A 72,089-nucleotide genomic window follows, 5' to 3' on the forward strand; every position below is an offset into this window, starting at 1 on the left:
ACAGGGTAGTTGTCATGGGGGACTTCAACTTTCCAAATATTGACTGGGAACATTATAGTTCGAGTACGATAGATGGGTCAGTTTTTGTCCAGTGTGTACAGGAGGGCTTCCTGACACAGTATGTAGATAGGCCAACAAGGGGCGAAGCCACATTAGATTTGGTACTGGGTAATGAGCCTGGCCAGGTATTAGATTTGGAAGTAGGTGAGAACTTTGGTGATAGCGATCACAATTCTGTTATGTTTACTTTAGCGATGGAAAGGGATAGGTGTATACCACTGGACAAGATGTTAGGATGAGATGTGAAGGCTCAGTTAGGGCACTTGAGGGCTACGAGGTAGCCAGGAAAGACCTAGAGAGAGAGCCCAGAAGAGCCAGGAGGAGACATGAGAAGTTGTTGGCGGATAGGATCAGGGTAAACCCTAAGCCTTTCTATAGGTGTTTAAGGAATAAAAGAATGATGAAATTAAGATTAGGCGCAATCAAGGATAGTAGTGGTAAGTTGTGTGTAGAGTCAGATGAGATCGGGGAAGCGCTAAATGAATATTTTTCAACAGTATTCACTCTAGAAAACGACAATGTTGTCGAGGAGAATACTGAGATACAGGCTACTAGACTAGGTGGGATTGAGGTTCACAAGGAAGAGGTATTAGAAATCCTTCAGAGGGTGAAGATAGATAAGTCCCCTGGGCCGGATGGGATTTATCCTCGGATCCTCTGGGAAGCCAGGGAGGAGATTGCCGAGCCTTTGGCATTGATCTTTAACTCGTCATTGTCTACAGGAATAGTGCCAGATGATTGGACGATAGCAAATGTGGTTCCCCTGTTCAAGAAGGGGAGTAGAGACAACCCTGGTAATGATAGACCAGTGAGCCTTACCTCAGTTGTTGGTAAAGTGTTGGAAAAGGTTATAAGGGATAGGATTTATAACCACCTAGAAAAGAATAAATTGATTAGGGATAGTCAGCACGGTTTTGTGAAGGGAAGGTCGTGCCTCACAAACCTTATTGAGTTCTTTGAGAAGGTGACCAAACAGGTAGATGAGAGTAAACCGGTTGATATGGTGTATATGGATTTCAGCAAGGCGTTCGATAAGGTTCCCCACAATAGGCTATTGTACAAAATGTGGAGGAATGGAATTGTGGGAGACATAGCAGTTTGGATCGGAAATTGGCTTGCTGAAAGAAGACAGAGGGTGCTAGTTGATGGGAAATGTTCATCCTGGAGAGCAGTTACTAGTGGTGTACGCAAGGGTCGGTGTTGGGTCCACTGCAGTTTGTCATTTTTATAAATGACCTGGATGAGGGCGTAGAAGGATGGGTCAGTAAATTTGCAGACGACACTAAGGTCGGTGGAGTTGTGGATAGTGATGAAGGATGCTGTAGGTTGCATAGAGACATAGATAAGCTGCAGAGCTGGGCTGAGAGGTGGCAAATGGAGTTTAATGCAGACAAGTGTGAGGTGATGCACTTTGGTAGGAGTAACCAGAAGGCAAAGTACAGGGCTAATGGTAAGATTCTTAGTAGTGTAGACGAGCAGAGAGATCTCGGTGTCCATGTACACAGATCCTTGAAAGTTGCCACCCAGGTTGACAGGGCTGTTAAGAAGGCATACAGTGTTTTTAGCTTTTATTAATAGAGGGATCGAGTTTGGAACGAAGAGGTTATGGTGAAGCTGTACAAAACTCTGGTGCACTTGGAGTATTGTGTACAGTTCTGGTCACCGCATTATAAGAAGGATGTGGAAGCTTTGGAAAGGGTGCAGAGGAGATTTACTAGGATGTTGCCTGGTCTGGAGGGAAGGTCTTACGAAGAAAGGCTGAGGGACTTGAGGCTATTTTCATTAAAGAGAAGGTTGAGAGGTGACTTAATTGAAACATATAAAATAATCAGAGGGTTAGATAGGGAGGATAGGGAGAGCCTTTTTCCTAGGATGGTGATGGCGAGCACGAGGGGGCATAGCTTTAAATTGAGGGGTGAAAGATATAGGACAGATGTCAGAGGTAGTTTCTTTACTCAGAGAGTAGTAAGGGAATGGAACGCTTTGCCTGCAATGGTAGTAGATTCGCCAACTTTGGGTACATTTAAGGCGTCATTGGATAAGCATATGGACGTACATGGAATAGTGTAGGTTAGATGGGCTTGAGATCGCTATGACAGGTCGGCACAACATCGAGGGCCGAAGGGCCTGTACTGTGCTGTAATGTTCTATGTAATCCAAACTAAAAAATGGTATCTTGTGGAGATCAATGGACAACACCTGGCTTATTTGTTTCCTGCCTCCTGTTAATTTCTATGGATCAACGTGCGGCCCTACCTGAGAATGAGCCATGCAGTCCGTGGAGGCTCAGATTTAACCCCTGTTAACCTCAGTTAACTGATATCACCATTTGTGTCGAGCAGCTTTGGAAGTAAGTCACTCATCCCTGCATGCTGGACAAGGGATATATCAAGGTAGTTGGGATAACCTCTCTGGCATTAGCTCTCAGTGACCACTTGGGTAAAATAACTGATAACCCAATTGCCTCCTATAAAGCTCAGTGTAAGCTACTTTGAGATGAACAAGTTACCCGAATTATAGGTTGTGAAAGAAGATTTATTACCCATTATCATCCTTCATCAGTAAATGAGAGTTATCAGTAAACAAGCTAATAAAAAAAACAAGCTAATAAAACATGTCTGTGTGCTGCAATAGTGATTATAACATCTGAGTGATTAATGAAACGTGCATTTTCTTTGGTAAGTTGAAATCATGGTTTAAAGTTCATCTGACATTAGTGCCGTACTTTGATTTAAGGCACAGTAAAAGTACAACTGAGGAACCCCCCCTTTTCTCCTCCCTCATTTACTGTAGGACTTCCAATTTTGTCAGGCCTTCCTGGCACTGTTAACCATTCTAAAGGCAATCGCTGCTTTGTTAACAGCCAGTTCACAGCCAATCAGATGGACAACTGATGTCGCAACAACTGAAGTCACTTTTGCTTTGTTCAACTTCAACCTAGTCACAGATCGAATTAGAAAAAGAGAGACGGTGTACCAGTGAGTGAATGAGAGCGAACCTTTTCCAAAACATAGGGAAATGGAAGGAGTAGGATTTTCACCAGAATTTCAGGATATGACGCTGGTCACAGGGAAGGTACGTATATTTCAAGTTAAAATTTTTTTCAGTAAATAATCTGATTTTAGAATTTACTTATCAGCTCTGTTTAAACATGGAGTTCTAAAACAGGACAAAGTTCAGACTGAGATTTAAGTATTGAACTCATGATGGCTAAATTTGTGGATGTTACATTATTTCAGAGCACATTTTGTTTTGCAAATTCCTCGTTTCTTAAATAAAAGACACATGCAATACCTTTCAAAACTTCAGGATGTCATAAAGTTTAGTAAATGAGATATTTATTGAAATTTAATCATTCTTGAGAAAGGCAGCAGCCAATTATTGTTTAGGAAGGTCCCAAAAAATAACAGCACAATAATGGTCAGATAGTCTATTTTTGTCATGTTGTTTGAGAAGTGAATTTTGACCAGGGAGAACTCGGTTGCTTTTCTTTGAATAAGGTCACAAGATCCCTTACATCCAGCATGAGATAGGAGATGAACCCTCAGATTAGTTCTCCTCCAGCAGATAATACTCCTTCAGTTTTGTATGACAGTGTCAGCCTAGATTCACTTGTCCAAGACTCTATTTTGGGATGTCAATCTTAACATTTTATCAGAAATTAGAATGTTGTATATCAGTCAAGGCAAGCATCTTTAATTGACAGCAATATGATGTTATAGTGGGAATACACCGAAGTGATCCTACTTTATTTCCTGAAGCAGGGAAATTCAGAAATGAGAGTCCTGACATTAAGACAGGCAGTGGTTAAAATGGCAGCCAGCCACTACATGGTCCTTGCCAACACATTTGGGCCTCCCACCATTTTAGCTTTTCTATTTCTGATGGCGGTAAGGGGCCCAACATATTTCATTTGGGGGGATTCAATAATATTTTAAAAGTGTTTAATGATATTATTCTGACACTGATGCAGTTTTAACCCTAGACCCACAAGGTGAAGCCAGAGACAGCCTATAAACATAAATATTGAATATGTTGTTTGAAGGTTTACTTGGAGAAATAGAGTGGGAGTGTTCGCCCAGTGCCAACAAGCATTTCTGGATCCTCTTGTGGTTTAATGAGATTCATGTAATTGATCAGATGTTTCTTACCTGAGGAAAGAGAAGACATCAGTCTGTTACCAGCATGTGAAGACACAGATCTTAGGAACTACACTAGAAGGTTGTATTCAATAATAGAAGATGTACAGGTATAAATAAAGAAGTAGAAAAGTACAGAAGACATTGAAGAGCCTTACTTAGAGATAAGGAATGAACGACCTCAGGCTAGAGTGGATGTCCAGACACTATCAGCCTGAGACACTCTAGACTCTCAATGTATGGGTAGCTGCATTGGCTTAAAGAAACAAGCAAAACCATGGTGCTGGCTCAGGAATAAACTACGAGAGTAGGAGCTGCAGTTAAAGCAGAGTCCAAGGGACACAGCTGAAAAGCAAACATTCCAAAGGCAGCATGGAACCTCCAAAGACTTTGATAGAGCAGCTGGGTAACAAGTGGAAGACTCCAAAAACAGGCCAAATCCTTGGATGACTTTCAGAAAAAAAACTGAAAGAGGAGAATATTCCATAAGTGTGAAAAAGGCTTTGAAAGACTTCAATGAAAGAGCTACAGAGGGAGAACATGAAGGATGGAAAAAAAAATCCCGGAAGTCTTTGAAGTGTAGCCCTGAACCAGCAATACACTGGAGAAGAACAACATAGGACTGAAAATTTTGACAGTATGCAGGAAAAACCCAATTATTCACCCAGGTTCGACAGGCACTATAGTCAACATATATGTTAACAGTCCAATAGCTGATATTATTCTGCCAGGACAAAGCATGAAAGAAAATACTAGAGTATATTGATGAAAACATTCAACATGAACTTTAGCCAGAAAAGAAATTTACTGCTAATTTGGATGAGATTAAATCAGAGATCTCAATATTTGTAGAATCATTAGAAGATTTTTACGGGGATTTATTTATCAAGTAGGATGTTGTAGGTACAGACCTATGAAGGATGAATTAATTGGACACCATATATTTGTCAGTGTGAGCAATGAGGGGTTATCAAACTTGCTTCAGAACATGGGAACGCTGGCTTTGCAGGCAGAAATCAGGATCTTAAATTGTCCACCACTGTGAGGAAGCTTCGTGGATTCTTCTGATGTAATTGGATGGTTTAGCCCCAGGTTGGTGCTGTTACCCTCCTGGAAGACCATGCAAAAGCCAAAAGAGCACTTATCTGCTAGAACCCATAGTTGGCATCCAGTTTTGTGAAAAACTTGCTCGTGGCCAATTTTGATTCTAACTGTAAACTCAACATTAACCCTCAGGGTATCTGACAAACTGGGATGAATTTCCATTCTTACACCTTTGTTTAACGGAGTGAGATGCACACACAATCTCCATTTGTCTTGGGAACAGTTACTCATCCTGATCACCGCTATATTGACTCCATCACTGGCAACATGACCTTGTTATTAACCGTGTTGTGTAATGGAAATGTTAATTTTTTTCCTTCAAAGAATGAGAAATTTTCCTGGGAGTTTACAAGTTGATGGTTTTTAACCTTTTCTTGAAAAGTAATGGGATAATCCCACTTCAATTTGCTTCAAACTTTGAATAGTTTTGGAAATTCTTGTTGATTCTTCTTCCATCTTAATTCTGAAATACTATATCCACTCTTTTTAGAAGACTGAATTGAATTTGTGCATTACTGGCACAGTGGCTCAGTGGTTAGCACTGCTGCCTCACAGTGCTAGGGACCTGGGTTCAGTTGCACCTGTCTGTGTGTGTGAAGTTTGCACATTCTCTCCGTGTCTGTGTGGGTTTCCTCCGGATGCTCTGGTTTTGTCCCACAGTCCAAAGATGCGCAGATTAGATGGATTGGCCTGTTAAATTGCCCATTGTGTCCAGGGATGCGCTGGCTCGGTGGATTAGCCATGTGAAATGCAGGGTTACAGGGATGCGGTGGGTCCGAGTGGGCTGCTCTTCAGAGAGTTGGTGTGGGCTTCATGGGCCAAATGGCCTGCTTCCACACTATAGTGATTCTATGATTCAGTGAATGAGGTTTTCTGCTCCCTCAGCCCATGTAGTATTTCAGTGACATTTCCACCCTTACTTTAGGCAGACATTTTTGTGGTGATTTGCTCACATACCTGATGACTTGTGTTTCCTGGACTTTGGAGGTTTGTGGTAACTGATCTGATTCTCATAGACTTCAATGATAGTAAATTGTCTACCAGTATTGAAACAGATGCTCCTGTGTAAGGTTTATATTTTGTCAAAGCGTTATACCTGCAAGCTTATGATCCAGAATCTGTTTTTGGGTTGTTTGCCCTCAGCTGCAAGTGTTGTATTTACCTTTTGTTTTGTATATTTAACTGATTAAAGTGTTTCCTCATCGCATGATGTGCATTTCTTGTTTTCCTGTTGCAGAACGTTAACTTTGTTTTTTGAGATGACGAAATGCTGTTTTCTTTTAGCTTTCGCAATATTTTCTAGTGTCCCGGCTGGGCACACACGTAGCACTCAGTTCCCTCTGCTGGACATTTGTCACATTAGTAATTCTGTTTGGAGCCAAGGAAAATGTGAGCCCTGAGTGAACTTCTGGCACTAACGTACGGACAGCGCTACTTACTGATGGTAAATCCAACGAGAAAGTTCATATCTGCCTTATCTAGTCTTAAGTAAGAGAACTTTTGGAAAAAAAGGTCGACAATAGTATTGGAGTCAGGGCCAAATTGCAGCTTTTGTAGGGTTTAAAGATGTTATTTCTGTAGATATTTCAGCACGTTGCAATCCAGGCTTATTTACTGTTGATGCATCATCCACAGTACTAGGAGCTCATAATAAGGAAATGGAACATTTTGCTTTGAGAGTTGTAATTACTTAGAAAATTTAACTGGAAAGGAATATCATTTACTGTTCAACACCGAATACTACCTGTGGTGTATGTAGGCTAGTCCCAACCTGGGACTGACAGTTCTGTTGACCCATCCCCAGGTCTGCTTTATATTTTTAAATTATTTTTTCATGTCCAGAAGTGCTTATCGAACTTATGTCTACTAAATCACGATGACTTTTTAAAAATAAACTACTAACCACCACCAGTAATCGTCCATGTAGCCAATTAAATATTTACATGCAAAGCCCATGAAGGGCAATGCAACCATCAGAAGTGAGGGAGAGGTAGGGAGGAGGGAAGGGACTAAATCAAAACAGACTTAGATGGGGATATAAAGCACTGTATTCCCTGTGGTGTTCACCTCTCTCTAAAGGCATCAAGAATATTGGTGGACATTGTGTGCTCCCTCTCCTAAGACGCTCAGACAATGTAGTCATAGGAAAAGGGTAGGCAGTCAGTGGCAATGTCCTCCTCCATAGCTCTCTGCCTGGACCTCCTTAATAGCAAACTTGGCCAGACCCAGGAACAGCCCCATTGACTTGCTCACACTGAATGCCCGAAGATCAGGAGCACTGGACTGAAATGGCTGGGTCTGCTTTATATTTTTTCTATTCCTGTATGGGACATAAGCATCAATGGTAAGGCCAGCACTTGTTTCCCATCCCTAGATACTCTTGAATTGAGTGGCTGTCCAGGCCATTTCAGAGGGTAATGAAGATCCACCTACATTGCTGTAGGTCAGGAGTGCACATAAAGGTCAGATCAGGTAGATACAGTAGAACTCCTTCCACAAACATCGTTGATGAATCAGACAGGCTTTTACAGACAGTGTTTGCTGTCTGGCCAGCGTTTAGTTCCAGATTTTTGTTAAACTCAAATTTCACCACCTGCCATGGTGGGATTAGAACCCCTGCCTCCCAAACATTAGCCTTGGTCCCTGCATTGCGAGTCACCCCTCAGCCTCCAATCCTGAAGGGAAAATAGTCCCAGCCTATTCAGCCTCTCCCTATAGCTGAAAATCTCCAACCCCGCAACATCCTTTTCTTTCTTTTCTTAAATTTTTTCTTTCAAGTTTATGAACACATTTCCCATGGCAAGGAGACCAGAACTGAACACAGTATTCCAAAAGTGGCCTAACCAATGTCCTGTACAGCTGCAACATGACCTCCCAACTCCTAAACTTAACACACCGAGCAATAAAGGCAAGTGTACCAAATTCCTCCTTCACTACCCTGTGTACCTGTGAGTCCACTTTCAAGAAACCATGAACCTGCAGTTCAAGACCTCTTTGTTCTGCAACACTCCCCAGGACCTTATCATTAAGTCTAAATGTCCTATTGATTTTCCCTACAAAAATGTAGCATCTTGCATATATCTAAATTAAACTCCATCTGATAAATGTGCTTTGCAAGGTGTTGATTGAGGGAGGACATCTGGACAACTTCTACTATTTAGAAAATATTAATCCTGCTTTTATATCTGGTGAAGCTCTCCTGGAATGTTTTATACTCCTGAAGATATCAGAGAGAAGCTTGACTGATGGGTAATCCTCTCTCTCTCTCCCAGTCCCACTCTCTGGGGCACATTCACCCTTTTCTCTAATTCATTCTTCCTTTGAACTGACCAACCTTCCTTACAGTTTGGTTTTTTGGGAAGAAGGCTGGAAATAAGTTGAGACATGGTGCAGTAAATGTAACACACTTGAGGGGAACAGGTAACTTTAAAGAGATAGTTAGAACTGCCAATGCTGGAGAATCTGAGATAACAAGGTGTAGAGCTGGATGAACACAGCAGGCCAAACACCATCAGAGGAGCAGGAAAGCTGACATTTCGGGTCTAGATCCATCTTCAGGAAAAAGGTAACTTTAAACCTCTGGCTCCCGAAACCCTCCATCTTTAAGATTTCCTTGCCTCATCATTAGGTTTGGCCATTATCTCTTTTGCAGTTTCCAGGACTGTACTGCAATTAAATTGGCTTTGAAGTATGCCACTGGCTATGATATGCTTTGTACTGATCAGAAGAGATGAAAGGCATTATATAAATGTTCTTTCTTTCAGCCCTATGTGTGCCTTTTTCTCATTGCCCCTTCTCCACGGTTCCGTGGAGTGCAGCAATCAAGAGTCTTAGGCCTCAGAGTCATAGAGATCTCCAGCACAAAAAATGCCCATCAACCCATCGTTGTCTGCACCAGTCAAAAACAGTCACTGAAATATTCTAATCCCCTATCCCAGCACTTGGCCCCCAGCCTTGTATCCATTGGCAACTCAAGTGCAGAGCTCTGAGCATTTCTGCTTCTACCACCCTTACAGGCAATGAGTTCCAGATTCTCATCACCCTGTAGGTGAAAATGTCTTTCCTCACATCTCCCCTAAACCTCTTACCCCTTACCTTAAATCTATGCCCCCGATAATTGATCCTTCAAGGGCAATAGTTTCTTCTTGTCTACAGTACTTTTTGCATTAGTTTATATGCCTCAATTCTGCCCCCTCTCAAACTTGTACCCTCACAATCTTCTCTGCTCCAAGGGAAAAAACCCCACCGATCCAATCTCTCTTTATAACTGAAATGCTCCAGCCCAGCCAACATCCTGGTAATTCTCTGTTGCATCCTATCCAGTGCTATCACATCCCTCACATAATGTGGATTCTAGAACTGCACATGATACTCTAACTGTGATTTAACCAATGTTTTGTACAGTTTTGACTTAGACTGCCACTTCTTAAAAGCTATGTCTTGGCTAATACATGGAAGTATACCATATGTTTTCTTAACTACTTTATCTATCTGTGCTGATACCTTAAGGTTCCTCTGATCTTTGGTGCTACCCAAGGTCCTACCAGTCATCGTAAAGTCATAGAGTGATACAGTATGAAAACAGACCTTTTGGTCCAACGAGTCCATGCTGAACATAATCCCAAACTAACTGTCTTGAAATTCCCCATCTTACCATTAACCCTGTCTACACCCGACATTATTTTGTAAACTTCTGTCAGGCTGCTTGTCAACCTCCAGTGGTCCAGTGAAAAAAGTCCTCGTCCTTCCTGTCTCTCTTTATAACTCAAACCTTCCATACCTGGTAACATTCTGGTAAATTTCTTCTGAACCCTCTACAGCTTAATAATATCCTTCTTATGACTGGTTAACCAGAACTGGACGCAGTATACCAGAACAAGCCTCACCATTGTCCTGTACAACATCAGCATGACTTCCCAACCCCTATATCGAAAGGACTGAACGATGAAGACAAGTGTGCCAAATGCCTTTTCACCACCCTGTCTATATATGACAGACCTTCAAAGAACTATGTACCTGTACCCCTAGGTCCCTCTTCTACTACACTAGCCAATGCCCTACCATTAATTCCAAATGTAACCATTTTTCCCCAAGAACTGTTTATAGGCCATTCCTGATTTGTGATAGTTTGACTTATGAACACTCATTCTTACAAATGAGATCTCACCCAGGGGTATATTAATATTAATTTTAAAGATCTGACATGAAAACATTTCCTTATATTTGTGAATGACGATGTTACGTTGTCTTGCATTGTGTTCCGAATTTCATACAAATCAACTGGTGAACATTCTCAAAAGTGGAACCTGTTCTCAACCCATGGACTGCCAGTTATCAATTTCAAATCTTGATGTTGAGATTTTGGTCATAACTCTTATTGAGAATTCTACCAAGTAGTTAGATACTAGGTAACTGGATGTATACTACCTTGATGCAATATACAGGCCTTTGTTATCATTCTAATGAAATTGCAGCATGGCAGATATAAGCTAGCTTTCAGGTATCGTTTGAGTATGGATTTTGTATTTTAAATTTCTTATTTTGGAGGTGATTTTTGTTATTATTTGATGCTGATTTCATATTTTGTCAGTTTCTTTAACTTTTCACTAATTTATATTGAACAAAAATAATTAGTTTTATGCCTCGAGTAATAATAGTGAAAGATGTAATTTGCGTGTTGTATAAACCATATTAACCATGTAAAGTGTAATCAACACTTACTATAACAAACTTTCTCATGTTGCTTTGTGAGATTTAGATCTCTTGCTGAATCATACCCAAATTTATTTTAATGATTCACTATTTAATTCAAATCTATATGAGTTGCTTCTATATATCTCTGATGTTAATGTACAATTGATCTGTATCTCTGACCCACTCGCCCATGACTGCCACATTGTTTTAACTTTCAATTATTTATTTACAGTGTCGAATATGCATTCAGTGTAATGAAATTTATGTCAAATCAATAGCTATAATAAGGCAGTCTGTCCGAACTCTATTGGCTAGGGTTTTGTTGAAGCAAAGCTGCTCCCCTTTCCCAATGGGCACTTTAAATCAGGCAACAAATCAGATGGTGGCTGACTGCTGTTCAGTGCTGTGATACCAGTAAGTAGGCAGACAGCCAATCACATTCAGGTATTAACACAGTGAAGCAAGAAGTTAAAAGAACTTCATTTTTAATTTAAAATTTCAGACAGTCAAATAAATTTATGACTGCGTTAAGGTAGGAGCTAAAATGAAGATATATGGCCCTTTAAAAGAGGAAAAATGTTTTAAGTATATGTGGCAGTTTTATCATTCTGGATCAGCTTGACATTCCATGCAAGTGAAATAAGCACCTTGGATTAGCATTAATGGTGAGGTTATTATACTGCTGAAAGTTACATTGCATTCCACAAGGTACAAATTCTTTACTTTTTTACAGTGAGGCAAAATGTGTAAATGTCGGATTCTTGTTAATTCATGAATAAAAGATTGTATATTGCAATCTGTGGGTACCTCGAATGTAAGAACATAAAAAAATAGGAGCAGGAGTAGGCCACCTGGCCCCTTGAGTCTGCTCCTCCACTTAATAAGATCATGGCTGATCTTTTTCAAGGACTCAGCTTCACTTACCTGCCCACTCACCATAACTCTTAATTCCTTTACTGCACAAAAATCTATATATCTTTAAAAACATTCCACGAGGTAGCCTCAATTGCTTCACTGTGCAGGGAATTCCACAGATTCATAACCCTTTTGGTGAAGAAGCTGTCTCCTCAACTCAGTCCTAAATCTGTTTCCTCTTATTTTGAAGTCTGGCCGGCTAGTTCGAGTTTCAGCTGCCAGTGGAAACACCCTCCCTGCTTTAACTTATCTACTATCTTCTAAATTTTATATGTTTCAATAAAATCCCTCCTCATTCTTCTAAATTTCAAAGAGTGTAGTCCCAGTCTACTGAATCTGTCCTTATAAGCCAACCCTCTCAATGCTGGAATCAACCTAGTGAACCTCCTCAGTACCCCATGCAGTGCCATTACGTCCCTCCTCAAGGTTACCCCTACGATGTATCTTACAGCGGAGCGAAAACTTACAGACAGCAATGGCTGGATTTCTGTGTTATTCTGCGCATGCCTAAACTCCCATAGTGTTGTAAGTTTCTGTGGAATATGACTGTGACACTGAGAGTTTCACCTTCATTTTGTGTGAGAATGAAATATATAATCAAAGATGATATCACTCAGACATCAACAGAGATCAGAAATGGAGGTCAGAGTAGAGATAGGAGAAGAATCATTTAAAGAAAGAACTCTTAGACACAACACTGGAGAGTTTGTATTTAGTAACCTGTAATGAATAGTTAAATTAAGAGTGTTTCTGTAATAAGCAGAGTGAGAGACCCTTGCTGCAGTGCAAGGATGAGATGGAATGCTAAAGCACTGGAATGGTGTGGTAAAACCAACAATTTGTAACAGTGCAGACTAAATGTGTAAATACCCAGAGATCCTAAGGAGAAGTATCTAACCATGTGAGTAGTGAGGTCTGCATCAAATGTATAATAAAGTATAGAGCAGCAAGAGAACTCTCCAAAGCCAGAATGTGAAGTCAGATATTAGCCCAAGAGGGGCAACTACAATGCAGGCAGATTCCAAAGGCCAGGAAAGAACTGTGGAAGATTTTGAGAATGTAACTGAGTGAGAAACCTTGGAAGGGTGGGAAGGAACCTTGGAAGACTTTGAAGCCAAAGCCATACATTGGGAAAACTCTGGAGAACAAGTGCAGTTAATTGGAAGACTTTGAGTAATAGGAGGGACACGTCTAAGCTCTCACCCTGGTCAGTGCAATGTGATAATCGATTGGAATGGCAGCTCCAGGGTAGTCTTGCCACAACCATTTAAAAATGTGGAGGGCCCACAAAGACACCAGAAGGAGGATCTTTTGAAACAACAGCTCCAGCACTGCAGAATTACAGGTTACACGTAAAACAGCGGAGACATCAAAGCAGCACATTTTTATATGAGGCAGGTCCAATAACAGATAGTTTTCTGATAAGCTTAAGTATGAGAGAGAATACAACAGATTTCAAAACATTAATTAAATAGTTTGGTGTGTCCTTTAGCCCAAAACAAAGGGCAAAGTTCAATTAATAATTTTAGCAAAAGGGTGAATAGAGGAAGAGAAATGTATTTAACAGATTTATTCCAATTTGTAGGATGGCACAGGCATGGAGCCTTGAAAGATAAGTTAATTAGAAATTGCATTGTAGTAGATTTCAAGGACAACAAATTGTCAGATTTTCTTTATTCTAGGGAGGACCTCATTTAGGATCCAATATGTTACTCAGGCAGAGATCAGGGCCAGAAATTAGTCACTTCTTTAAGGGAACAATGTGACATGGTCTGATGCAAAACTAGAAATTGCTGGAAAAACTCAGCAGGTCTGGCAGCAACTGTGGAGAGAAAGCATTTTGGGTTCAGCGACCCTTCTTCAGAACAGTCATGGCCAGTTAATTAGTCCACAAGGTGGTATTGTTACCTTCCTTAAAACCCACCAAAACATCAAAAGGGTGAGAACCAGTAGAATTGATCATAAAGTTTTGGAGGGATATGGGCTAGGAGCAGGCTGGTGGAACTAGTTTAGTCTGCAATTATGTTCAGCATGGATTGGTTAGACCAAAAGGTATGTTTCTGTGCAGTGTGTTTCTATGACTTCATGACTTTATATTGACATGATCAAGATATGGGTCAAAACACCTTAAATGTAATGAATGTCCAGGAAGGACCTGAGTGCTGTTAATGTGGGAAGTTGGGACTCTTCAATGAAATACTATAAAGTTTTTATCACTCTCTGGGCACTTGCAATCCTCTTTTCCTCAATAGATCCAATATCAACACCTCCACCTCACCCCACACCTCCCCCTACCCCCATGACCACCACCACCTATCCCAGGCTGTGTCAAAAGCTCTGTTATTAGTATTGGGCTTGGCTCAAAGGGTAGTACTCTTGCCTCTGAGTCAGGTTCTAGCCCATGATTTAAACATGAAGATCACAGTTCACACTTCAGTGCAGTGTCAAAGAAATATTATACAGTTGGAGGTGGTGTCTTTTGAATATGTGTTAAGCTGAAAGCCCATCTGCTTCTCGTGTGAATGTAAAATAGCTGGTATTATTTCACAGCTGAGTCTAGGAGTTCTCGTTATGGATTGGCCAATATTTTACCCTTAAATCATCATCACTAAAACAAATGATTTTGACACTATCCCATTCTTGTTCATGGGGCTTGCTATTTAGAAATTAACTGCTGTGTTTCTTTTATTACAATGGTAACTACATTTTTCAAAAAAACACTTCAGCAGCTTCAGGAGTTTTGAAACATTTGTGCCTCTGAAATGTGCTATCTAATTCCAAACATTTTCTCAATGCTCAAAGTACTGTTTTCACAAGTTGTTCATATTCCTTTGATATTGGTACATTTAATATCAGGAGCACTTTCATCACTGTGGAAACAGAGGAAAGATCCTATTAAAGGGAATTTTCCAGATAAATGAAAATCATATAGAAGAGAAAACAGCCCAAGAAATTAAAGATACAGAAGAGAAAGTTAAATAAATATTCCTAGGCAAGGTCAAAAAATATCAATGGAGATTCTGGATCCACAGAGTTTTAGATTTCCACAGTGTTTCCCCGTTTGTCTGTGCCTCCATTCTTCCGTCTAAAATGCATAATCTTACTTTTTCCCACATTGCATTTCATCTGCCACATCTTTACTTACTCTCCTAGCTTGCTCACGTCCTTATGCAGCCTCCCTGCTTCTTCAACACTACCTGTTCTTCCACCTGTTTTTGTGTCATTTGCAAACTTGTCAACAACGCCCATAGTTCCTTCCTCCTGACGCTCTGCCTTCTGCCAGTCAGCCAGTCCTCTGTGCGTGCTAGTACCTTGCCCTGTTACACCATGGGCTGTTATCTTATTTAGCAGTTTCAGAGTCAAAGGCCTTCTGAATATCCAAATAGATCAAATCTACTGGTTCTCCTTCATCTAACTTGCTCATTACCTCCTCAAAGAATTCCATCAGATTTATCAGGCATGACCTCCCGTTGAAGAAGCTGTGTTGTCTCAGCCCTATTTTACCATTCACTTCCAAGTAATCCACAATCTCATCCTTCATATTGGACTCAATTCCTACCAATGACCAAGTTCAGGCTAACTGGCCTGTAATTTCCAAATTTCTGCCTCACTCTCTTCTTAAACAGGGGTGTTATATTTGTCACATTTTAGTCCATTGGGACCATACATAAGCCCAGTGATTCCTGAAAGATCACTGCCAATGCCTCCACAATCTCCTCAGCTGTCTTCTTCAAAACTATGGGGTGTAGTTCATCTGGTCTGAGTGATTTATCCACCTTCAGACATCTTAGCCTCCCCAGCACCTTCTCCTTAAGGATGGCCACTGCAATCGCCTCTGCCCCCGATTCTCGTAAAGTTCTGTATGCTGCTGGTGTCTTCCACTGTGAAAACTGACGCAAAGTACCTATTCAGTTCCTCTGCCATTTTTTTTGCTCCCCATTACTACTTCTCCAGCCTTATATTCCAGGGGTCCAATGTCCACTTTTACCTCTTATCTTTTACATATCTAAAAAAATTCTTGCAATCTTCATTTATATTACTATCCAGCTTACCACCATATTTTATCTTCTTGCTCTTATTACGTTTTTAGTTGTCCTCAGCTGGTTTTTAAAGGCTTCCCAATCCTCTGGCTTCTGTCTAATCTTCACCACATTGTATGATTTTCTTTTGTTTTTATGCTGTCCCTCACTTCTGTTGTCAGCTGTGGTCGCCTCATCCTCCCCTCAATATGTTTCTTCATCCTTGGGTTGAATTTCTTCTGTGGATCTTGAATTACCTCCAGAAACTCCTGCCATTTCCTGCTCCACCATCTTCCCTGCTAGGGTCCTCTTCCAATCAACTCTGGCCAGCTTTTCCCTCAATATTTTGTAATTACTTTTACTCATTTATAATACCATTACATCTGATTCAATCTTCTCCCCCTCAAACTGCAGAGTGAATTCTACTTTAATACGTTCACTGCCCCCTAGGGGTTCCTTCACCTTCAGCAGGAAATTTGCCATCCTTATCGGGTTTGGACTGTGTGTGATCCCAGACTCACAGCAGTGTAGTTGACCCTTAACAACTGTCTGGGCAATTAAGAATGAACAATAAATGTTGGCCTAGCCAGTGATGTCCACATCCCATGACTGAATTAATTAAACCGTATATATTCTCTCCTGTGCTTTCCACTGTGTTGTAGGTGGTGATAGATTATGTAGATAGAAAAGAGCTGCATGTTCATTTTTACATAGTGAAGTGATTCTCCCCTTCATAAACTTTATTCCTATTGACCTTTGATGATTCAATGGGTGCTTGGTGTGGTACTGAGTCATATGGAGACGTAGCGATGGCAGGGCTGGGCTGTGAAAGCAATGAGTTACTGTTTCGGTAATCTCTCCTACAATGTACTTGTATATGGATATGGAGAAAGGATTTTTTCAGATATTTGTCAGCTGAATGAGTGGAGAAGAAGGGAACGGTTTTATCCAGTGAGCCACTGTGTGAAATAATGGTGAGAGCAGATTCACTAATAACTTTTAAAATGTGAAATTCATAAAGAAAACCTTTAGCACTTTGAGGAAAGAGCAGGATTGAGATGAAATGGGTAGTTCTTTCAAAACACCTGTACAGGAACAATGGGCTGAATGACCTCCTATGTCCTGTAATTCTAAGATTAAACAATAGAATTAAGCTTGTCTATGATAGGAACTATAGTGTGTCAGTCTGCCAATGCTCTTTGTTAAAGCTAATGTTTGGAGAACAGGCTATTGTCTAAGATGGTCATCAATATCTTTGAACTACTGATTTTAGCTATGCCTAAGAAGAATGTAACAACAATGTGTCCTGTGCTCCTCTGAAACCCAATATTGGTTTAGATGAATGTGGTCACGTCTTTACGTTATTAAACTTGTAGAAAATAACACAGAGCAGCAAAGTGGCATTTCTGCCTAGTGTAATCATTAGTTATGATTTAAGGTGACTTGTGTACATTCAGGCCTGAGATGTAAAAATTTTTATCTGTAATACTAAATTACTCATCTGAAAGTATGTTTACCCTCTTGTACCTTTAGTCTCTCGAAGTAAAAAGGGCTCCCACTGATGGTGGCTCAATGAAAAGTAAAGTCAATGAAAATAGAAACCGTGAGAGATGTGAAACACATGACTTGCTTGTAACTCATATACACAATTGTCCAAAATCAAAATTGTTCCCACGTTCTTAAACTCCCACCATAAATATTTGGTTGCCATATCAAATATTTGTTGAACTTAACTCTCAACATTATGACTTAATTACATTATTTCGTGAATGCAATTATGTTATTTCTTAAAGCTATTTAATCATCAGAACCATGAAAATGTTTCCTATTGCTTGTACATTATACTATGTGATGGGTGTTACTTGCATGGGGTTGTTATCCATACCTTTAAGACATTACACAAAAATGGACTTCAATCATCTTTACAAGTCCAAATCCAAACACCGTACACAGAGCGAGAGCACACTATCTTTGATATAACTGTTTGTTAACAGCTTTTTATCAGTAGTTGTTAGGTCGCTGTTAGCTAAGATTAGTTACCAGGAAATTGCACCATCTTTTCTTCTCATATAGGGTTAGAAATTAGGACTGAGATCTGCTGGAGTGTGTCAATATTTAAACTGGACATCCTGGAATCTGAACTGTATTCTCCGGAGTCTCCAAATTTTGGGGATTAATTGAGAACAGTGCCCACATTTCCTCAATTCATTCTAATAAATTTTTTTGTCTGGAATAAGTTATGCCAACTTGTATTGAATGATGCTCAGATGATGCATTCTTCTGTTATTCCCAAAATAGGTCAATTTAAATAAAAATTGAAACATTTTGGAGGGAGAACTGAGCAGCATCTGTGTGGAGAGAGAAAAACAGCCAACTGCTCAGGTCTGCGACTTTCCAACTGGGATGCATTACGGATTTGGAGGAAGGGCTGGGTGGGACAAGGACAAATGGCTGTGGTAGGGTGGCAGACAAGAGAACTTGCATGATAGAAAGTTTAGTCCTCCAAGGCCAAAGGGAGTGAAGATTGTAACGATTGTAACAAAGCCAGCTAGGGAATGTCTTGGAATATGAGTTCCCTGATTGGGCCTGTTAGCCTGGTTCAGTCAGAGTGTCCTGGCTGACAGATATAAACAGGAGTGTCAGGGGTTCTGTTCACTCTAGAAGCCAGCTCTGAGCTAACCAGGTCAATGTCGTGTACTATGCATGTACAAATAAAGGGTGACTTGGCGATGGCTTACCAGCCTTTGTGGAGTTATTTCAGAGAAGGGGAAAGAAAATATGTGTCAAAAGCTGGCGGGCTGCTGACTGAAAGCAAAATAAAAACAGAAAGCAAGGAAAGAAAAGGGAACAAAATGGAGACAGAGTTTACATGGGAATTCACTGAACTCAATGTCAATTTTGGAAGGCTATAAAGTGCCCAATTGGAAGACAAGGTGGTATTCCTAAAGCCAGTTGTAATCTTTTGAGTTTCTTCTTTAGAAGCCATCATATGGGACTCCAAACATCAACTATATTTCTGTTTGCCAAACCTGCTGAGCTTTTGTGGCAATTTCTGTTTTTATTTCAGATTTCCAGTAAGTGCAGTATTTTGCTTTTAATTATCTTTAATCTTTGTTTGGCTGCCACTATTTCTATCCATTGACAGCTGTGACTTAATCTTTGTTCGGTACTTGAAACAACTCCTCTTTACAGACCAGGTTGTAGAGTGTTGACAATGTAGGATTCACTGCTGTGAAGCAGATGGTATTAGTGCATTGAAAGGAAAGGGATGAGGGAGATAGGGATAAATGGCTATGACAAGTCGGAAGCAAGGATGAAATTAGAGTGGGAGGATGTACAAATGGAGCATGGGCCACGTGGGCTGAATGGCCTGTACATTCTGTCTATGGTAATTCCATAGGCTTAAATGTGGATGTGCTATTCAATGGAGTGTCCAGTGGGGGACAGGTGCTCAGTCAAAAAGTGGAAAAGGAAACTGATGGTATAAATAAACAAAGACAATGAAATTCATTGTAAAGAAGTGAGAATGGATTTTATGGAATAAAAATGAGCGTACTTTTCATTTGTATAGAAGAATGAAAATACTAGAATATCACTGGTTGGCGTTGCTGTAACTATATTGAGGATATTATTCTGCTACAAATCAGTAGATGTGGGTATCTCGAATTTAAATTTCCCAATGTGGGGAAATATAACTTTGTTTTATCAGAAGACATTAAAGGAGGTAACAGCATAAACACTTTTCTGATGAAGGGTCTAGGCCCGAAACGTCAGCTTTTGTGCTCCTGAGATGCTGCTTGGCCTGCTGTGTTCATCCAGCTTCACACTTTGTTATCTTGGATTCTCCAGCATTTGCAGTTCCCATTATCTCTGAGCATAAACACTTGATCACACAGGAATACAGAGGTTCGTGCAATCTTGTTATTTTGTAAATATCTGTGTTAGAAATAGCAAGTGCCATCATTACTGTGATATCGACAAATTTCATCTCTCACACACACAGATGCATATAGAAAGAGATCTGTAGATGCAGAAAAATGGAAATACTTATCTCCTATCTCCTGGGTTGTGATGTTGGTTTTAGTTATCCACTTTTCTTTGACTGGAGATCCTTCCTTCTGGATTTTCACTCATGTTTTCACTTCTTCATTGGGGTAACCTACACCCTGACGACATTGGAGAGCCTGAAAACTGATTCATGCACAATTTACCTGTGAGATGAGCTAAGTACAAAGCAGCACCTGAAAGATGCGACAAAAACAAAGTTGCTGGAGAAGTTCAGCAGGTCTGGCAGCATCTCTGAAGGGAAAAACAGTTAATGTTTAGGGTCTGGTGACCCCTCCTCAGAACTGATAGTGGCTGGGAAAAACATCAGTTTACATGCAGAAAATAGGAAGGTGGGTGGGGTAGAGACTAAATGATAGGACAGAGCCCAAAGAGAAAGACAGTTGGACAGACAAAGGAGTTGCTAACAATCAGGCTGGGAGGGTGAATGGTTGTTAATGGGGACTGTTAGTGACTAATAAGAGGGGGTATGTAATGGCAAGCTATGTGATAACAAGGCCTGGTGTGTGCGGTAGGGGCTGGGACATGGAAGAGTTTAGGCCCTAAAATTATTGAACTCAATATTGAATCCGGAGGGCTGTAGGGTCCCCGAGTGGAAAATGAGGTGTTGTTCCTCCTGCTTGCATTGGACTTCGCAGGAACACTGTAGCAAGCCTGAGACAGAGATGTTGGCCAGGGAGCAAGGTGGTGCATTGAAGTGGCAGACAACAGGTAGTTGTGGGTCCTTTTTGCGAGCGGAACATAGATGTTCTGCAAAGCGGTCGCCAAGTCTATGCTTCATTTCCCAATGTAGAGGAGACCACATTGTGAGCAGTGAATGTAGTAGACTAGATTCTGGGAAGTACAGTTTCACCTGGAAGGTATGTTTGGGCCCTTGGATACTGGGGAGGGAGGAGGCAAATGGGCAGGTGTTGCACCTTTGCCACATCCAGAATATCATCAGATGCCATTTCCGCCACATCCAGCGAGATGCCACCACCAGACGCGTTCTGCAGGGACCGTTCTCTCTGGGACACGCTGGTCCACACTTCCTTTACACCCAACACCTCCTCACAGCCCTATGGCACCTTCCCTTGTAACCAGTGAAGGTGCAACACCTGCCCATTTACCTCCTCCCTCCCTAGTATCCAAGGGACCAAACACTTCTAGGTGAAGCAACACTTCACCTATACTTCGCAGAATCTAGTCTACTGCATTCACTGCTCACAATGTGGTCTCCTCTACACTGGGGAAACGAAGCATAGACTTGGTGACCGCTTCGCAGAACCTCCATGTTCTACTTGCAAAAAAGGTCCCTCAACTACCTGTTACCTGCCACTTCAACACACCACCTTGCTCCCTGGCCAACATCTCTGTCCCAGACTTGCTGCAGTATTCCAGCGAAGTCCAATGCAAGCAGGAGGAACAACACTTCATTTTCCGCTTGGGGACCCTACAGCCCTTCGGATTCAATATTGAGTTCAATAATTTTAGGGCCTAAACTCTCCCATGTCTCACACCCTCACCCCACACACCAGGCCTTGTTACCCCATAGCCTGCCATTACACACTCCCTGTTAGTCACTAACAATCCCCATTAACAACTATTCACCCTCCCAGCCTGATTGTTAGCAACTCCTTTGTCTGCCCAGCTGTCTTTCTCTCTCATTGGGCTCTATCCTATCATTTACTCCCTACCCAACCCACTTCCCTATTTTCTGCATACAAACTGATGTCTTCCCAGTCACCGTCAGTTCTGAGGAAGGGTCACTGGACCCGAAACGTTAACTCTGTTTTCTCGTTCAGAGATGCTGCCAGACCTGCTGAGCTTTTCCAACAACTTTGTTTTTGTTCTTGATTTACAGCATCCACAGTTCTTTCAGTTTTTACCTGAAAGATGTGCATTTCTGTCACGTGTTTTGTAACTTCAAGATGCTCTAAAGTGCTTTTCAGCTGATCTTTGAATATTTTTGCAGTATTGCAGTCGCTGTTGTAATACAGGAATCAACCAGTTTGTGTCCCACAAAGATCAGTCAATGTAATTGAATGGAATTGGGTGAGGGATCGATGTCAGCTTTGATACTAGGAAGACCTATCCTGCAGTTCTTCAAAATTGTGTTGTGGAGTCTTATACCAGAGAGGACAAATAGGGAAGTTTAACATGTCATTGGAAGGTACATTATCTCTGACAGTGTAACACACCCTTACTGCTGCTGTTCTGGAGTGTCAATGTCGAGGTTCTGATCAAATTGGACAAGTTTATGGTCAAGAGTTGGACTTGACCCTGTGATTTCTGACTCAGAGCTGAGACTGCTGTCACGATCTATAACTAATCTAATCTACCCTGCAATGGTTTGCTCATGTAAACAGGATTGGTGTTGGGAATGCTATGACTATCTCAGTATGATTATGACAGGCTCATGCTTGACTGTTCTTCGGGGGGCAGCTCTGTCAATTTTGGCACAGGCTCCTAGGTGTTAGTCAGAAGGACTTTGCTGAGTTGATAATGCTGGGTTTGCTATGTTTGTTTCTGGTGCTTAGATTGATGCTGGTAGTCTGGTTTCATTTCTTAATGCTATTTCTGTAGAGATTTGATACAACAGAGTGGCTTGCTAGGCCACACAGCGGGCAGTTAAGAGTCAATCACATTGCTGTAGATCTGGTGTCAAGTGTAGTCCAAACCAGTGGTAAGAGTGGCAGATTTCTTTCCCTAAAGGACATTAATGAATCAAATTAATTCTTAGCAATTGACAATGGTTCAAGGTCACCTTTACTCAGGTTTATTAATCAAATTTGATTCCCACCAGCTGCATTAGGGTTTTGAAGATATTCAATGGTTGATCATTCAGAGATCTCTAACGTACATAATTTCCAAGATTGACAACCCTCTGATGAAGAATTTTCTCATCCTGATCTTAAAATGCCAACTCGTTATCCTGAGTTTCTCATCCCTAGGTGTATATATACTCTGCACCTGGCTGAGCTTGCCCTGGCTTTGAACGGTTTCTCTTTCAACTCATATCATCTCCTCCAAGTTAAAGTCTCCCTGCTGTAAGAAAGATGTTGTTAAACTTGAGAGTTTACAGAAAAGATATGCAAGGATGCTACCAGGGTTGGAGGGTTAGAGCTATAGAGGCTAAATAGGTTGGGGCTATTTTCCCTGGAATGTCAGAGGCTGAGGGGTGACCTTATAGAAGTTTATAAAATCATGAGGGGCATGAATAGGGTGAATAGCCAAGATCTTTTGTCTAGGGTGGGGGAGTCCAAAACTAGAGGGCATAGGTTTGAGGTTATATGGGACAGATTTAAAAAGGACCTGACGGGTAACTTTTTCATGCAGAGGGTAGTGTGTGTGTGGAATAAGCCACCAGAGGAAATGGTAGAGGCTAGTACCGTTATAAAATTCAAAAGACGTCTGGATGGATTCGTGAATAGGAAGGGCTAAGACCTTGCATATTACTCTATGATTTCATGACTATGTCAGTCACTTTTTGCGGTATGTGGAACATTCCCTGTTCAAGTCTTGCTCAGGGCCCCCATCCGTGTGTGAGGGTGTTGGTAAGGACATGGGAGGAGGTTTTCAGGCCCTAGAATTATTGAACTTGATATTGAGTCCAGAGGCTGCAGTGATGCCAAGTGGAAAATGAAATGCTGTTCTTCCAGTTTGCTCTGAGCTTTGCTGGAGGACTGCAGCAAGCCTGAGTCGGAGATGTTGGCAATTAAACACGGTGATGTGTTGAAGTGGCAGGTAATCAACAATTCAGGGCCAGTTTTGCAGACAGAATATAGGTGTTCTGCAAAGCGGTCACGTAGTCTGCCTGGCCTTTTTTGTGCTTTGTTTACTCTCGGTAGCGAGGATCTGCTCTGTCCCTTCACACCTTTAATTTATACCCGTTCCACATCTTTTTCTCTTTCACCACCATTAACAACCCCTTTGTCTTTTGTACTTGGCGTCTCCACCTGCCCCCTTGCTCCTCTGTAGCCTCTGTCAAAAGTATACAAAAGAAAATGTTTTCCAATGTCCTTTAATTCTAAAGAATAGTCATACTGGGCTTGAAACATTAACTCTGTTTCTCTCTCCACAGATGCTGTTCGACTTGTTGAGTTTCTCTGGCATTCTCTATACTTGTTTCAGATTTCCAGCCTTGCAGTATTTTGCTCTTACTTGAATGTATATTCTCTAGCTACAGGATGATATTCTTCCAGCATCCATCCTCTTAAAGTTTGATATGAGATCCCCTTCCATTCCAGTAAACCTGAACTAGAGGTCAACTATTCTCAGTTTTTCTTTGCAGGGCAAACTGTCATGACAAGAATCAATCTAGAGAAGATTCGCTGCAATCTGTCAAGGCATCTATAGTCTTTCTCAGCGTAGAAGGCCTTTGCTTTATATGTGGTCTCAACAAAGCCTCTAGATAATTGCAACAAGACTTCCTTGGTCTTATACTTCAGTCCTCTTGCAATCAAAAGGGACAATACCATTTGCCTTCCTATAATTGTTTGCTGTACCTAAACTTGAGGTTTTCAGATATAAGGAGGGGCTGGATAAGCTGGACTAGAGCCTCGGAGGCTGAGGATGGCCTTACAGAGGTTTATAAAATCATGAGGAGAATGGAGAAGGTGAATAGCAATAGTCTTTTTCCTAGGGTGGGTGAGTTTAAAACTAGGAGGCATATTTTTAAGGTGAGAGAAGAAGGATTTAAAAGGGACTTGAGGGGCAACTTTTTCACACAGAGGATGGTTCGTATATGGAATAAACAGCCAGAGAAAGTGGTAGATGCAAGTATAGCTACGACATTTAAAAGACATTTGACAGGTACACGAATAGAAAAAGTTTAGAGGCAAGTGGGACTAGTTTATTTTGGGAAACTTGGTTGGCATGGATGAATTGGACCAAAGCGTCTGTTTCCATGCTGTATGACTCTACAACTCATGACTCTGACAACTTTCTGTGATCTGTGTAATGGGAACCCTCTACCCCCTCACCACCAAAACTTTATGGATATCAACATTTGCTGTAGGTTAAAGCTTGCAGACAACTCAACCATGATATCTCTCTCTCTTTCCTGGACCTCTCTATCTGCATCTCTGGTGACAGCCTCGAAACTGACATCTGTTTCAAGCCCACCGACTCCCACAGCTACCTTGACTACACCTCCTCTCACCCACCTTCCTGCAAGAATGCAACTGTCTCCTCCCAATTCCTCCGCCTGCGCTGTCCCTGTTCCCAAGATGGGGCGTTCCACTCCCGAACATCCCAAATGTTCTCTTACTTCAAGGATCGCAACTTTACCCCCCTTCGGTGGTCAAAAATGCTCTTGATCACATCTCTTGCATTTCCCGCATCTCTGTGCTCACATTGTATCCCTGCAACAACAAAAAAACACAGAATTCCCCTTGTACTCATATATCACCTCACTGACTTCTGGTTTCAACATATCATTCACTATCACTTCTGCCACCTGCCATCTGACCCCACAACCAAGGATATATTTCCTTCCCCAATCCTACCTGCCTTCCATAGGGACCACGGTCTCCATGACTCACGCATCCGCTCCACACTCCCCAATAGCCCCAACACCCCTGGCACTTTTCCTTGAAGCCACAGGAGGTGCTATACCTGCCCCTACACCTCCCCCCCCTCACCTCTATCCAAGGAACCAAACAAACCTTCCACATCAGACACAGTTCACCTGCACGTCCGCTAATGGGGTCTACTGCATCTGCTGCTCCTGTTGTGGCCTCCTCTACATCGGTGAGACCACGCAGAGGTCTGGAGACCGCTTTGTAGAGCACCTTCCACTGTGTTTGTGACAAATGACAATACTTTCCAGTCATGAACCATTTCAACTCCCCCTCCCACTCCCTGGATGACATGTCCATTCTGGATTTCCTCCACTGTCACAATGATGTCAGTCGGAAACTGGAGGAGCAGCACCTCATATTCCGACATGGGAGCCTACAAGTCAATGATCTCAATGTGGACTTCACCAGTTTCAAAATTTCCTCACTCCCGGCCTTGTCCAATGACCAACCCATCCTCTCATTCCCACCTTCTTGACCTGACACAACCTGTCCATCTCCTTTCCCCCCTATCTGGTCCTCCCACCTACCTGCCTACCTGTACCCCATTACCATCCCACCTACCTTGCCCAGCCCCACCCATCCTCTCTATTTGTTTCAGAGCTCCCTTCCCCTCCCCCATTTTTGAAGAAGGATCCCGAACTGAAACTTCAACTTCCCTGCTCTTCTAATGCTGCCTGGCCTGCTGTGTTCGACCAGCTCTACACTGTGTTATGTCAACCATTATGACGCAAGGATTCTTTATTTCATTGGTACTGGGTCTTTCCAAATATTGAGAGAAAGTCAAATAAAAAGAGTACAACAGCAAAAACAATGATTCAGATCTCAGTTGAGGAAGCGTTTGCCAATCTGCTCTCTCTGACAGGGCCAGCCCTCCCTCCAGAAAAACACTATAGTTACCATCCAGCTCCCCTGCTTGGTGTCCTCCCTCACTATTGCTACCTGCTGCTGGGAAGCCTAGTTACATTATCCTCTCATGTTCTAAAAAATATTCTGCTTTTTCATTCTTATTATCAAAATGAATATTCTCACATTTCCCCACGTTACTCTCGCTTTGCCAATTTCTTACCTAATCAGTACTGACTGTATGTGATTTTTGAAGCCTCTTTGAGTCCCCTTTCTTACAGCTCTGTTAACCCAGCTAGCTATGTATTATTGACGGGTTTGGATACATTACAGTGGGTTGTCTCATCACTGTAACTGATAGAAATTGTAAATGACTGAGACTCCAGTAATAACCCTTGTGGCAATGCATCATGCCATTCCGAAAAACACCTGTTTGTTTCTACCCTTTCTCTTCTGTCCTTTAACCAATGATCTATCCATTCTAACATGTTTTCCAAAGCCCAAGAGCCTTAATCTTGTCTTCAACATTCTCCTGTAAATCTTATTAAGTGCTTTCTGAAAATTTTTCATCGACTGTCTGTGGTAAGCACTGCTCCCCCCCACCCCCCTGACACATACACACACACACACACACACACACCTGATATTTGGTCCTATTCCCCTATATATGAGGTAACACATTGCATATTTATTCCTCCTGTAGGTACCAACAGAGGGCCTGTCTCGTGACTTGGATAGTGTGGAGCTCCTGGATCTACTGTTTGATCAAAAGGATGGGATTCTTCGCCATGAGGGCTTCCATACAGATGGCAGGGGGAGCACGGAGAGCTGGGGAATGGCACAGCCCAGTGTAAGGAGCAGCGTAATCCCCAAACACCCCTGCCACTCATACAGTATCGTAACCCAGAGTCACCACCACACAGAGCGTTGGAACCCAGAGTCACTCCCTAACAGAGCGTCGTAAGCCTGATCCAGTCGGAACCCAGAGCCACCCCCACACAGACCATCATTACCCTGATCCCATTGTAACCTGGAGATTAATTATGTACAGGGTACTATTACCCCAACTCAATATCACACAGGACAATGTTGCCCAATCCACCTTCTCCACTGAAGCCCTAACTGAGCCACACAGTGACCATTATGACCAAGAGGCACCCCATGCTGGGTGTTATGGGCATGATGGACCCACCAGCGGCGTTTTAGAGCCCTCAGTCGCTCTCGCACACCCACAGTGCTCTGCAATGTCTTGTCGCCCTCCCTTGTTTCAGTGGAAGCAGTATTGGTGGGATTCTCCAAGGCTGTCACTAACTACCAGTTTCTTCGTTGTCCCTCAGATCCACGTTGGCAGCAGCAATGAGGAGTTTCTGTCTTCAATCCTGGCAGAAACTGTCCCTGCCTCCCCGCTCTGGTCCTCAGCCGGCAGTGACAGCGGGATCTCGGAAGACCACCTCTCGGATCAGCTGGACAGTCCCCAGCACTGTGTCGTGTCCAACAGCACCCAGAACATTGAAGCAGTCCATGCGGAGCTGCCATTTCAGCCTGGGCCAGAATCCAGCTGCTGGGCTGCTGGCCTGAGACCCCCAGAGCCGGAGATTTCCCTTGGTTTCGGTAAGAGGCTGAACAACCCCCAACTCTGTGGGGATGGGTGCATCAGGTTGTGGGCTGGGGAGGGCTATTGGGGGTGGGGGAGATGATACTTAGAGGAATAGATGGATTTTGAAGAGGAATTTCCCCAGTTCACAGTCTCCATAATTTTCCAACTTGTTTTCCAATTCCCTGTGGTCAGTCCATATCTCTCTCAGAATGCAGTGTGCTCAGCATTGCATTTCCACCAGTTTCAAACAGAGGAGTAACTGAGACAAATGAGAAGCTTGTTCTGTGTGACTTTGAAATTCTTTTAAAGTGATTTCCCCCTCCTTTATCATTTCTCCTCTCTCTCAAGGTTGGCATGGTGGCTCAGTGTTTAGCACTGTTGCCTCACCTTCAGGCGACTGTCTGTGTGGTGTTTGCACATTCTCCCTGTGTCTCCTGCGCGGGTTTCCTCCCACAGTCCAAAGCTATATAGGTTAGGTACATTGGCCGTGGAAAATGCAGGGTTACAGGGACTAAGGTTAGGGAAGAATGGTTCCAGGAGGGATATTTTTTGGAGGGTCAGTGTGGACTTGATGGACAGGATGGTCTGCCCCGACACTGCAGGGATTCTAAGATATAAGGAGTTCTCCAACACCCCATTCAAAGTGTTGCCCTTCAAGCTTGAGTTGAGAGAACCAACTTCCACAGGTTAACAAAGTGTGGAGCTGGATGAACACAGCAGGCCAAGCAGCATCCCAGGAGCACAAAAGCTGACGTTTCAGGCCTAGACCCTTCATCAGAGAGGGGGATGGGGAGGGGGAACTGGAATAAATAGGGAGAGAGGGGGAGGCGGACCGAAGATGGAGAGAAAACAAGATAGGTAGAGAGGAGAGTATAGGTGGGGAGGTAGGGAGGGGATCGGTCAGTCCAGGGAAGATGGACAGGTCAAGGAGGCGGGATGAGGTGGTAGGTAGGAAATGGAGGTGCGGCTTGAGGTGGGAGGAAGGGATGGGTGAGAGGAAGAACAGGTTAGGGAAGCAGAGACAGGCTGGGCTGGTTTTGGGATGCAGTAGGGGAAGGGGAGATTTTGAAGCTTGTGAAGTCCATGTTGATACCATTGGGCTGCAGGGTTCCCAAGCGGAATATGAGTTGCTGTTCCTGCAACCTTCGGGTGGCATCATTGTGGCACTGCAGGAGGCCCATGACGGACATGTCGTCTGAGGAATGGGAGGGGGAGTTCAAATGGTTCGTGACTGGGAGGTGCAGTTGTTTGTTGCGAACTAAACGGAGGTGTTCTGCAAAGCGGTCCCCAAACCTCCGCTTGGTTTCCCCAATGTAGAGGAAGCCACACTGGGTGCAATGGATACAATATACCACATTGGCAGATGTGCAGGTGAACATCTGCTTGATATGGAAGGTCATCCTGGGGCCTGGGATGGGGGTGAGGGAGGAGGTGCGCAGGCAAGTGTAGCATTTCCTGCGGTTGCAGGGGAAGGAGCCGGGTCTCTTGGCTGCTCCACACTCCCCTCCAACCCCACCACACCCAGCCTCGACAGCCCTCTGTGGTAAAGAATTCCACCGATTCACTCCCCTCAGAGAGAAGTGATTCCTTCTCAGGAATGTTCTGAGCTTGTGGAAGGCATTGAAGGGAGCTGCTCCGATCTTGCTCTTGCACACAGTTATTTGTCATTTCTGTAGATGATTTGTATGAGAATCTAGGAGGCGTGGTTAGTAAGTTTGCGGATGACATCAAAATTGGTGGGATAGTGGTCAATGAAGAAGATTATCTAAGATTAGAAAGAGATCTTGATCAATTGGGTCAGTAGGCTGAGAAATGGCAGATGGAGTTTAATTTGGATAAATACATGGTATTGCATTTTAGTTAAACAAACCAGGAGAGGACATAAACAGTTAGTGGTAGGACCGTAGGGAGTGTTGTAGAACAGGGGGACCCAGGGGTTCAGGTACCTACTTCTTTGGAATTTAAAGTTATAGAGGTCTATAGCATTGAAGCAGGCCCTTCGGCCCAACATAGAACATATAGAATATAGAACATTACAGCACAGTACAGGCCCTTCGGCCCTCGATGTTGTGCCGACCTGTCATACCAATCTGAAGCCCATCTAAACTACACTATTCCCTGTACGTCCATATGCTTGTCCAATGATTACTTAAATGTACTTAAAAGTTGGCGAATCTACTACTGTTGCAGGCAAAGCGTTCCATTCCCTTACTACTCTCTGAGTAAAGAAACTACCTCTGACATCTGTCCTATATCTTTCACCCCTCAATTTAAAGCTATGGACCCTTGTGCTCGCCGTCACCATCCTAGGAGAAAGGCTCTCCCTATCCACCCTATCTAACCCTCTGATTATTTTATATGCCTCAATTAAGTCGCCTCTCAACCTTCTTCTCTCTAATGAAAACAACCTCAAGTCCCTCAGCCTTTGTAAGACCTTCCCTCCATACCAGGCAACATCCTAGTAAATCTCCTCTGCACGCTTTCCAAAGCTTCCACATCCTTCTTATAATGCGGTGACCAGAACTGTACGCAATCCTCCAAGTGCGGCCGCACCAAAGTCTTGTACAGCTTCACCATAACCTCTTGGTTCCGGAACTCGATCCCTCTATTAATAAAAGCTAAAACACTGTGTGCCTTCTTAACAGCCCTGTCAACCTGGGTGGCAACTTTCAAGGATAGGGTTAGGGATAGGCCCATGCTGCCCAGTTTTCATAATTAAACTAGTCCCTTTTGTCTGCATTTGGTCCATATCCCTCCATACCTATCCATTCATGTACCTGCCTAAATGTTTCTTAAATGATGAAATGGTATCCACTTCCACCACACCTCTGGCAGCTCATTTCAGACACTCACCACCCGCTATGTGAAAAACCTGCCCCTCTGGACCCTTTTGTATCTCTCCCCTCTCACGTTAAACTTATGCCCTCTAGTTTTTGGTCTCCCCTACCATGGGGAAAAGCTGTTGGCTGTCTACCTTATCTATGCCTCTCATGAGGAATTGACAGGAGCTGAGGGTGTGATCGATGGCAGTTTCAGGAAGGTAGAAAGACCGCAGATCCAGTCGGGTGGATGGGTTACCTCTATGAAAGGTAAGAGAGGGAGGAAGGTAGTGCAGGGGTCTTCTGTGGCTATCCCAATCTCAAACAAGAATGCTGTTTTGGAAAATGTAGGGAGTGATGGACTCTCGGGGGGACGTATCACTGCCAGCCAGATTTCTGGTACTAAGACCGGCTCTAATGTAACAAGGGGAATATCAGGTTCCAAATGATCAATTGTGACAGGAGACTTTCTAGTCAGAGGCAAAGACAGACATTTCTGTGGCTGACAATGAGACATTAGAATGGTGTGTTGCCTCCCTAGTGCTAGGATCAAGGATGTCTTGGAGACGGTCCACAATATTCTCGAAGAGGCGAGAGACGAACAAGGAGGTCTTTGTACACATTGGAATCAATCTCATAGGAAGAGAGAAGGATGAGGTTCTGAGCAGCCAATGTAGGTGTCATGGTGGCTTAGTGGTCAGCACTTCTGCCTCACAGTGCCAGGGACCCAAGTTCAATTCCAGCCTCGGGTGACTGTGTGGAGTTTGTGCACTCTCCCTGTGTCTGTGTGGGTTTCCTGCAGGTGTGCCGGTTTCCTCCCACAGTCCAAAGATGTGCAGATTAGGGTGGATTGGCCATGTTAAATTTCTTGTAGTGTTCAGGGGTGTGCAGATTAGGTGGGCTACAAGGGGACGGATATGGGTGGGATGCTCCAAGGTTCGGTGTGGACTTATTGGGCCGAAGGGCCAGTTTCCTCACTGTAGGGATTCTATGGATTCTATCAGGCAGGAGGATAAAAAGTGGTAGTAGTAATGTAATATGAGTGTAGTAATATCTGAATTCCTCGTGGTGCCATGTGCTAGTGACAGTAGAAATAGGAATGCATGGCTGATAAGCTAGTGCAGGGGAGAAAGATTCAGATTTTTGGATCATTGCAATGTCTTCTGGTTTAGAAGTGACCTGTATAAGCAGCACAAATTACACCAGTAATGGAAGAGACCAATATACTAGCAGGGAAATTTGCTAGAGCCACCTGGGAGGATTTAAATCAGGAAGTGGGGGTTGGGGTTGGGTTACTAAGAGAGATAGTGAGAAAAGAGATCAGTCTGAGGCTGGTGCAGTTGGGAAAAGGAGCAAGTCAAGGCAAGCAGAAGCAAAGTAGAGAATGAGGTAGGACTAATAAATTAAATTGGATATATTTCAAAGCAAGAGACTTGACAGGTAAGGCTCAGGGCATGGTTGCGAACATAGGACTGGGATATCACAGCGATTACAGAGATATGGCTCAGGGATGGATAGGACTGACAGTTTAATGTTCCAGGGTATTGATGCTATGAGAAAGAGAGAAAGGAGGCCAGAGAGGAGGGGTAGTGGCATTTTTGATTAGGGATAACATTACAGCTGTACGTAGGCACGATATTCTAGTGAAGTTATTTGGGTGGAACTGAGAAATAAGAAAGGGATGATCACTTTATTGGGATCATTCTATAGACCCACCCGTAGTCGGTGGGAAATTGAGAAGCCAATTTGTAAGGTGATCTCAGTTAACTGTGAGAATAATAGGGTGGTTATGGTAGAGGATTTTAACTTTCCAAACATAGCCTTGAACTGCTATATGTTTAGGGCTTGGATGGAGAAGAATTTGTTAAGTATGTACAAGAAAATTTTCTGATTCAACATGTGAATGTACCTACTAGAGAAGGAGCAAAACTTGACCTACTGTTGGGAAATAAGGCAGGACAGGTGACTGGGGTGTCAGTGGGGGAAGCCCTTTGGGACCAGTGACCATAATTCTATTAGTTTTAAAATAGTAATGGAAAAGGATAGACCTGATCTAAAAGTCAGAGTTCTAAATTGGAGGAGAACCAATTTTGACAGTATTTAGCAGGAGTTTTCAAAAATTGTTTGGGGGTAGATAGCTTCAGATAAAGTGATGGTTGGAAAGTGGGAAGCCTTCAAAAATGAGATAATGAATGTCCCTGTTAGGGTGAAGGGCAAGGCTGGTAGATGCAGGGAATGCTGGATTGCTAAAGAAATTAGGTATCCAAGTCCTTAACACTATGGCAGTCCCATTCGATCTTCGGAAAGTTAATATTCCTTACTGTTACAACTCTATTATTTTTGCAGCTCTACGTGATCTCCTAACATACTTGTTCTTCAATTTCCTGCTGACCATTGGGAGTTGTGTCACAGGTAGACAGGGTGATTAAGAAGGCATTTAGCATGCTTTACCTTCCATTAAGTGTAGGAATTGGGACACTATCTTGCAATTGTCCAGGACTTTGGTGAGGCCACTTTACAAGTACTGTGTACAATTCTGGTTGCTCTGCTTCAGGAAGGATATTATTAAATTGGAGAGGTTGCATTAAAGGTTTACCAGGATGTTGCTGAGACTGGAGTATTCCAAGGGGAGGTTGGATAAGCTGGGACTTTTTTCACTGGAGCATAGGAGGCTGAAGGGTGACCTTTTGGTGTTTATAAAATCATGAGGGGCTTAGAAAAGGTGAATGGCAAAGGTCTTTTTCCGAGGGCAGGGGAGTTCAAAACTAGAAGGCATATTTTTAAGGTGAGAAGAGAAAAATGTAAAAAGGGATCTGAGGGACAACTTTTCACACAGCAGGTAGTTTGTATATGGTATGAACTGCCAGAGGATTTGGTAGATGCAGGTACATTTAAAAGACATTTGGAAAGATATATGAATGGGAAAAGTTTAGAGGGATATAGGCCAAATGCAGACAAATAGGACTAGTTTAGTTTGGAAACTTGGACTGCAGGGTCTGTTTCTGTGCTTTATGACTCTATGACTCTACAGCATGGGGACAGCATTCATGGTAGTTGAAACAGATGAGTAAAATTTATCCAGTATCACGTATTCAACCTTACCTGGAGAAGGCCATTAGGTGGCAGCAGATGTACACTTCACTGAATATTTCGCCACAGGTATTGGAGATGAATTGGTGACCTGGGAAAGAGAGTGTAGCTAGGGAATATAAGAAAACCGCATACTGCAAGAACATGTCACGTTCTTAGTCTCTGTATTTAGAACTGATTACTGTTTCACATCAGAAATTACTTGAAGTATTTTTTTTGTGGACAGGGACTGTTAATTTCCATCATCTTCTGGCTTTGCATTCTATATCTTGATCAATCTAATGGCCTCTGCCTCAGCCTCCCATCTCTCATGTGAAGTAAAACTCAAAGCTCTGTGGCTTTTACACTGACTTGCACCAAGTGCTACTTTCCCATCATCCCAATAGGCATTGACCCAAATTGGCTCCCAGTGTATCATCACCCTGCGTTTAAAATTTGCATCCTTCAGTTCACATGCTGCCAATGCTTCCCACCTTCCAATTCCTTTAAAACTCCTCCAATGCTAAAATATTCTGAGGTCTCTGTCTTGCACATTCTCCATTCCCTCTGGTGCATCACCAGCAATTATCCCTGGAAATCCATCCCTAAGTCCTTTCCCTCTCCACCTCTCTTTCCCCACTTAACCCAGAATCACAGAATCACTACAGTCAGAAAGAGGCCATTCAGCCTATTGAGTCTGCACCAACCTGCTGAAGAGCATCCCACTGAAGAGCGTTTCACAGAACAGCATTCCACCGAGACCTGCCCGCATCCCCACAACCCCACATTTCCCATGGCTACTTCACCTAATGGGCACATCTCTGGACTGTGAGAGGAAGCCCATGCAGGCACAAGGAGAATAAGCAAACTCCACACAGAGAGTCACCCGAGGCTGGAATCTAATCTGGGTCCCTGGCACTGTGAGGCTAACCACTGAACTACCTTAAGATCCTCCTTGACACCTATTTTATGAGCAAGTGTCCAATTACCTGCCCTAATGTATCTACATGAGACATGGTATTAAATTTGTTCTTTAATGTTCCTGTGGTGTCCTGAGATGTTTTTGCCATCTTAAAGCTTCTATGGAAAGGCAATTTGTTGTTCTATGTTAATGATGTACACAGATTGAGTCTGACTGTTAGAAATTCTGCAAGAAATGTGAACTGATTCTTTTCTACGTTTAATTTTCCAGATGACTGGAACTCAGAACCTTTTGAGGAAGGGAGACAGAACATTCCATCACAATCTACTCCGAACAATGTCCTCTCCCTCACTGTCAAGGATTTACTGCTTTCAAACACAAATGAAATGGTGAGCTCTACAGTACACCCAACATGGTCATGTTGCTCTGAATGAACTCCTCCAACCCGGGGATCATATCATTCCTTACAGTTGACTTCTGCTCTGTTTAGATTTAAAGTGGAGTCGGTGAGAAATTAAGCACATTTACAATATTGTTGGTTGAAACAATGTAACAGACAGACGTAGTCAATGAGAGTGGCTTTGAGAAGGGAGTAGGCAGTGGGATTAGTTAGCAATTATTTAGCTCAGAGCCAGTAAAGACATGATGGGCTGAAAAGCCACTATCTGGGCTGTAACCTATAGTCATAATAGTCCATGTTAATTCACAGTCTTTACTGCAGACTTGGAGATAGCAAGAACTGCAGATGCTGGAGTCAGAGACAGCACAGTGTCGAGCTGTAGGAACACAGCAGGCCAGGCAGCATCAGAGGAGCAGGAAAGTTGACATTTCAGCTCGGGACTCTTCTACAGAAAAAAAGTGTTCATTCTGAAGAAGGGTCCCAACCCGAAATGCCTGGCCTCCTGTGTTCCTCCAACTCCACACAGTTGTTTACTGCAGACTTGTTCACTTAGAATCTATCAGACACTTAACTGATACATTTTAAAATACTTATTACTTTGGAACTGTTAATAAATGCTTATATTTAAACAGAGGTGAAATTTTGATATAGGGATAGAAACTCATACTTGAAATTTTGTATACTAGATATAACCGTATACATTTCTTTCTGGTCTACCTGCTATGGGAAAGATGTTGTTAAACTTGAAAGAGTTCAGAAAAGATTTACAAGGATGTTGCTGGGTTTGGAGGTTGGGTTTGAGCTATAGGGAGAAGCTGAATAGGTTGTGACTATTTTCGCTGGAACGCTAGAGGCTGAGGGGTGACCATATAGAAGTTTGTAAAATTATGAGGGGCATGGATAGGGTAAATAGCCAAAGTTCTTTCCCCATGGTAGGGGAGTCCAAAACTAGAGGGTATAGACTTAAAATGAGAAGGGTAAGATTTATAAGGGACCTAAGGGGTAGCTTTTCATGCAGAGGGTGGTGTGTGTAAGGAATGAGCTGCCAAAGGAAGTGGTGGAGGCGGGTGCAACTACAGTATTTAAAAGACATCTGGGTGGGTACGTAAATAAGAGGGGTTTGGAGGGATATGGGTCAAATGATGGCATATAGGACTAGATTAATTCAGGATATCTGGTTGGCATGGATGGGTTGGACAGAGGGGTCTGTTACTGTGTTGTAGAACTCTATGACTCTATATATGTCAAACTTCAGTTTCACAGGCACTTGTGAGACCACATCTGGAGTACTGGGCAGAGTCCTGGTCTCCTTTGAGGAAGAATATTAGAAGCAGTGATAAAAGGTTAATTAGGCTAATGCCTGGAATGGGTGGGATGTCTTATAAGGAAAAGTTGAACAACCCTGGTCTCGTGTTCCCTGGAGTTGTGAGAAGCAAATCAGTTGAAGTAAATAAGATCCTAGAGGACTTGACTGGGTGGATATGCAAAGGATGGTTTTTTTTTTGGGAGAATCCAGAACAAGGGGTCACTGATGAAAAGGAAACGGTTGCCCATTTCAAGCAGACTAGGCAATTTTGTCCTGACAGGTCATGAGATTTTTGGAGCTGTCTACTGCAACAGGCAGTGGAAGCAGAGTCTTTGAGTATTAATAGAGCAGAAATAGATTGATTGTTGATTAGCAAGGGGGTGAAAGGGTACCAGGAGGATAGGCAGAAATATGTAGTAATCAGATCAGCATTGATCTGTTTGGAAGATAGAGCAGACTTGTTGTCCATCTCTTTAAGACAACATTATATGCATAGATGAAGATATAGCGCAGACATTTAGTGCTCTATAAAAGTGAGTTAATTTATTTAGTTAAATGTATAACATATGCTTTTAACTACTAGAGATATCTCAATCACTGTCTTTTGCTGCCCTGGGTTCTGTAACTAACCCCAAACATTATTACCCGGGACAGTTGGCACCTGGCCAGGCTAAAACTCTTCTCAATGTCTTCACCACACCTCATGATGTAGGCTGCCTCCTGCAGAATGATTCTTCAAAGTCCTGCTGAAAATCAAGGATTTTCTGGCTACTTTAAGCACAGGTCTCTGCGCTAAGTGTATTTGAATAATTTATCATTTATTGTCACATGTATTCAATATAAAAAATACAGTGAAAAGTGTGTACCTTCGCTGTACATATACGTGGCGCCATCCACATTAACGTAGAATAAGATAAGAAAAAAAGATAACTTAAGAGAGTCCAACTTTGCTTTCCACTGTCGCAGTCCCACTCCAGGCTTTCCAGCACTCTCCATTCCTCCGCCACAGTCCCGTTCTGGGCTTTCCGGCCCTCGCCATGCCACTGACAGCATTCCCCTTGGGGCTGCCTCACTGGCCCACTCTTGCCAGCCCATTCTTGATCTGTCCTCGTTGCTCCAGCCCACGCTTGATCTGCTGTTGCTGCAGGACACAACCCGCATGTTCAGCTCCTGCCACGTGGTTCCCAGTCATGACCCGGCCTCTTCCCAAATCCTTGGACAGGTCGTTAAAAAGGGGTTGGGGGGGTAGAATTACTGCAGAGGGAGAGAGAAGAGAGGGAAAAAAGACAGGAGAAAGAAAGAAAGTGAAAGTGAACTGGTGAGCAGAGTGGAGCTCCGAATGGAGCAACTTATCCTGCCGCCATCTTGCCATTTGGCCTGATTTAGAAATATCCCGGCACAACATCAAGGGCCGAAGGGCCTGTACTGTGCTGTAATATTCTATGTTCTATGTTCTATGTGATCAATCCTGAAGGTTTCATCCTTATTTGGTGGAGACAGCAGTTGCTGATTTCCTGCAGTAGTAACTCTTAGCGGGCCTGAATAACTCAGCATAGTTCCATTCGCATAACAGCCCGTTGTAAAGCCTCTTATCATTCTCTTGTTATCTTCAAACTAATCCAACAGGCTTTAGGGGCTGAATGGCCGACTCCTGCTCTTAATTTGTACATTGGTAAGTACATGTGTAGGGACCATCTTTCAGATAAGATAATGAGCCGAGGCCTTTTCAGTGTTAAAAATTCCATTCGAAGATGAGCAGCAGGGGTTCTGCCTTGTTTTCTGGCCCATTATTTATCCTTCACCCTTCATCAATGAAATCAGATGACCTGGTCATTATCACATTATTATTGTGAGAGATTTGTTGTGCATAGATTGAGTGCTGCAGTAATTACATTATAACAATCAGCAAATATCAGATGCAAGATAATAAAATGTGAGGCTGGATGAACACAGCAGGCCAAGCAGCATCTCAGGAGCACAAAAGCTGACGTTTCGGGCCTAGACCCTTCATCAGAGAGGGGGATGGGGTGAGGGAACTGGAATAAATAGGGAGAGAGGGGGAGGCGGACCGAAGATGGATAGAGGAGAAGATAGGTGGAGAGGAGAGTATAGGTGGGGTGGTAGGGAGGGGATAGGTCAGTCCGGGGAAGACGGACAGGTCAAGGGGGCGGGATGAGGTTAGTAGGTACGAAATGGAGGTGCAGCCTGAGGTGGGAGGAGGGAATAGGTGAGAGGAAGAACAGGTTAGGGAGGTGGGGACGAGCTGGGCTGGTTTTGGAATACAGTGGGGGGAGGGGATGAGCTGGGCTGGTTTTGGGATGCAGTGGAGGGAGGGGAGATTTTGAAGCCCATGCAAAATTTTGAACCACTGCAAGCTTCAAAATCTCCCCTCCCCCCACTGTATCCCAAAACCAGCCCAGCTCGTCCCCGCCTCCCTAACCTGTTCTTCCTCTCACCTATTTTGAAGCTTGCAGTGGTTCAAAATTTTGCAGGGCTTCAAAATCTCCCCTCCCTCCACTGCATCCCAAAACCAGCCCAGCTCATCCCCTCCCCCCACTGTATTCCAAAACCAGCCCAGCTCGTCCCCACCTCCCTAACCTGTTCTTCCTCTCACCTATCCCCTCCTCCCACCTCAAGCCGCAACTCCATTTCCTACCTACTAACCTCATCCCGCCTCCTTGACCTGCCCGTCTTCCCTGGACTGACCTATTCCCTCCCTACCTGCCCACCTATACTCTCCTCTCCACCTATCTTCTCCTCTATCCATCTTTGGTCTGCCTCCCCCTCTCTCCCTATTTATTTCAGAACCCTGTCCCCATCCCTCTCTCTGATGAAGGGTCTAGGCCCGAAATGCCAGCTTTTGTGCTCCTAAGATGCTGCTTGGCCTGCTGTGTTCATCCAGCTTCACACTTTGTTGTCTTGGATTCTCTAGCATCTGCAGTTCCCACCATCTCTGAATATCAGATGCATCTGCGTTGACTTAACCTGCTTAACCTCAGAAACCTTTGTGCTATATAATGCAAATCTCTCCTTTTATGCTGATGCTAGAGAACCTGATATAACAAGGCGTAGGGCTGGATGAACACAGCAGGTCAAGCAGCATCAGAGGAGCAGGAAAGCTGATGTTTCACGTCTAGACCATTTCTGAAGAAGAGCCCAGGCCTGAAATGTCAGCTCTCCTTTTATATGTTGCTGCAGTAATTCAGGCCATTCACTCTCATTGCCCATGTTTCTGATTTCCTCCTTTTTTTTCCAATCTCAGCATAAGCCGCAGTTGCAGCCACATCAAGCCCGGGAGCTGGTGCTCAACGAAGATGAGAAAAAGTTGTTGGTGAAAGAAGGGGTCACACTTCCTTCGCAGCTGCCGCTCACCAAAGTACACGGACAATGACTTGTTGCTGCTTACACGGTTCTGACTGGGCAGGGGGAGGTAGTAATCAAGGCACACCAGCACCAACCAGAACATTAACCAGAGCATTAACCAGAGCATTAACCAGAGCATTAACCAGAGCAGGCTGGTAATAACTACAGCAACCTGCTGGTGACTGAGAAAGTGCATATCAAGTGGAGGTAGTGTGTGAACCAAGGCGGGAGTGTAGCTTGATATTCTAGAAACTACATCTCAAGAGCACTGGAATACACTGTGTCGAGAATATTTCACAGTTATGCATTGCTCTTGATAGAGCCCATCTGGGAGTGTACTAATCAATTCTGGGTATCCTAAGGAGATATTAAAAAAACAGTGAAATGTAGTGAATGAATTAAGATTTTAAACACATCCTATTGTCATTTCATGGTTCATTGGTTTGCACATTCTCCCCATGCGTGTGTGAGTTTCCTTTGGATGCTTAGGTTTTCTCCCACAGTTCAAAGATATGCAGGTTAGGTCGATTGGTCATGTTAAATTGGCCCATAGGTGGGGTAGCTATGGGAAATGCAGTGTTATGGGTTTAGAGTCGGGGTCTGGATCTGGGTGGAATGGCCTTTGGAGGATCGGTGTGGACTCGATCGGTCAAAAGGCCTGCTTCCAAATTGTAGGGATTCTCTGATTGTAATATGAGTTAGGACATGCCTCTCCCCTCCCCCATCCTGTCCATCTTCTAACTCACCTATCTGCCCCACCCTTTCCACTGACTAACCGCAATAATCCCCTACCTGCATCCACGTATCTCTACCTCACCTACCCTCCTCTCAGCCCCAGCCCCTAACCTCTGTTTACTTCTGGGTGCCTCTCCCCCTCCCCAGTCCTGGCGAAGGATTTTGGCCAAACACCTCAGATGCAGTCTGACCTGCTGCACTTTCCCAGCTCCACATTTGTTGACACAGAGAGGTCACAGCTTTAGAATAAAGGGTGGCAGATTTCAAACAAAGATGAGGTGTAATTAGATCTCTCAATGCACCATTAATCTGTGGAATTCACTCCCTCAGAGTGTGGTGAGGTGAGGTCTCTGAAAAAATTTGAGCAGGAGAAAGATTTTTAATTAGTAATGGGTTAAAGGGTGTGAGGAGAGAGCAGCAAGGTAGAGTTCAGGCCAAGATGAGATCAACCATGATCATGGATGAGCAGGACTGAATTGCCTATTCCTCTTCTTCTGTTAGTATTCCTAACTCCATGACAGTCTAGTCCTCTGTCTCTTAGCCCCAATTCATTTCTTTCTATTTCTACCTCTCATACATTCCCTCTCTTTTTCACTCTGCAGCTCTCTCTCCCTTCCTCTGTCCCATCCCATTTTAACTTCACGATAACAATTGAATCAGAACATAAGCAGTTTGGATGAACTGGGTTCGTTCCCTTTCTCAGCAAGAAGAGCGGATTTTAAAGAAGATCAGGAGAAAGATTCGGAATAAACAGTCAGCACAAGAGAGCCGGAAGAAGAAAAAGGAATACATAGATGGCTTGGAAAACAGGTGAGAGACAATGTTGTTCCAACACTTGATAGTGGAACTGGGGTCTGGGTGCAGTTAACCCACCTGTCACCATAGGTTGGATTTACATAGGATAGAATATTACATAGAATTCCTACGGCATGGAAGCAGGCCATTCAGCCAATCAAGTCCACACTGACCCTTTGGACAGTATCCCATCCTGACCTCCCCCTGTAACCCTGTATTTCCCGTAACTAACAAACCTACCATGCACACCCATGGACACTATGGGCACTTTAACATAGCCGATTCACCGAACCTGCACATGTTTGGAATGTGGGAGGAAGTCAGAGCAGTTGGAGGAAACCCACTCAGACACAGGGAGAATGTGAAAACTCCGCACAGACACCCGAGGGTGGGATCAAACCCATGCTCCTGGTGCTGTGGGGCCTCAATGCTAACCACTGTACTACCTTATTTGTACAACTTTATTTAGCTGTATGAGGTGCACATTAATTCTTGGTTTTGACTTGGTATCCTGCTAGAATATTAATTTATTGGCTTTGTCACTGGTGAGACAGCAAGGCATTGCATCAATCTCATGTTTCGCATTTTGAAAGTGGGTGCAAGACTTATCAAGGTATGAACAGACAAGTTCATTTGGCAGCTGCTCTCAGCATAATGTCATAAACTAGCTGAGATGAGCAGCAATTCTTTCTCTGAGAGGGTCGTGAAGCTTTGGAAATCCTTGCCACGGAGACCTGTGGGGGCAGAGACTTTGTGTATATTTAAGGCTGAAGCAGATAGATTCTTGATTTTTTGGTGAGTGAAGCATCATGGGGAAAGGGCAAAAAAGTAGACGTGGGGAATGTCAGATCAGCCATGATCTTATTGAACGGTGGAGCATGTTTGAGGGGCCGAAAGGCCTACTCCTGTTCCTATTTCTTACTGTTTTCTGGTCTTACGTTTCCCAAGGCCTGAACCATTTTGGGAGATCAACTCTAAACCTAACATTTTTTTGACCTTGCTGACAACTGAAATAAATTTCAGTTCGGTGCATGTTTTCCTGCTCTGTAAAGTATGATTTTGAATCACAATTAAAATCATGAAGGTTTTACTTACTGACCTTTATACAGCTGTTTTGCCTTTCATGCTTCTTTGGATTCTTCCTGTTCCCTAAAGTTGAATTGCAGATTCCTAGAATGATTTTTCATTCAGCCATTCCACAGGATCAGACTGATACACCTACACTGGTGTCAAATTTAAAATTTGATGCTCACTTACTTGTCTATCAGCATTTCAGTCCATCCGTTTGAATGGGGCAGTATAGTGGTTCAGTGGTTAGCACTGCTGCCTGACAGTGCCAGGGACCTGGATTTGATTCCACCGTTGGGTGACTGTCTGTGTGGAGTTTGCGCATTCTTCCCACTTTCCTCCCACAGCCTGGAGTTGTGCATGTTAGCTGGATTGGCTGTGCTAAATTACCCATAGTGTCCAGGGATGTGTAGGTTAGGTGGATTAGCCATGGGAAAAGCAGGGTTACAGGGATGGGTCTGGGTTGGATGCTCGTTGGAGGGTCAGTGTGGACTTGAAGAACCAAATGGCCTGCTTCCACACTGTAGAGATTCTGTGATTAGTTTATTGCTTTTTTGTAGTCTAATTCTTGCATCTACTCCTTGGACTATTCCTTCTCTTTTTGACATTGATGATTTTCTCTGTGAGACTGTTCTAAAATGGCTGGCCTTACAGCAAATATGGCTTTCCTCATTTTTGATGCTTTGCGGTCTCTTTATGCCATGACGAGAACAAAGCTTGATGCCACCTGATCCCCTTCCTTTAGGATTCAGCTTTGGTGCATTTTGGTTTTGTGCCTGACTTGTACTTTTTCTCTGTAAGATGTCTTACTCCAACTCCAACTATGAAACAATCTTCAATCAGATCATCTGTAAATATCCTCTAATCGCAGTTGTCAACGTAATAAATGTTATTGATAATTAAATCTATGCTGTTGTTAGGCTCATTTCTGCTTAATAAATTGTGTTCTATTGATGATTAAATTGCACTAAATACTAAAAGATGTACTGAATTGTGGCTGAGATAGTAGGATAGAGATAGAGATAGTAGTGCAGATGCTGGAGAACCTGAGATAACAAGGTATAGAGCCGGATGAACACATCAGAGGAGCAGAAAGGCTGATGTTTCGGGCCTAGACCCTTCTTCAGAAAAAAAAAACAAGGGTCCTGACCCGAAATGTCAACTTTCCTGTTCCTCTGATGCTGCCTGGCCTACTCTGCTCCTCCAGCTCCAAACTGTGTTACCTCTGACTCCAGCATCGGCAGTACTTACTATCTCTGTCTGAGTCGGAAGAGTTGTGAATGGTGCTGAGCATTGGGAACATTGCCTGGAGCAGGGGCTATGCCACTCTTTAATTAATTTTGCTGTCAACCCTCAACCATTCCTGTATTGAGTCCATTGTCCAAATCATCTGTATCATCTCTCTGCTGGTCATGGGCCTTCCATCTGCTTAAAGGTTCTGGTACTTCTGCCATGGTTGACTGTTGCTGTGTTGTTGCCTGTCCACAGCCGTTGCTGTGTTGGTAAATAGAGAATCTCCCACTGTTCTGCTGTTCATTGCTGGTGGATCTTGAACCTGTACCTTCTTGCCCAGAGGTATTGATACTCCACTACACTCTTAAATAAAACAAAGAACTGCGGATGCTGGAGACCAGAAATAAAAACCAAAATCGCTGGAGAAACTCAGCAGGTCTGGCCGCATCTGTGGACAGAAAGCAACCTGACTCGAAATATTAACTCTGCTTTCTTCTCATAGATGCTCCCAGATCTGCTGAGTTCTTCCAGCAATTTCAGTTTTTGCTCCATTTGACCTTTCCTCCTTTATATATCCAGAGAAAATCACCAAATTGTTGTGGTACAGGAAAGGTGACGTTATCGAGGTTTATAACATCATAATGGGTTTAGATAGAACTAATGGTAGATGTCTTTTCTCTAGGATGGGGGATTTCAAGACTATTTTTAAGGTGAGAAGAGAGATTTAAAAAAGACACACACGAAAATCTTTTGCATAGAGAGTGGTTTGCACGTGGAATTTCCAGAGGAAGAGTTGGATGTGGGCACGGTTACAACATTTAAGAAACACCTAGATAACTACATGAATAGGCAACGTTTAGAAGGATATGGGCCAGGAGCAAGCAGGTGAGACTAGTTTAGTTTGGGATTATGTTTGGCATGGACTGGTTGGACTGACGGGTCTATTTCCATGTTGTATGACTCTATAACTGTATGTCGGCTCTCTGAACATTTTAACTTGATGCCAACTTCCTGCTTTTTCCCCATAAACCTGCACAGTATTTCTGTTTGAAAAAGAAAATCACCCACAGCCTTCTTGGCCCAATTAACTTAGACTATTAACATCAGTTATTTAGGTTTACTGGATAGCTGCAGTGAGTGAGGTGTCTCATGAGGAAAGATTGGTTGGAAAGATGGTGGTGTAGCAATCACTCAGAGGCTCCAGGTGATTTTTTTGAGAATGCAGTTTCAAACCACCCCATGGCAGCTAGTGGACTTTAAAGTTACAGTGGATGTGTCCCCAGCTGTGGACTAGACAGCCTGGGTGTAAGCCTTACGTGCCTCAGTCTGAACAGCTTGTTAAACGGTTTGAGGAAAGGTTGGACAGACTGGGCTTGTTTCCACTGGAGTGTAGAAGAGTGAGGGCTGTCTTAATTGAAGTGAGTAAAATATTTACAAAGTGGATGTGGAAAGAATGCTCTCTCCTGTGGGTGACCGCAGAACTAGAAGGTATTGAAGAGAATTTAGTTCTGTTGGAAATCTGTGCCTCAGAAGACTGTGGAAGTGGAGTCACCACTGTGAAAGTGGGGTTAAGATGGATGGACCGAGGGAAGCAGAGGTGATCAGGATTCAGTGGGAATGTGGATTCAACCATCATCTTTTAGAATGGTGTAGCAGGCTCTGTGGAATCTGTGGCCTACTTCAGCTCATGATTTGTATACTCGTGGCTGTGTCGGTTACAGCCCATGACTCAGTTCTGTTTTTAGGGTCAGCAAGTCCTGTATTCTGTGGGAACTAATAACTTTCTCTTTCACCTTCAGGATGGCAGCCTGCACAGCCCAGAATTATGAACTGCAGAGGAAGGTCATCCGACTGGAAAAGCAGAACACGTAAGTTTGTGACAGGGTGTTACCGCAGGGCTCTGCCATACGGTGCCAGCCTTCACTTGTGAGTTTCTGATGTTAACATCATTTTCAGCTGATAACAGTGTAACAGGTGCTGCGGGCCCTATGGTACAGGAGATGCACAGATGCATACCGTGCAGATTGACCAGATCTACAAGGTTGACCCGACATCTATGTTCCCAACTTCAGAGCATCTCAGAGTGTATGAGTCTAATCTTAATTCTGTACAAACTAGTTTATGTTGAATGGGTTAAAACTGGACCTGGTTTAATTGCATAGCAGAGAGTTGCATTGTTGGTCCAGATGAGAGTGCACCTTTGAGACTAGTGGCTGATGCAGCATGTTCATTGATATTCTGTTACCGTTATTGTGTGGAAAGAATGATTGCAAACTGACATTTTCTAAACATTGCTTCCTTCTGACAGGACATTGCTACAGCAATTGCAAAAACTCCATACCCTGGTCATGCATTCAACAGGCAAGACTGCACAGACAGGCACCTGTATTATGGTACGTTAATGGACATGACATTGCAAATGTTTGAAATAGCTCCATGAAGGCCGGTATCCTGTTACCAAGTCACCCTTTATTTGCACATGCATATTATGTGACACTGACCGAGCTAGCTCAGAGCTGACTCCTAGAGTGAGCAGAACCTCTGACATTTCCATAGAATCCCTACAGTGTGGAAACAGATCCTTTGGTCTAACAAGTTCACACTGACCCTCAGAGCATCCCACCCAGACCCATTCCCCTATAACCCACCTAATTGACACATCCCTGAACACTATGGACAAGTTAGCATGGCCAATCCACCTAGCCCGCACTTCTTTGGACTGTGGGAGGAAATCGGAACACCTGGAAGAAACCCACGCAGACACGGGGAGAATGTGCAAACTCCACACAGACAGTCGCCCGAGGGTGGAATCGAACCCAGGTCCCTGGCACTGTGAGGCAGCAGTGCTAACAACTCAGCCACCAAGCTGCCCCTATATCTGTCGGCCAACATGAACTTCAGACTCCTCGCTCCTGTTCCTGGCCAACTCCCTTTGCTAGAGAAACCCAGCCCTTTTTTATGGCTTAGTACAAATATCAGTTTCCATCTTTCCCTCCTGGAGCCTTTTCCTGTCCAGAAGCTAACCCATCCTGGAAAGGAACTCATCTCTTTTTTTAATGTGCAAAACTACCACCAAATCACCCATTTAACTCATTAGTCAAATAACAAACTACAAGCGCTACCCCTTAACAAAACAAAAACAAAACAAGGGAGGGAACTAAATCAAAATAGTGTTGGAGGGGGAGACAATGCACTCCAGTCTCCATGATATGATCCTCTCTCAAATCTTTGTGGGCATTGGTGGAAAAACTAGCCCTTTTAAAACAAATAATGAAGCCACCACCAAATTACCCGAGTTACTATTTAAACAATTAGCAAATATTGCCCACTGGGGCAGAGCAACAGTAATAAATATAGGGGAGAGTAGGAAGAGAAGGTGGAGATTCAATTAAAATGGAGTTGGACATGGAAATAACCTACTCCCAACCCCTATGAAGCACCCCTTTCTCTATAATAATTACGGATACTTACGGAAAAGCCAACCGTATTATTTTCCCTTTTTTATACAACTGAATGAGTTTCTTTTCCATCACTAAATCTCCTGTGGTATTTTGTTTTCATATATTAATGATCACCAGTCAATCACCTGTGTCTTCCAGCTGGATAATTTATGTGCAAAGTCTGTTAAAGGCAATTTGAGCCATCAGAGGTGAGGGAGAGCGAGGGAGATGGGGGTGGGGCTACATCAAAATGGATTTGGAAGTGGAAATAATGCACTCCAACCCCTGCGGTGCCCACCTCTCTCTAAAATTGTTGAGAGAAGAAATTTATTAACATTAATGTACAGTTGACAGGGAAGGCAGAAAGATGATGAAAGCAGACTGCACAATTGTCCTCTATCCTCTGTAGATACTGATGGATTGATGGAATGTCAGCACAGCTCTTTTGGACTTCCAGTGTTCCCCGCAGTACTTTCCTGACTTCCTAATGCCCGCAGAATTGAGTGGTTTTTTGCTCTCAGTTTTTCAATTATTTCTGCTCGTCCTTCTTCTTCTGTTTGAAAACAAAATCATCCTCATTCATTTTCTTATTTGAATTTTCTAGGCCTCTTATTAAAATCCAAAAGTACTCTTACATCTGAAGAATTTCTTTTTCCCCATCATCAAATCACCTGTGGTAGTTTTTAATTTATCTATTAACCATCACCGGTAAATCACCCATGTTTCCAATTGAATAATTTACATATAAAGTCTGTTAAAGCCAATGCAAGCCATCGAAGATGAGGGAGATGTAGGGAGAGGGCGAGGGGAGGGGGATAAAGCTAAGATTTACAAGGATGTTGCCAGGGTTGGAGGGTTTGAGCTGTAGGAAAGGGCTGAATAGGCTGGGGCTATTTTCCCTGGAGCGTCGGAGGCTGAGGGGTGACCTTAAAGAGGTTTATAAAACCATGAGGGGCATAGATGGGGTGAGTAGATAAGGCCTTTTCCCCAGGGTAGGGGAGTCCAAAACTAGAGGGCATAGGTTTAAAGCGAGGGGGCCATGATTTAAAAGGGACCTAAGGAGCAACATTTCTTTGCAGAGATTGGTGCGTGTATAGAATGAGCTGCCAGAGGAGGTGGTGAGGCTGGTACAATTACCACATTTAAAAGGCACCTAGATGGGTATTTGAATAGGAAGGTTTAGAGGGATATGGGCCAAATGCTGGCAAATGGGACTAGACTTATTTAGGGTATCTGATCAACATGGACGAGTTGGACTGAAGGGTCTGTTTCAGTGCTGTACAGATCTATGACTCTACGCCTCTATGACTTTACATGCTGTAATGACCAACAGCCTGCTGTCTGTTCTTTCTGGAGCATTGTGTGAATTCATTAAATTGGGGTCAGTGCACCGGCACTGATAGAGAACAGGTTGGCAGACAGGAGACAAAGAGTAGGATTGAATGGTCATTGTGAGTGATTATTGGGGTCCAAATGAGGTCAGTCCTTGGACCCCAGCTATTCACAATATTTTGTAATATTTTAGATGAGGTAACTAAGTTTCTTTAAGTTCACAGTTGACGCAAAGGTGGATGAAAGGGTGAACTGTGAGGCGGGGTTCTCACAGTGATCTTTAAGAGTTTAACAGGACAGGACATGGCAAACACAAAATATTCCTGATGACTGGGGTGGGTGGGTGGAGGGATGTGCGGCAGCGGTAGGGGGTGTGGTGGGGTGGGGTTTGGAGGTCCCATAAGGATATGGGGTAGGCCATTGAGGACTGAGATAAGGAGAACTTTGTTTACACTCACAGTGGGGAGCCTATGGAATTCTCTGCCACTGAAAGTGATTGGGGCTAAAACATTGAATATTTTCAAGAAGGAGATAGATATAGTTCTTCGAGCAAAAGGGATTGTAGGTTGTGAGTGAATGTGGGAACGGGGGACTGAGTTGGATGATCAGCTGTGATCATATTGAATGGTAGAACAGGTTTGAAGGGCAGAATGGCTTTCTTCTGCTACTTTCTATGTTTATGTTTCTATATTCACAACATGGTCATGCCCAATGTTCAGTTCCATTGATTTCAATAGACAGAATGTTGAGACAGTCACGTAGCATGTGACTAATGTCTACTTTTGTTGGTTTTCTGATCTAATACATGAGCAATGTTACTCAAGTCTCTGGTGGCCTGTTGATCCCCATGATTGCTTTAGTTCCCTGGCTTCTTTACTGTGTCTGATGCTTGTTAACTAAATACATTGACATCTGGAGTAAGTTTTCTTGTGCTGTTTGTCTTGTACAGAATGTGGGGGCTCTTCTGCTAAATGGTAGTGTCCCTACTCTGAGCCATGAGGCCTGGGTTCACATCCTACCTTCTCTAAAGGTGTGTCATAAAATCTGTGAACAGGTTGATTCGGAAAACAGCCTACGCAGAGGTGGCTTAAGTAGTGTAAATCATCTGTAGCCAACCAGTGATATGTGTTGGACTGCATTGCAATACCATTGGTTTGACAGCATTGTGGAAATGCAAAGCTTATTGCAGGTGATCGGCTTCTTTAGGAAGCAGGAGGAGAAAAATAAATGGCATTTGGTAAGTTCTGTACATACTTGTATCGGAGACACTGGTCCTTTAGGCACTGTCTATTGAACACACTTTGCTTTGAGTTGTAGTATGAGCCGTGTGACATTTGGTTTTTCTCTCTCCCCAGGTGCTGATGCTGTCATTTGCTTTGGTTATTTTCCCTAGCTTAAGCTCATTCAGCTCCAGTAAGGGTGTAAAGGAAGATGACTTCACTCCTGTACGAGGTTAGTATGAATCCCCAGATTAATGTAACACTGAGCCATTAGAACACTCCAACAGCAGACCATGCTGATGAGTAACAGGCACAGCTCTCAATCTGATCTATGCTCTTGGTGTTAGCCTGATTACTTGACACCCTCCTTTATTTTAACTTAGAGAGGGAAAGTAAATATCTCCTGCTATTGCGCAGGCACTGCCAAACATTGACACCTACAGTCACGACACATGTAAACAATAGATGGGAATGTGTCCTTTGGGAGAGGGAATTAGGATTGCAAGGTGGAGAAGATAACTCAGTTCTTGAGGGATCTTTCCCTTGTCTGTTTCCTGGGACACACACTGAGACAAATACCGACTGTGCCTGGAGGATCATCAACTTGAGGAAAGACACTCTTTGGTCTGCCTGAGACTTGTTGGTCTTCCAGAGCAAGGAGCTGATCTTGATCAAGTGTTGCAGACTGGCACATTCCAAGGTCCAGGACTACATGATGAGGGGCAGCTGCCACCCAGGTGCACTGTCTAAGGTCTTTCTGCTGAAGGTAAATGGAGTCCGTTCAGTTATCCGATCCTCCTAGTGCCTCATACAGGTAAGAAATACCTTGGCTTTGTTTGCTCGATAGAGTCACACTCCAATGTTTGTTTGTTTCTTCATATATTACTGTACAGAACTGAACTGCTTGAGTGACTATGTATGTATATACAGATATTTTTATGAATAAAGTATATTTTTGGAAAAAAAAATCTTTCCCACATCCTACAGTGTGGCTGAAGCAGTGAGGCTAATTTTAACCAAGCATACTCATTAAGAAGGAGAGATTACTGGCTAGTAATATTAGGCAGGATGTAAAGTCAGCATTTCAGCCAATTCCTTGGCCAGAGCTCAGGTGACTGAGATATTCTCAGAGTATTGGCAAGAAAAGAAGAATTTGAATTTATAAAACACTTTCTTGATCATGTTACAGTCCAAAATACTTTGCAACCAAACAAGTCCTTTTAGATGTTTGGTAATGGCGCTTGCTTCAGTGATAGAACATAGGACATAGAACAATACAGCGCAGAACAGGCCCTTCGGCCCTCGATGTTGCACCGACCTAATCTATCCCCTCCCCCTACACTATCCCATCATCATCATCCATATGCTTATCCAAGGACTGTTTAAATGCCCCTAATGTGGCTGAGTTAACTACATTGGCAGGCAGGGCGTTCCACGCCCTTACCACTCTCTGAGTAAAGAACCTGCCTCTGACATCTGTCTTAAATCTATCACCCCTCAATTTGTAGCTATGCCCTCTTGTACAAGCTGAAGTCATCATCCTCGAAAAAAGACTCTCACTGTCTTCCCTATCTAATCCTCTGATCATCTTGAATGTCTCTATTAAATCCCCTCTTAGTCTCCTTCTCTCCAATGAGAACAGACCTATGTCCCTCAGCCTTGCTTCATAGGGCCTGCACTCCAGACCAGACAACATCCTGGTAAATCTCCTCTGCAACTTTTCCAATGCTTCCACATCCTTCCTGTAATGGAGCGACCAGAACTGCACACAATATTCCAAATGATGCTGGTTGAGGAATAAAAGACACAGGGGGAATATGTCTAAGATAATAAAGTGTGAAGCTGGATGAACATAGCAGGCCAAGCAGCATCTCAGGAGCACAAAAGCTGACGTTTCGGGCCTAGACCCTTCATGGTCTAGGCCCGAAACGTCAGCTTTTGTGCTCCTGAGATGCTGCTTGGTCTGCTGTGTTCATCCAGCTTCACACTTTATTATCTTGGATTCTCCAGCATCTGCAGTTCCCATTATCTCTGGGGGAATATGTCTCCCTTCTTTCAACTAGGCATGAGATCTTTTAAGGCTGACTGAGAAAGTGGATTAATTGCTTTACTTTTCCATCAGGTGACACCTCCAGCAGAGCAACACTCCCTTAGTATTGACTCTCCAGAATGCAGCGTCCCCTCAAAACTGATTCTTCAACAGTGCATCGTTAGAGCTGGCTCTGCAACAATGCAGCCTCCCTGACAGTGTAGAACCGCCTTAGAACAGACTCTGCAGCATTGCATCACTCCCTTGCTCATGATCCTCCAACTGTCCAGTGCTCCGTTAGCATCTGGCACTGCAACGTTTCATTACTACAACCATCTGACAATTCAGCCATCAGTACTAGAGTCATAGTTAACATATATGAAGATAGTTGTGGTTGTTAGAGGACATTCCTTTTTGGCCTGGAACATCACTGCATTATTTCCTAGTGTCCTAGGCCCAACTACCTGCAGCTGCTTCGTCAATGATCTTCCCTCTGTTATAAGGTCAGAAGAGGGGATGTTCGCTAACGATCACAGAAAGTCACTTATGACTCCTCAGACAGTCCATATCCAAATTGAGAGAGATCTGGACAAACTTCAAGCTTGGGTTGATAAGTGGATAATAACATTTTGTCACATGAGTGCCAGGCAAAGACCATCATGAGCAGTGAGAATCTAACCACTGCCCCTTGACATTCAATGGCATCACCAGTTCTGAATTCCCCCACCATTAATATTGATGGGATACCATTTACCAAAAATTGCACGGGACTAGTCGTAATGCTGTAGCTACATGAGCAGAACTGAGAAATTCTGAAGAGAGTAACTTACCTACTGACTCCCCAAAGCCTGTCTGTGAGGCACAGGTCAGGATTGTGATGAAATACTCCCCACTTGCGCAGATGGGCACAGCTCCAACAACACTCAAGAAGCTTGAAACCATCTAGGACAAGGCAGTCTACATCACACTCGCAAACCCTTACTCCACCCACCACCAATGCTCAGTAGCAGCAGTTTGTACTATCTACAAGATATATTGTGGCAACTCACTGCTGGCCTTCTGACAGCACCTTCCAAACTCATGACCTCCACTTTCTAGAGAGACCAGGACAGCAGATGCATGGAAATACCACCCCTTGCAATTTCCCCTCTACGCCTTTTACATTCTGACTTCAAAATGCATCAGCTGGTTGTTTATTTATACTGTGTCAAAATCCTGGAACTCCTCTCCCAACAGCACTGAGCATACCATGCATCAAATGGACTGTAGCAGTCAATGGGGCAGCCTACCTCCAGCTTCTCAAGGGCTATTAATGATGAGTGATAAATGCTTGTCTAGATTGCTGGCATCCCATGATCAAATGAACCAAATCAGTGCATCCTCAATATAGACTCTCTGTTACTGCCACACACTGTGAGGCCTGAGAGTGCAGTGCTCAGTGTGGATGCCCTGATAATTCAGCACCCCTCCATTTTGCAGACAGGAAATCAATCCAAATCTGAATTAACTCATACATTGGTCTGTAAATGAATCAGCTGTTAACAACAGGAGAATGTTAGAAGATCTGAGTAATTCAAGCATCTGCTTTATGTCAGTCATACATTCCAACTCAGCAAAGAAAAGAAGCCAAAATCAACTGTGAATATGAGCGGATAAATCTTTACGAAAATGCTGGAAACACCTCAGAATCAAGCAAGATCTGTTAAGAAAATAAAATCTTAATATTGTAGAGGCAGCCCTTGAGGAGGGTGTGTTCTGATTAGTGCCTATAAACTTTATTCTCCTTTCATTGTAACACCACATTTCAGTTGTATAGTACACTTAATGCAATAAAGCTTCCTAAGGTGCTTCACGTAATGGTGTTGGAGCAAAATTAAACACCAAGGTGCCTATAGAGATTTGTCAAAAAATTCAGTTCGTTCGTGGGATGTGGGCGTCACTGGCTGGTCAGGATTTATTGCCTGTGCCTAGTTGCCCTTGACAAGATGGTGGTGAGCTGCCTTTTTGAACTACTGCTGTCCATTTGGTGCACTCACAATGACGTTAGAAAGGGAATTCCAGAATTTTGACTCAGCGACACTGGATGAATGGGGACCTATTTCCAAGTAAGGATGTGAATGGTTTGGAGGGGAACTTAAAGGTGGCTCCTAAGTATCTCCTGCTCTTGGGTTTGGAAGGTGCTGTCTGAGGATCTTGTAGATAGTACACATACTGCTTTTGAGTGTTGGTGGTGGGAGTGGATGTTTGGGGATGTGGTGCCAATAAAGCAATTATAACACTGGATCAAACTTTCATTAGAGAGGTAGGTTTTAGGGGTGTAGCAGTCTATCCACCTCTGTGAGGTAATGCCTGGGTCTTTGAATCTGCTGATGTTGAGGCAGGAAACCAAGCTTTTCCTACACTGGTAATGAAGAAGGTGTTTAGTACACTTGCCTTTATTGGTCAGTGCATTGAGTATAGGGTTTGGGAGGTCACATTGCAGCTGTACAGGACTTTGGTTAGGCCACTTTTGGAATACTGCATACAATTCTGGTCTCCCTGCTATAGGAAAAATTTTGTTAAACTTGAAGGGGTTCAGAAAAGATTTATAAGGGTGTTGCCAGGGTTGGAGGGTTTGAGCAAAGAGTCAGGCTTAAATAGGTTGGGGCATTTTCCTTGGAGCATCAGAGGCTGAGGGTTGACCTTATAGAAGTTTATAAAATCATAAAGGGCATGGATAGGGTGGATAGTAAATGTCTTTTCCCTAGCTTAGGGAAGTCCAAAACTGGCGGGCAAAGGTTTAAGATGAGAGAGAAGAGATTTAAAAGGGACTTAAGGGGCAACTTTTTCACATAGAGGATGGTTGTATATGAAATAAGCTGCCAAAGTGTTGAAGGCTGGTATAATTACATTTAAAAAGCATCTGGATGGGTATATGAATAAGAAGCATTTCAAGGGATATGGGCCAAATGCTGGAAACTGGGGCTAGATTAATGTAAAATAACTGGTCGGGACATGGACAAGTTGAACCAAAGGGTCCATTTCTGTGCTGTACAGATCTATGACTATGACTCTATGACACAGTATGCTCAGACTGCTGTGGTGTCAGTCAGAACTGATCCTCAACAAAGTAGCATGTTCTTAACTGGAATTAAATGTAAAAGCATCTCTGTCTGAAGAGTTTAATGAACCTTTATATTGTCTTTGTAGTATTTTCCAGATCTTTGCATGATCTGGAGTCATCTCGGGTGCTTCAGGTGTTGAGCAGTCCTCACAGCCACGCTCCAGGAGAGAAGCATTCAGAATGGAATGATCAGCTTATTGTGGAGAGCAGAGGCACAGCCGCCAAACAAGACCAAACTGTGAATGGCAAAGAATTCATTCAAGATACTGAAAGGCACTCGCCTAATGGGTCCGACTCTTCACTGAGTATTGGTGACATTGCCAATGAAGTCACCATCCTTGAGGATCTCAATCCTGAAGACCATATTGAAGATCCTGGTCGAGGACACTCGCCGTGGACTGAACTAACCCCTGACCATCGAGATGACATGTAGGGTGTTTGGAAATCTGGGACTTTTCTCGTTTGGTGATGTTTAAAGGGGAAAGGAATCATGACTGATCAAACATGGAAGATCAGAATAAGATTGACATCATTCCGTCAATGTACATTGTACCAGTTTTCCCTTGTATATCAGAAACAACCACCTAGTCACAAATTAGCTGTATTACACAGCCCTGATGTTGCCCTGATCTGCCCTGTCTTGGCTTAACTGGGTACAATTTTAATTTTTTTTACAGGAAATATCAATCCTAATGACATTATTCTGAACAATCATTGCATTAATTTTCAGAATACTGATTGATATTTTTCAAAACTAATCAGTGTCAGTAGGAATGAAAGGAGCCAGTGTGCAGAAACCATTACTGTTTTGCTCCTTGTTATAATGCCAAGTACACATTTACCTTTCTCAAGTCTGGGTCAGAAATGTGCTGCAAGACTGCTGGATCTCTATGGTGATATCATATTGTGAATTGGCCCCTCTCCCTGGTTTGCGAATCTGAACTTCACATTTTCTGAGGTTATCCGCTACACATGGTTTCAACAGTTCTAATGGCACCCATTGTTTCCAGTTCTGTGGTGAAGATGGTGATAGGTGGGTACAGGCTTTGATAGGTAAGGAATGAGCCCCTGGCAATCTTACCCAACTTGCCCATGAGCACCAATGTGGAGATTGACTGGTTATCAGGTAGGAAGCTGTGACAGGGAGACTGCAGGATTCTTCATAATGAGCATAATGAAGTTTCCTCCCTTGTACTTCTCTTGTGACACACCTGAGAAAAAAACATCATTCTGGGTCTCTAAATCCAATTGCAGACTCCATTCTCTCTAAGCACAGCCCACTCAACAGCCTTTCCTCTCCCATCATCCACCCTGTAGTACTTTGCCTGCCTCAATATCAATGCCATATCATATCCCTTACCCCCAACTCCCCATTGCCCTCACCTTTTACCCCTTCACCATCAAGCCTTCCTTATCCTCTGCGTCAACCTCTATCATAACCCCATACACAGTACTCTTTTCTGATATACTTCTTGCTGCTTTATACTTGTATGCCTTTCCAAAAAAATGTTGTAAGGTTTAATTCATGTTCACTGAAATGATTTTTTTGTAAAGATTTCACTGCCATGATCAGAATGAATGCAAATCAATAAAATTCCAAAATTTTATAAGTGTAGAATACACTTGTGTGTGTTTTCTTTTCACACTTTGAAACCTTCATTAACCACGTTCTCCTCAGTATATACTGGGACATAATTGTTAATCCGCAAATTTTCATCTTAGCCTCAAAAATGGTTAATGATAGGTAAAGCACGTATCTTAATTATCACATTGCTCAGTTATGGTACTTGATCATTTAAATAGAAGTTTACAAAATTATTAGGGACATGGATAGGTGAATAGCCAAGGTCTTTTCCCAAGGGTAGAGGAGTCCAAAACGAGAGGGCATAGATTTAATGTGAGAGGGGACAGATTTAAAAGGAACCTAAGAGGCAATTTTTTTCACACAGATGGTCGTGCGTATGTGGAATGAGCTGCCAAGGAAGTGGTGGAGGCTGGTAAAATTACTCCATTTAGAAGGCACCTGGATGGGTACATGAATAGATAACAAAGTGTGAAGCTAGATGAACACAGCAGGCCAAACAGCATCTCAGGAGCACAAAACCTGACGTTTTGGGCCTAGTCCCTTCATCAGGTGAAGTGTCTAGGCCCGAAACGTCAGATTTTGTGCTCCTGACATGCTGCTTGGCCTGCTGTGTTCATCCAGCTTCACACTTTGTTATCTTGGATTCTCCAGCATCTGCAGTTCCCATTATCTCTGGGTACATGAATAGGAAGTGTTTAGATTAGATTCCCTACAGTGTGGAAACAGGCCCTTTGGCCCAACAAGTCCACACTACCCTTTGAAGCATCCCACCCAGACTCATCCCCCTATAACCCACACACCCCTGAACACTATGGGCAATTTAGCATGGCCAATCCACCGAGCCTGCACATCTTTGGACTGTGGGAGGAAACCGGAGCACCAGGAGGAAACCCACGCAGACACGGGGAGAATGTGCAAACTCCACACAGACAGTTACCCAAGGCTGGAATCGAACCCAGGTCCCTGGCACTGTGAGGCTGCAGTGCTAACCACTGAGCCACCATGCCAAGTTTAGAGGGATATGGGCCAAATGCTGGCAAACAGGACTAGATTAATTTAGGATATCTGGTCAGCATAGAAGAGTTGGACCGAAGGTTCTGTTTCTGTCCAGTACATCCCTATGACTCTATGATCCTGGTTGCTGTGAACATCCGTGATAATATAAATGTTGGGATGCAAAAAATGAAACTATGTCATTGCTAGATCATCTTAACAAGAAAACTCTTAGCTTTTTCCTATTATTATTTAAGGGAACCATGACACCCTGTTGCTGTTTGGAGATTTGTACTGTATTGAACCACAGTAAAATAGACTTCCACTGTAGTAGGATACCATCCATTATATAAAACATTTGCTCACTAATACTGTTAACTTTGCTCACTAATATTTGAAACATGGAATACAAAAACCACAAAAGGGGCAATGTATCCTGAATATTATTGTTGCCAACATACAAAATATATGAGAAACTGGATATCTAGGCATGATGCATCAGAATTCATCACTAGCCCTGCCCCCTCACCCAGAGACATGTGATCTCTTGGAAGGGCCAATCTTGTCAGTTTGGGAAAACAAATAAACTATAAACAAGCTATGAACAAACTGAACCATAAGGAGAGGGTGGAAGAACTCAAGTTGTTTTCTCTGGAGCAGCAGAGGCTGAGGGGAGACTTCATAGAGGTCTGCAAAATTATGAGGTGCATAGATAGGGTTGACTGTCAGAATCTTTTCCCAGAGTTAAAGTGGCTAATATTAGTATGTGCGCATTTAAGGTTAGAGGGGAAAAGTTCAACGGAGACGTGAGGGGCAAGTTTTTTACCCAGAGGGTGGTAGGAGTCTGGAACCTGGGGCCGGGGTAGTGGAGGAGGCAGATACCATAGGGGTGTTTGAAGGGCTTTTAGATGAGCACATGAATATGCAAGGAATGGAAGGATATGGACAAAGAGCAGTTAGAAGGAATTAGTTTAATTTGGCATCATGTTTGGCACTACATCATGGGCTAAAGGGCCTGTTCCTGTTTTGTACTGTTCTATGTTCTAAATGATTTCACTCCTACTTCCCTCAACGACAAAAAACTAGTGCAGATTTTCATTCTGTGTTCAGACAATTCAATGCAGTAGTCACCTCTTATACTGTAAGTATAGGGTGATTTGGCTTGTGCCAAAATGGGAGAACTGTCCCATAGACGAGCCAAATGACAAATGCATCTGATTGTGTCAGTATTGATAGGAGGAGCCCACTGCTCAGTCCATGGCAAACAGACAATTGCCTCTGTTTGTGTTGTGCGGTGCTAGCACCATGCTAAATGAGACAGACCTCGAACAGATCAAACAAGTCCAGATGGGGACTGATGGGCATCACCAACAGCAGAATTATATTTAGCCATAATCTGCAACCTCATGGCTTGGGAGCATTGCTACTGATGCCAGGGGATCAACCCTGATTCAATGAAGGAGCAGAGCATAGCTAAAAAGGAGGCCTCAATATGGTGATTCTGCCAATCAGGACTAATTTTGCACCAAGCAGCATAAGCAGCCTATGATAGGCAGAGCTAATCCAACCGAAATCTTTCAGACCTACGCTCCACCGTGCAGCCACATCCAGTCCTGAATAGTGGTGGGCAATTAAACAATTCACTGGAAGATGTGGCTTCAAAAGTATCCCCATCATCAATCATGGGAGACCCCTGCATATCAGTGCAAACGGTAAGCCCGAAGCATCTGCAGTATTGTGCTTTTATAATGAGGCAGAAAAATCTTCAATGTGAAGTGCCGAGTAAATGATTTATCTCCGCCTCCTCATGGTGTCTCCATTATCACAGCTTCAGCCAATTCAATTCACTCCTGTTGAGATCAAAAAATGACTGACAGCACTGGATACTGAGAAGTCAATGGGCCCCAGTGACATTCTGGTGATAGTACTTAAGACTTGTGCTCCAAATTTAGTTGCACCCCAGCCAGTTACAATGCTGCAAGTTACCTGGTATTGTAGAAAATTGCCTCAAGTGTGAGCCATCCATTAAAAAAAGACAAATCCAAACGAATATGATTGCTACAAACAACAGTAGTCAGGAAGAAGGATAAGGTTCTGCAGGCAGATTTTACAGAGCTTGGAAATAAACTAGCAAGCAGGATTCCAGAAGTAACAACTTCTAGATTACTCCCAGTGCCACATGCCAAACATCAGAGGGTAGATCAGATGACTGTCATTGGAGAGTGAGTGTAGGAGGGAGAGTTTAAGAATCCTAGGGCAATGGGATTGGTTTTTGAGAAAGTGGAACTTATACAAATCTGATAGGTTACGGAGAAATCCCATACACCTTAGAAAACCACCCAACTGAACTCAGTCAAGGCAGCTGGCATTCCCAACTTTGTCCTGATGACGCAGCCACATTCCAGGCAGATTTCAGAAAGGTTAATGCCATTACAAAGGCAGAATCCTACCTAATTCCTCACTTGGAAGATTGCATTGCTAGAATTGGCAGAACCAGATTTCATACCAAAATAGTTTTATTAAAGAGATGCTTACAAGTTATTGCTTAAACATTGCCACTAGGAGACAAGAACTTGAAGGTTTTTGAGTTGCACTTATCAGAACCTGTAGGCAAGGAACAGACTTGAGCAAAAGGTCACCATTTTATGCAGCACGAGAGGGTGCTGATTGGTTGGTAAAATAACTCCACAGAAGCTGGTATCATATCACCAAGTCACCTTTTATTGACACTGATCCAGCTCCCTCACAGCCAGCTCTCAGACTACAGAACTTCTGACACTCCCCCTTGAGTCCAAGGACATAGACTGGTTCTTTCTTTGTAGCTCTTCCTGGGGCATGTCAGCACCGGGTCAGGTTCCTCCAACTCTATCTCTGATACGGGCAGTGTGTACCGCACAGTAGCTCACCTCTTGCACTGGAACATCTTGACTGAAATTCACTCCCTTCTTCCAGTGGCAAAGGTATTGAGGAGGTGAGATCCACCATGTCCATCTCAAATTCAGAGATCTTTTCAACAGTTGACAGAGAGAGAGAAGCCAAGGGATCTGACAGCCTTTCCGACAGTTCCGAGAAGCAGGACACATTTAGCTCTTGTGCTATTTGTGAGTTTTCAGCTTTCATATGATCCACCTGCTTGTTCACGACTGGCACACCTACCTGAACTTCATACACCACTGGACCTGACCTCGCATTAGCCATGCCTCTTGTCCATGCAGGGCCAATCCCGTGGTACCTGCACCAGACTTTGTACCCTGAAGTGAACACTGTCTCTCGCTTAATGGAGCATTGTGTCCAGCAATGGTGTTACTGATACACTTTTACCCTGTTTCCTCCCCAAACCCCAGGACCAGGAAGATCAGATTTAAGCAGGTTCAGAGTCTTCTCTCCATCAGCAATTTCTGCTGGAGTTATCCCTGCAGAAGCATGAGGGGTGGTCCCATAACCAAATGGGAACTGGGACAGGTGCTGAAGCTGTAGGCTGTTTCTTTAAGCCTGCCTTCAAAGTTTGGATTGCTCTTTCTTCCAGACCATTGGTTGATGGATGGTATGGAGCTGTTCTTATTTTTCGAATATCATTTGACTCTAGGAAATATTCAAGTGCCCCGCTGATAAACAATGGCTCATTGTCTGTGACCAACACTCCCCGGAGTCCATGTATTGCAAAAGGTGTGTGCAGTTTTTGCAATTCATGTTTGATGAAGGAACTTTATGAATATCCAACTACTTTGAGTGGGCTTTCATGATGACTAAGAACATTGAGCCAATGAGAGGACCTCGATAGTTGATGTGTAACTGAGTCTAGGGTTTACCCGGCTGTTCTCATGAATGTGGGGAGCTGCTGGTGGTAATTTTTGCCTATGTTGGCACTGCCTTGTCCTCTTTAAGTAGACCTTTCAGGGTTTTGTGGTCTGTTATTGTTACAAATTTACCTCCATAAAGGTATTAGTGGAACTTCCTGACTCCAAATATGATCACTGAACCTTCCTTCTCTATCTGGGTGTATTTACATTCTGCATTAGCTGAAGTCCTGAATACATATGGTATTGGGTGTTCCTCTCCATTGGGCCACCTAAGAGCTGATACTAACACGATGCAGTTCAATCCCAGGTCTTGCTTGGGATCATAGTGTGCCAACACCTTAAAGGATGACTGTAGCAGGGATAATGGGAGCTGCAGATGCTGGAGAATCCAAGATAATAAAGTGTGAAGCTGGATGAACACAGCAGGCCAAGCAGCATCTCAGGAGCACAAAAGCTGACGTTTTGGGCCTTCTGATGAAGGGTCTAGGCCCGAAACGTCAGCTTTTGTGCTCCTGAGATGCTGCTTGGCCTGCTGTGTTCATTCAGCTTCACACCTTAAAGGATGATCGCTGTTTCTTAACTTCCCTGAAAGCTATGGTTGGGCTACACGACAAGTCGCAAGTCTGAATGTTTTTTAAGAGTTGATGCAAGGTGCTAAGGATGTGTAAGACCTCAGCTCAGATGAGAGCCTACACTGGGGAATATTTACAGATTAATAGTAAAACTTTGGTTCTGGTCTCTTGTGAGAAGCAGGTGGTTCAGTTACCACTGATTGTAAGAAAGGTTCCGGCCCAAGTTTGACGGGGTCGAAATTGGTTGAGAAAGATTTACCCAGAATGGCTCCACATTTTGATTAGATAAGGCATGTAAGGCTATGGGCAAAGTGCTGGAAAATAGGATTAGAATAGTTAGGTGACTGTTTTTCACTAGCACAGACGTGATAGCTAAAGAGAAATTTCCTGTGCTGTACATCTCTGTAGCCGGGTATTATTTAAATAGAGAGATACTACAGAAAGCCTATAAAACCTAAACTTTTTAAAAACTCACCCTCATGTTCATTACAGATATAAAATGGCAGAGCGGAAGGAAGGTACACTTAACAATCTGTACCTAGACCACTTTGTACCTAAGATGGTAGCATGAGAGGAGAGTTGTAAACTTTTCACTGTACTCATTTGAGTACATGTGACAATAAAACGAATTCTAGTTGTAATCTCAGCCAACAGCACATACGCATCACCGACAAGCAATCGCCAAAATGTAAGCTTTGTAAGGGTGCCTCAGTGACATTATAAAGAATTTGTTTAAATTCAAGTATGCAACTTTAGTTATTTAACAAGGATGATTCTGAGCTCACTAATTATTTGATAACCTTTCCAAAATATCTATGTACAAAATGACAAATCTGCAAATCTTATATCAATAATTGCTTATGTCTGAGCATTTCAGAGATTAGCAGCATTTGAGTTTCCTGATGAGTATCCTAAAAGATTTAATTCCACTGATGCTGAAATGATTCACTGGGTAATGTTTATTACATTGTGTTCTATGGTAATTGTTAATATTTATTCATTATATCCATAATTAATCCAAAGTATGTGTCATCATTTTAAATCTTCGGTTACAAGCTGTGAAGATTTTATTGGAGGATTCGGTCGGTGGTAGCATTCTTGCTGTTTGCAGACTGCAGGTCCTGGGCTGCTGGGGGCATGAACACACAGTTCTTGATGCTGCATTGTCAGAGGGGACAATGAGATGTTTGACTGAAGACCTTTCTGCTGGTGACAAACCGAATTTTGTTTGAAGAAGATTCTTGTATGAAATGTACACAATATTTCTTGCTGATTCCCACTTGCCCATAAACTGATTGGCCAGTGATTAAACATGGCAAGAGAAAATATGAGCAAGAGTAGGCCATTCAGCCCACCAAGCCTGTCCCCATTCAATACGATCATCCAATTCAATGCCCTGTTACCACTTGTCTTCATATCTTTGATCATTTTAGTCCTAAATCTAAACCTAATTATATCTAACTCCTTATTCAATATTTTGGCCTCAAACACTTTGTGACAAAATATTCCACAGGCTCACCACTCTCTGGCTGAAGAAACTTCTCCTCATCTCAGACCTAAATTGTCTATTCCTTACTCTCAGACTGTGACCCCTGGTTCTGGAGTCACTGGTCATTGGGAACATCCTTTCTGTGTCTACCCTGTCTATTCTGAATAGAATTTTATAGCTTTCTATGAGATTCCAACACCCACCCTCATTCTTCTAAACGCTGGTCAATATAATCCTTACTGATCCAATCTCTCTTCATACGTCTACGCTGCCATCTCTGGAATCAGCCTGGCAAGCTTTTGTTGCACTCCCTCCATTGCCAGAACATCCTTTTTCAGAGAAGGAGACCAAAGCCCTGTATAATTCCAGTAAGACATCCCTGCTCCAGTAATCAAATCCTCTCACTATGAAGGCCAACATACCATTGGTTTCTTCACCACCTGCTGCACCTGCATGCTTACTTTCAGTGGCTGATGTCCAAGGATTCCCAAGTCTCATCGCACTTCTGCTCTTTTCCAATCTATTGCTATTCAGATAAAGTGCCTTAACAAGGTATAGAGCTGGATGAACACAGCAGGCCCAGCAGCATCAGAGGAGCAGGAAGGCTGACATTTCAGGCCTGGACGCTTCGTCAAGAAGGGTCTAGGCCTGAAACATCAGCTTTCCTGCTCCTCTGATGCTGCTGGGCCTGCTGTGTTCATCCAGCTCTACACCTTGTTATCTCAGATTCTCCAGCATCTGAAGTTCCTACGATCTCAGATAAGGTGCCTTCCTGTTTTTGCTCCCAAACTGGGTAGCCTCATGTTTATCCACATTATACTTCATCTGTCATGCACTTGCCCAGTCACTCAAAATATACAAGTCACACTGAAGCATCTCTGTGTCCTCTTGACAGTTCAGAGGAAACAGATTCTCCCCTCAGATCTATCAAGCTGATGATTTTAGCACTTCCAGTAAGCTCACTCTTAAAGCTGCCTGCTGTTAAGGGAGAACTCCCAGTTTCATCAATTTCTCCATCTCCCTAATCCCTGGTATAAAAACATAAGCAAAGGAGTGTAACATAAGTCTCCTCAACCATCTAATGAGCTTATGACTCATTTACTGTAAGACCATTTTCTCACCTTATCCCCAAGTTCCCTTGATTTCCTGAATCATCCAAAAACCAACTCAGTCTTAAATATTCTCAACGTTTAAAAATCTGCATGTTTCTGGAGTAGAGACTCCCGATACTCTGAATGACAAAATGTCCTAAATGGCTGACTTTTACATCCTGACACACTAGGGGGAGCTAGTGGTACAGTGGAGGTTATTTTTGTCACTGGGCCAGTGAACCAGTGGTCAGGGCTACTGCTCTGAGCCACATAGATACAAACCTCAACATAGCAGCCAGTGAAATTTAAATTACACGAATCAAAATAAAATATGCAAAAAAAAACATTTTATAGTTTCCATCTAAAGGCACGGCACTTGTGTTTAGAGGAAACAGATTAAAGACCGTGTACTCTAGGCAGTGATACATCAGAAACCAGGTGATATTCAGTTATAGCTAAAGCTGGTAGAGCGGGAGAGAATGAAGAAACTAGAGATGACAGAAAAAGGCAAAGAATGAGCAGAGAAAAATCAGGAAAGGGAGATGGAATCGAGAAGACAAGAAATGGAAATGGCAAGACAGGAACCAGAAATGAGAGAACTAGAACTGAATTGCAAAGAGAAGAGAAAGTGAGGGATAAACTTGAAATGATGCTATTGAAACAGAAGACATCAGGTGCTAATGCAGGCTGTGGCAGGAGAATGAGAGTCATAATTTTGAGTCTAGGAGGGAAATGTTTAAATTTGCACTGGCCCCACCCAAATTTGACTAAAATGATGTGGGGGTATTCTTTGTGTCATTTGAGAAACTGGGTAGATAAATGAATATATAAAAGAAGACTGGACATTGCTCGTGCAGAATAAGTTGACAGGTAAAGCACAGGAAATTGCTGCTTTGCTGCCAGAGGAGTTTCTTGAGATTATAATGCTGTAAAGAAAACTATATTTGCTGCCTACAAGTTAGTGCCTGAGGTATGAGTTAGTGCCTGAGGAAACCTTAAGGAAATGTCAGGAAACAGCTTGTGCTAATCCTACATTAAATTCAAAATGGGTTTGACGAGGATTAGAAACTGAAACCTAGAATGAAAAACTTAAAAAAGATTATTCTCTTCGAAGAATTTAAAAACTCACTTCCTTTCATAATTAGAAACAGCGTCAAGAACTGAAGGGTTGCAACTGTTCAGGTCGCAAGAATAGCTGATGGTTAAGTAAGTGGGCAGAAATGTGGTAGATGGAGGGTAGTGGAGAACATGTGGAATTGTACGTTTTGGGAGGGAGAACAAAAGAATAATTTTAACGTGAGGAGCAGTAGGTATAGAGGAGATGTGAGAAAGCTTTTGTTATGTACTGATTTATGAGAATCTGGAACTCACTACGTGCAAAGATGGTAGAGGCAGAAACCCTTATAATATTTTAGTATTTAGATGTGCACTTGTGAAGGTAAGGCATATAAGGCTATGGGCCAAGTGCTGGAAAATAGGATTAGAATAGTTAGGTGACTTTTTCACCAGCATAGACATGATGGGCTAAAGGGAAATTTCCTGAGTTGTACATCTCTACACCCAGGTATTATTTAAATAGAGAGATTCTGCAGAAAGCCTATAAAACCTAAACTTTTTAAAAACTCACTCTCATGTTCATTACAGATATAAAATGGCAGAGCGGAAAGAAGGTAGGACCCGGGTGTTGGGAATGTGTTCCCTGTGTGTTCCATACAGGCCAGAAGGATAGGTGTGAGAATTGGCAGATGAAGAGTTTCCATTGGGGCAGGATGAGACATATTTGCTCCAAATGTTTTATGAATAAACCTTTGGCTGGCGACAGCTGACTGGCCTGTGGCCTAGTGACCAGTTATTGATAACAAAGGCGTTCTACCAGCGAGAACTGTATGCTCAGCTCCTGAGTAGCTGTTTCACTGGAAACTATCAGAGGTTTGGAGGAGAAGGAGCGCTTTGTCTTTTGCAGCAAAATGGCATCGGAAGCCAGAAATAACCAGTTTCTTTCCCTTTTCCCAGTGGCTGAAAGCTATGACTTGGAATTGAGGAGTCAAAGACCTTTGTCAGTATAAACCTGACACATGCTGAGTCTCTCACAAGTGAATGAAAGCATTTGGAGGTGGAAGATTGAGAAGCAATGTTTTAATCAGCTCAAGAACCATCTCAGGAAACCCTACAGACTGGGTTTACTGAACACCCTTCCCAATCTTTTCCTCTGTCAATAACACCCATGCTTTTTATTGTGTTTATCTGTATGTGTGTGCAGTGGGGGCATTTATAAAGGGTGTTAATTGGTAAAATTGTGTTGAAGGTTCATCATTGTTTACGTTTAGTTAGAAAATTGACAATAAATAGATTGTTAACTACAGAATCTGGGGTCATACATCCTATGAACCTGGGTTGAAACGACTGGTAAATTGTGAAATTGAGCCCTTTTTAAAATGGTCAACATGTGTCAACATGGGGAAGATGGGGATTGATTTTCATTGCACTGTATCAGTGACGTGCAACAGTGCCTGCACCTATGAACAATTCATGCCAACAATTGATGTTATCTCCAATAGGAAGGAAGGTACCCACTGCTGTTTGGCATTTAATGGTATGACAATCACTACTGACATATTGGGATTTACCTTCGACCAGAGATTGAACTTCCAATGTAGGTACAGTGGCTGAAGAGCAGGTCAGAGCTACAGTTAGTAACTAACTCCCCAAAGCCTGTCCATTATCTACAAGGCTCAATTCAGGAGTATGATGGAATACTCCCCACTTGCCTGGATGGGTGCAGTTCAAGAAGCTTGACATTATCCAAGACAAAACAGCCTGCTTGATTAGCATCACATCTACAAGCATCCATTCTCTCTACCACCAGTACTCAGTAGCAGCAGTGAGTACCATCTGCAAGATGTACTGCAGAAATTCGCCAAAGGTCCTCAGACAGCACCTTCCAAATCCATGACCACTTTGATCTGGAAGGACAAGGTCAGAAGTTGGGAACACCACCACCTCTAAGTTCCCCTCCAAGTCACTCATCATCCTGACTTGGAAATATATCACCGCTCCTTCACTGTTGCTGGGTCAAAATCCTGAAAATCTTTCATGGTATTGTGGGCCTATTTGCTGCACGTGGCCTGTAGCAGTTCAAGATGAGAGCTCACCACCAGCTTCTCAAGGGCAACTAGGGACAGGCAATAAATGCCGGGCCCCCCACCAAAACCTACTTCCTTGTAAAGAAGTAGGATAAAGTCAGAACGCAGGAGAAGTTCTAAAAGTACAAAAATCTGAAGTTGATATCTGGGAACAAGATAGGGGAGTTAGTGTTCCAAAATATTGATTCTATTGCTCTTAGCTGTTTTGAGAAAAATACAAATTGATGTTGATTGACAATATCTCCCATTAAAATACAAAGAAACTATAGGACAGGTTTTGTGTAAATGCTCTGGCAGGTAATCTGTGTAACACTTGTGAGGAGTCAGAACCAAAAAAGCTTGAATTATTTTATTTTCCAGGGTCATTGAATAAACTTGTAAATATGACCAGGAAAGAAGAACTGAGAAGGTCCTTAAAGTCTATACTGCCATCAAGCAAATGGGAAATTAATCAGGGGGTGGTTTAGGTTAAAACAAATTGTCTGATATCATGATTTGAATGAAACAAAATCCACAATATTTTGGACAAGTGTAGCTTAAGGTTGATTTTGATGGAAGAGCAGCAAAAGAGATTTGACATTTAAGCTTGGTTAGCTGCAAGAAGCTACAAATAGCAGGAGGTTGACGGCTCATGTAGTATGTATGATTCCTTGCCATTTTTGATTGAATCAACTTGTTCTGATCTGCCATAACACACCTCTGGAGCAGATGAGACTTGAAGCCAAGGCCTGCTGGCTCAGAGGTAGGAACATTACCAGTGCACCGCACAAGTTCTGCTGACATATTATGTTACAGGGAATGGCTGAACCCCTCCAAGAATTAAACTGAAACACAAGCCCCAATCTATTATGATAGGAGTAGTGGCTCCCTTCTAATAATTACCCCCAAGCTCCTAGAGAATGTCCTCTTTCCCCTCACAATCTATTAAAAGTGCATTTAAAAGAAAGAAAACCCCTGATTTCCATTTTACAAGTAACAAGAAACAAATCTGTTTATTTAACAAAATGAACAAATTAATAAAATTACTAACAAACCAACAATTTCCTCTGAGACTACTGACTACTTCCTAACTGGTCTAAATTCTACTGCAATGCTGTTGAAACAAAAACAACTTCCACTAATACAAACCCAATTAAGACACAATAAATTATAACAGTCTCTCAACGTTTACACGGACAATCTTCTGGAATCTTCTGTCATCTCCACTCTCTTCACAAACTCCTTTCTCCCATTAATTATATTGTAATTTCTCCTGTGAGGACTTTGAGCCATAATAACATGGTACCTTTGATTGATCGATTGGTTGATTAGATGGGCCTTCTCTGAGCTCAAATACTTACAGATGACAGTTGACTCTCCCCAATTTTCCCACATACTGTCATCTTATATACCCATAATGACATAATCAAATTCTTAAAAATAAGTTGTCTTCAGGTTGTCAACACCATCAGATTTACTTTCAATTGGCCTTCTGTATCTAGGTGCTTGGTTTAAATTAATTGGCTGAATTTAGACTTGTTGCCACAACATCAAAACAAGACTGTTGTTTTGCCTGCCACCTGAAAGGCTTTTTTGATAACAGTTGTTTTACTTTTCGAGGCTCTCTGTACTAGCACTTCAGTTGCTGCTCACACATGTAGAAATAGAACATTATCAGGATCTGAGCAACATGGTGAGAATCATGTGAGAATTTCAGTGATGGATTATGAGTTTCTCTAGCTTGGAAGGTGCCTTTGAAAATTATTTTCTGAATCTCAACTCCTCCAGTTCAGGCCTGTTGTGCATCCCTGACATTTCTCACTTTGCAAATGAGGGAGTGTAATGTGATCATGTCGAGAATCATATATTAATGAGATGATGATGTAAAAGTGAGATCAGCAGTCACACACTGGAACACAGACAGCAGCGTTCTCTACTTTGGAATCTTGTTCAGTATTTCTTCAAACTCGAGCGTCAGACAATAATTTTGCTTAGATAAGAGACAGAAATTCAGGAGAGTAGTGCCAGCCCTCCAGCACTACACCCCTTTCTAGCAAATGGTTAAGGATGAATTGTAATGACTCTACTATCTCTTCCCTAGATTTGTTTTAAAATGCATAGGTCTAATCCGTCCAGGTTAGAGCTTTATCCTCTTTGAATTTGTTTAGCTTATTAATACATTGCCTGTTTAATTTTACATTCACGTATTGCATTTCTTATAATTCAATGCCATGTCTCAATGGTTTATCTCCCTGGTAAATATTGAAGAGAAACAATTATTTCTTATTTCTGCCATCTCATAACCTGAATTTATTCTCTCTTTCCAACTGCCAGCATAGCTTCCTTTCTCAAATATTTTATAGCATAATGCCATTAGGGCTGGAAGAGCTTTGCTAGGGGACTGGCAAAGTTTGGAGCACCAGTGGTCAATACTATTGCTGTAATGTTTGCAGGGCCTATAGCCTTTTCAGGATCTATTGCCTCTAACCGTTTCTTGATATCACATGCAGTGAATTAAATTGGCTGAAGACTGTTATCTGCAATGCTGGAGACCACTGGAAGAGGACAAGATGGCTCATCCACTCGGCACTTCTGGCTGACGATGGCTGCGAAAGCTTCAGTCTTTCTGTTTGCACTGATGTGCTGGGCCCTTCCATCACTGAGGATGGGAATACTTGCGGAGCCTTCTCCTCCAGTTCAATTGTCCACCACCATTCATGATTGAATGTGGCAGGATTGCAGAGCCGAGATCTGGTCTATTTGCTTTGGGATCACTTAGCTCTGTCAATCACTTGCTGCATATTGTGGGGCACGCAAGCAGTCCTGTTGGTGGCTTCACCAGGTTGACACGTCGTCTTCAAGTATGCCTGGTGCTGCTCCCTGGCATGACCTCCTGCACTCTCCAATGAACCAGCGTTGATCCCCTGGCTGGATGGTAATGGTTGAGTGCAGGATATGCTGGGCCATGAGGTTACAGATCATGCTGGAGTACAATTTTGCTGCTGTTGATGGCCCACAGTGCCTCATGGATGGCCAGTTTTCAGTTGCGAAATCTGTTCGATGTCTGTCCCATTTAGCACAGCGATAGTGCCACACAACACGACGGAGGTTATTCTCAGTGTGAAGGTGGGAGATTGTCTCCACAAGGACTGTATCTTGGTCACTCTTACTAATACTGTGATAGATAGATGCATCTGCAGCTGGCAGGTTGGTAAAGATGAGGTTAAGTATGTTTATCCCTCTTGTTGGTTCCCTCACCACCTGCCACAAACCCAGTCTAGCAGCTATGTCCTTCAGGACCCGACCAGCTTGATCAATAATACTGCTGCTGAGCCACTCCTGGTGGTGAACATTGAAATCTCCCACCCAGAGTACATTTTGTGCTCTTGCCATCCTCAGTGCTTCCTCATGTCTTGTTCAACATTGAGGAGAATCGATTCATCAGCTGAGGGAGGATAGTACATGATAATCAGCAGGAGGTTTCCTTGCCCATGTTTAACCTGAAGCCATGAGACTTCATGGGGTCTGGAGTCAATGCTGAAGTCCCTGAGGGCAACTCCTGCATGACTGTGTCCCACAGTGCCACCACCTCAGCCAGGTCTGCCCTGCTGGTGGGACAGGACATATCCAGAGACGGTGATTGTGGTGTCTGGGACATTGCCTTGTAAGGCATGTGTCTGTGAGTATGACCATGTCAGGCTGTTGCATGACTAGTCTGTGAGGCAGTTCTCCCAGTTTTGCCGCTAGCCCTCAGATATTAGTAAGGACAATTATTCAGGCCGGACGGGGCTGTGTTTGCTATGTTTGGTTGACATCATTGTTTGTCAACTGTTGCCCATTTTATTTTCCCAGGCTCTACTCACACCCCTTAAATACTGGCCTTTCTCCAACTGGGTTTTGTCATGTTAACATCCTTCTTTGTCATCATCAGATGCATGTTCTCTTTCCAGGAGGCCTTTGTTCATCAAAACAAAATTAACATGAATATGTAATGCCAACTCTAAAACAAGTGAAGGAGGCCGAGTGATTAAAGACAGCAAATTCATAATGAAGCATGATCCCTTCCAGGAAAGTGTTGAGCAGTCTAATTCGCCCAGCAGAAACCTTTATGAGAATATTGTACTTGATTCATAGTTTTATATAAGGGTGGCAGCAATTAAATTCAATTCCATGTGAAGACCATCACAAAAAGTGGTGATGAAGTTCTGTCTGCTCTTTTACTGCAGTTTCATTAATGTTCGATATCATACGTTGCTGCTGTATCTTTAAAAACCTATACCATATTTATTTGGCTGAGATTGTCAATAGGCTCATTAGTAAATAAATGATAAACAGCAATGTCTGATCTCTGTGTATTTAACAATGAACCACATGTTCCTAAACACCATGAGAGAAGAAAAAGACTAGTAGAGTCATACAAGACCAGAAAAGGCCATTCAGCCCATCATGTTAATGCCAGCTTTTTGAAAGCTCTGTTCAATTCTGGCCTGGTCTTTAAATAAATGCTTAGCACTAAAAAGCAGGGAACAAGAGTAAGGGCCACAAAAACTGCAGATGTTGGAGTCAGGGATAACACAGTGTGGAGCTGGAGGAGTACAACAGG

The 72,089-nt window shown here is 43.0% G+C and overlaps 1 protein-coding gene across 2 annotated transcripts; it reads left to right on the plus strand.

Moving 5' to 3' along the window:
• The first annotated feature begins 2,125 nt into the window (after positions 1–2,125).
• On the plus strand, positions 2,126–56,410 carry LOC125465702 (cyclic AMP-responsive element-binding protein 3-like protein 3). 2 transcript variants are annotated; one of them, XM_048559438.2, is made up of 10 exons: positions 2,126–3,135; positions 27,107–27,253; positions 27,741–28,014; positions 35,081–35,199; positions 39,779–39,892; positions 41,318–41,424; positions 45,510–45,578; positions 46,019–46,103; positions 49,838–49,934; positions 54,921–56,410. In XM_048559438.2, exons 1-10 carry the CDS (start codon positions 3,079–3,081, stop codon positions 55,265–55,267), a joined length of 1,416 nt encoding a protein of 471 aa, XP_048415395.1. In that variant the 5' UTR covers positions 2,126–3,078; the 3' UTR covers positions 55,268–56,410. The 2 variants fall into 2 exon arrangements, with proteins under 2 accessions (XP_048415395.1, XP_048415397.1); XM_048559440.2 differs by lacking the exon at positions 2,126–3,135 and adding an exon at positions 16,792–16,905.
• The last annotated feature ends 15,679 nt before the right edge of the window (positions 56,411–72,089 follow it).

Source organism: Stegostoma tigrinum, chromosome 30 (genome assembly GCF_030684315.1).
Source record: "Stegostoma tigrinum isolate sSteTig4 chromosome 30, sSteTig4.hap1, whole genome shotgun sequence".
Lineage (NCBI taxonomy): Eukaryota > Metazoa > Chordata > Chondrichthyes > Orectolobiformes > Stegostomatidae > Stegostoma > Stegostoma tigrinum.

Bases quoted from the DNA above. Each gene is read 5' to 3' on its own strand.
- LOC125465702 (XM_048559438.2), top strand. From the start codon at position 3,079: ATGGAAGGAGTAGGATTTTCACCAGAATTTCAGGATATGACGCTGGTC. The intron at 45,579-46,018 runs GTAAGTTTGTGA...TCCTTCTGACAG, and splicing joins CGACTGGAAAAGCAGAACAC to GACATTGCTACAGCAATTGC. The intron at 49,935-54,920 runs GTTAGTATGAAT...TTGTCTTTGTAG, and splicing joins TGACTTCACTCCTGTACGAG to TATTTTCCAGATCTTTGCAT.